The sequence below is a fragment of the Zonotrichia leucophrys genome, chromosome 3 (genome assembly GCF_028769735.1).
Source record: "Zonotrichia leucophrys gambelii isolate GWCS_2022_RI chromosome 3, RI_Zleu_2.0, whole genome shotgun sequence".
NCBI classification, from domain to species: Eukaryota; Metazoa; Chordata; class Aves; order Passeriformes; family Passerellidae; genus Zonotrichia; species Zonotrichia leucophrys.
In genome coordinates this window covers 40,237,698-40,298,645 of record NC_088172.1, presented here as the reverse complement: position 1 = coordinate 40,298,645, position 60,948 = coordinate 40,237,698, and the positions used below count along the sequence as shown (strand labels likewise).

Sequence of the window (60,948 nt, the reverse complement as noted above, 5' to 3'; positions counted from 1 at the left end):
ATTTATATTAATCTTAAAGACGCTGACATTCAGCAGGCTTGATCTGCTCATTTTGTGAAGTTGCAGTAGTGGTAAATTATTAGCATCCTTCAGAACATGTATTTGCAGATGCATCTTAGGTAAGATAAGTACCTTTTTGGCTTTTTTGACTTCACCTGTATTAAGAAGATAACTTGTATTGGCCTTTGGTTTTCTCTCAGATATGTCAAAAGTGTCTTGGAAAGTGAAAATAATTTGGGCACTACAGTATGCCATATTCTTAAAGAACCCATGTGGTGGGAAAATGACAAGAATAAATATTGGGCAAATAAAATAGGAATTCTGCATGGATTACTGGGCAGTTTCCCTGGAAGGTAACCTAGTTAAAAGGAGAAACACTCACTACAGGCTGCCTAAGGTGTTTGATCAGTCCAGTTCATTAGTCCATTAAGGGGCCCTGGGATGTAACACAGACTGGGAAAGTGAAATATGTTTTTTAGCTAAACATAGGATCACAGAATCATAGAATGATTTGATTTGGAAGGGACCTTAAAAGGTCATTTAGCCCAACCCTCCCGGCAGGAATTTTTAGTCATTGGATCAAGTGATGAATTATCATTGCATCTCTTACATCCTTGAGTGTTAAATACAAGGAGTAGCTAAATAAGAAGTCTGTGAGTGAATCTGAGAGGACAATCCTTTGTCTCAGCTTTATCTTGGTGTTTTCTTGACCTTACCTCACTTTACCTTCCCAAAGTTTTCCCTATTTTGTCACCCCATGGTATGATTTTAGTTTGAAGATACACATTGAACAGTGTAGGGAACAGTGTCAGAGCTGTACAGTGACTACTGATGATTCCCAATTGACTTGAAAAAACACATAGTGAAATATTCTTACAAAAGGGGTAAATCAATTGGTGACCCTTGCTGATCAATTAAGACCATCTGATCACAGATTGGTAGAACCAGATCAGTTTAAGAAGGTAGTATTACAAATGGGACAGAGTTATGATCACCGTATTGGAGCACTTTCTCTAGGGAACATTTCATATTTGTGCCATGTCTGCACTAGGAGAAGAAAAAAGATAATGTTTTTGAACTCATACATGTTCAAAGTCCTGGAGCAAAAAAAACCAACAAAAGCAAAACAAACCCAGATCATTGTTAATATGGGGCAAAATAAAACAACAGAAAGCACTTTATAAGTTATGAATTTTTAAAAATTCAGCTTGTTTTGCCTATATTAAAAATTTTACACACATTAGGTAGGAATTTGCCTAATCTGTTATGAAAATAAGCCAGGCTGTGAATCATACAAGATGAGCTAATACTTTGGTCTATAGTAGATTCATTGGTCCTCAGAACACAATTAGGATGCCTTTGGAAAAAAATCTCTTCCTAAAGGACTTTGGGGGTTTGGCAAAATGTTGATGTTTAACTAAATTAAAATTGAAGACCATGGCAAGAAGGTAGGTCAGCTGTCTGTGCCTTCACTCCCAGGATACCTTCCGCCAATGTTATTCTTTTGGGGACATCAGTTCCCCAAAGAATCAATACACACTTGTGTCCTAGTTTCCTTTTGAAGGATAAAATGGAAAGGATAAATGCTGACACTATTACAAAAGTCCAGCAATACTCAGGGAACTTCTGCTCAGCTTCTCATGAAAGAAGAGCCTCCCTAAGGAGGAAGAGTGCAATCCCCTTCCAGTGCAGGGTCTCTTCTGCAATATCTGAGGATACACTGCAGTACTTTGTTCTTTCCACACCTCTTTCCATGCACAAGAATCTCAGCTCTCCACATGCTCCTTTTTTGAAGAAGAGATTTTCTAGGCTCAGGTGGAAAAACTAGATTTTACTCTCCCTGTCCTGCACCTGCTCTCCTTCTTGCCTCCAGTCAATAGTGACCAGAGAAACAAAGGTTTACATCTTGGAGAGGGGCAGGATTTCAGCCCAAATCTTCTGTGTTTGCAGACCCTGGTATAATGTTGTAACTGAAGGCACCAGAGTGATCATGTGCTCACTTGTGGAAACTCAACAATATGGAGTCTTTCTCCATGGGGAATGGTATTCTCAAGATGACTGGACCCCAATAGAGTACATCTTTAATACAACCACACTTTGGCATAAATAACTAACATAGATTAAGCTATCAATTAAATTGTCTTTAATTTGGGTTAGAAGCTCAGATTCTGCTACATTCAGCTGCTCATTGGGCTGCTCAGCATTATTACAGCAACACAAAGTAGCAAGTGAATATGTCCCAGCACATTCCTCGTGAAATCATGGATTTATTTAAAACAAGCTAACTTGATTTTATGAGCCACCTCAGTGAGACAGCGGTAATCTAGGGAGGTTTGCAATATGACAGCTCTAAAAAGATTTTTGCCTACGGGAGCATCATGTATTACAAAACTCGCGAGAAAAACCCTCTGAATGTTTTCTTCCTTTTGATTGTAATTTCAATAGTTTCTACTCCAAAATACACAGGCCTAACATTTCTCCAATTTTCTATAGGGCTTACTTCCTCATCCTTCTCACTGTTTTATCTCACAATTTATATCTATAAGTACCCTGTTGAAGGTTGTGAAAATTCTGTCTAGAATAAGCCCCCCACGGAGCCAATTATGTGCATGATTTGAAATGAGGAATTTGTCATACGTAACCCTTTTTTCCCAACCCTTAACTGACAAGCTCCCACAAATATGTTGCTGCTTAAAATTGACTGTCAATGTGAAGAAAAAGTCTTGTTAACAAGAGCTACTGCAAAGAACCTTGTACTTTCTTAACATAACATTTTGGGGTGTTGAGGTTTTGTGCCATAGGTATTTTGAGTTCTGTCTTATTTCTGAGTCAAGTATTTCCCAGGACTTGTTCTCACATGGCAAAATGGTTACTAAAGTGCTATAAATATGGTGGATGCAATAAAAATGACAATGCATAAAGGCAGCTTAGAGTAATATGGAACTAATTTATTGAACTTAAATATAATTTTCCACGCCAGACATTTTATAATTCAGCAGTTCTAGAAACTACATATACAGCATAAAAATAAGAAGGCAGATACCTTACTGAAATCAGAGCAAATTTGTTAATGGCTTCAGTGGAAAGGTGCTGAGGCCAGAGATTGTTTTTTAAAGACCATTAATAAACAGAGAAGCACATTCCAAAATGTGATGATTAGAGCTACTTGGCAAACTGAGTACATAATTTGCTGAGCATGGAATTTGTAATATATGAATTGGGAATGGGAAGCTTCACTTTAGTCCACATAAAATTGAAACCTTTACAGGGAACAAATTTTAGACATCTTTTTGCCTTCTACTATGTAAGCTTAGTCCACCTATTGTCTGTAAACTGCTTTAATTTCATGACAGTTTATGAACATATGATAAGCTGGTCTGACCACTTTTTAAAAATAAGAATGTAGGCATGTTTGAATAATATACAGTTATTTAAATGAACCAGATCCTATAGTGCAGTCATTAAATCTGCTTAAACCCCCAGTGAATAAATAAGCTGTAGGCTGCTATTTGGTCAATTGTTGGAGTAGAGGGTATGTTCCTCTGATATTATTGGCAAAACATGAGCTGCATAATATGATCTCTCAAGATAAAGTCACTACATTCTCTTGCAATTAAGCTGAAAACCAAATCCTAATTATAAAGGATTTGTAGTATTAATTTGCCATAGAATGGTAAATGCAGCAGGAAGAATTTACACTATTAAGACATATACTCAGTGAAACCTAAGGCATTTTACACAGATGTTCATGGCCTGAAAAAAGGCAGAATTTGCCAGTGCAAAAGATGCACTTTCTGGTAACAGGTGATTGTCACTGAATCTAAAATTACCAGACAGGATGTTTGGGTCTTAAATCTCCCTTGCATGAACTGGTCTTCTCAGGTTTTAAAAGTATTTTACAAGATATGAGAAGGGTGGGAGAGAGATGTTGCAACTGCATCTTAAGATAAATGGTGTGCAGAGCTGGAACCCCCAGGGACACTGCATATATTTCTGGGAAATGTTTCCTTGTAAGAATGAGGATCAGGTCTGACTTCAGTATAAGTTGCAGGCTGTCAGCCCTTAATCTGAAATTCTCTGTTTGTTGTTTCACTTCAGGCACTTGAATTAGCCAGTTTTAGGCCAGCCCTACAAATGATATTAATTTTCTGCTTATCTTTGTTAAATTTATTAAAAATCAAACACACACAGCTGTCAAAAAGGGGATTTGCATTAATAAAACATAAGTTATGTTTATCCTGATATTTGGCTTCTCCTCTGAAATTGAGAATTAGTATAATGAGGGATAGAAGCTGTTCTTTTTCAGAGTCAAGCCAAATCAGGACAGAGTTACATGGACTTGTGATTACATTCTTCAGTAGTTGGCTTCAAATCAGGTGATGATTTAGAAGCAGTCAAAAAATGAAGAAAGAGTTCCTTATTGGGTCATGTCCCTGACATGTTCAAGAAATTGTCCATATAGAGTCTGTATTTGAAATATTTTACTTCGGCTCTGGAAGAAGACTGGTGTTTAAACAAAGGTCTCCTTCAGCAAATAGCTGGAGAGAAACGATTAAAGCAGGTAAAAAAAAATAACCTTCTGACTTTTTGGATAGTGCCATCTTCCGTGATTACAGGGTTTCTTGAAATCAGTTTGAACTCTGCAGGTTGGAACAATGTTCCAGGTGTGTTCTATTACATCTAACTATTTTAATGATTCCCTCTGTTAGCAAGTATTCTAGCAAACCATATACTGTGAGGAACTGTGACCACAGCCTCTTCAATAAAGTTTCACATGAAGAATTTCCATCGTGCACAGTTTGGCTGGAGCAAAGCAACATCAATAAAAAGCTGGGGTTTTTTTATATTGACTGTGTAAGAGTGCATGTAATGGAGTTACATTCTCTATAACAAAAGACCTGTTTCTCATATGCCTTTGTGTGAATGCCAAAAGCAGCTTTCCATTGTATCAAATACTGAACAAATATAGTCCTGCTTAAATCAGATAAGTTGTAATTTCACTAAATTCTGATGTATTATTTAAGCCTCACTGCCCTGCACTACTCAAAAATAATTTATTTTCCTTGTTTTGCCTTTTTTTTAAAAAAATTCCTTTATTTTTAGGAGAAAGCATTGTAAAAGGAAAAATGAATGAAATGGAAATCATGACAAAATAAGCATAACCTTTAAAATATTTGGCCTGTAAAATTCACGCTCTCTTGAAGAGCTGAAAATAATGTACAATTTAAGTTTCTTGGTTCCCATACAATGAATCACTTGGACTAATTATAGGGATGTTAGGGCAGATTATAATCATAGCCTTACTCTGTGATGCTTTCCTGATCAGAGTTAATGCACAATTCCTTGTATCTATCTAAACCACACAGTTTATGTAGTGTGCATAAAATGCACTTGCAGCCTGTTGTATACACACATATCTACACAAATATAGAAAGTTAATCTCAACAAGCAGAATGTGCAAAAGCTACAGAAGAGGAAAGGGGCAACCAAGGTGGCAAAGCAGAAGGCTAGTGGCAAAGCAGAAGGCTAGTGCCAAGTAGCCTTGGCATGCATAGTTTATTCTAGGCAAGGCCTAAAACTCATGGATTATTTTATTTCTATAAAATCCCCATACATTTGCTGCATTATTGGTGGAGGATGTGTTTCAAGACACATTTATGGTGAGTGAAGAAACAGTGATGACATATTTGTACAGAGCTTTGAAGTGGCTTTCAGGCATGGCTGAGAATCAGTTAACTATACTTTAAAATTATAGTCCCATGAAAAGCATGAGTGTTGAAACAGACATTTCTGAGGCATATTTGTTGTGAGGTTTGCTACAGGACTGTACTGGCTACTCAATCAGATGGTTGAAAAAGTGCCAGGAGCCAGCCAGTTGCTGTGACAGTGTGTGAGTCAGCCAAAAGGCATCTGGCCCTAGTTTTCTGGGACTTTTCATGGATTGGTGAAGACTTACTCTATTTCACTACTGTATTTTTTCCAGTTAAAGTTGCTGCTGTTATTTTCCTTTCAAAGTGGTCTGTATCTATCCAAACCTGACACAACCAATGAAAATGGAATTTCCTATCTCCCTGGTACCATTATAGTCATTTGGTGTAATTGAGCCTCTTCTTTATTTTTTTGGGAGAATATTTTAAAACTGTGTGTCTGCTTCAGGTTTTGGTGGTATGAATGCTGAAAAAACAAAACTAGAACCTGGAGACATAAAAATTCTCCCACATGAAATGCCGAGATTAAAAGCTGTTCATATCAGACAAGAAACAACTACGGTGGCAATGCAGACAGAATATGTAAAACACATTTTGAAGTAATTTTCCATCCCTCTTCTGTTCCTCAGCCCCAATGGCCATTCTGAGTTTTTAATGATAAACTGCTGCCTTCAGCTTCCGGCCTCATGCTGCTGTCAGGTTTGTGGGTGTTGTCCCTTTCCGTGTTATGGTGCCATTTCCCAAGGTGGCTGATGGAATTTGAAGCTGGCAGGTTTTTGTGGGTAGCTGTGGCTGCAAATGAGGGTGGCTGAGCAGTCAGCATATATTGTACTTGCTGCTCCTGTGAGAAGGACAGAAGTCTGGTATGGTCAGAAGTGAGATGAGCAGCAGGAATTGTCATATGCACAATCACCCGTAAAACCCAAAGTAGGCTGTAAGTCAGGGTCATCAATCTTATGATAGGTAAGCAACACTTAATTATATGTAGTCAAAGTACTTTTTAAAATTATTATCTTAACAGAAGGTTTTTCAATAACCAGAATCACAGAATATTCTGTGTAATGGATCTTGTAATGGATCCACAAGGATCATGGAGCCCAAATCTTAAGTGAATGGCCTGTACAGGGATGGAACCCACAGCATTGGCATTATTAATATCCTGTTCTAACCAGCTGAGCTACTCCTAGTGACACCAAGCAGCTTTAACAGAGTCCTTCTTCAGAGTAAGCAGTACCTCTTGGAGTCTAGGAGATTTAAATTTAAGTTCCTTGTTTCACTTATATATGTCCCCATGAAATGGTTTTGTTCTTACAAAATGAACTGTTCCACTGAGAAATTTCTGACTAACTCCAGTCATAATCAATTCAATACAACTGAACTCCTGAATAAAGAGGACTAAATTTGTAGACTGTGTACCTGAATCTGTAATGCTTCAGAGGAGATAGATTTGTGGTATTTTTGAAGTCCCCTGGACGATGAGAGGAAATTATGAATCTGACTCCATGTTCTTCGAAGGCTAATTTATTATTTCATGGTATTGTATTATATTGTATTAAAGAATACTATGCTAAAACTATACTAAAGAATAGGGAAAGGATACTTACAGAAGGCTTAACAAGATACTAATGAAAAACTCGTGACTCTCCAGAGTCCTGACACAGCTGGACCATGATAGGTCATTAAGGTAAAACAATCTCCAATCACATTCCAAAGCAGCAAAACACAGGAGAAGCAAATGAGATAATATTGTTTTCCTTTTTCTCTGAGGCTTCTCAGCCTCCCAGGAGAGAAATCTGGGCAAGGGATTTTTCCAGAAAATATGACAGTGACATTGATTTACACAGTTTTTCTTTAATTTCTAGGAGAAAGCACAGCAATCCTGAATTATTGTATACCTGCAGCATTTTGATAATTATAAAACTGTGAAGCCAATGTCATATCACACTTAGCTTAAGCTATTGAGTCCTACAGTGTCTTCACAATGTTATTACTCTCTTCCCCACCATTACCACAAAAGCAGACAAGTCCAGCACAGCAAAGGGCTGCTAAGGTGCCTATGAACAGAAAATTCTTCATACTTGAAGAGTATGACACAGATAGGTGTGTAGGCTTTGAAATGATGACTTGCAGAGCTCCTGACAGAAGCCACCCAACTGCTGAGTTACCTGTCAGGTTAAGAGTGCAGTGCAAAAGGCCTCTCTTTCACTTACTGAAGCAATTTTGCTGCACAGATACACACTCTGCCTCTATTCCTCTTGCTGTCTTGCAGCCCATGGGGAGAGGTGTGAACAACTAGCTAATGAAGAGCACACTCTGTCTAGACAGAGCTAACGGTTAGCAGATGAATGCTGTTTATATTTGTCAGCTAGCTGAGTGACACAAGCCAGAGAGATGTGCATCACATACCACTGAACTTCAAATTACTGTCTTCCTGGAGGTGTTTTGTTCCCTTCATTGTCAGAAGGGCAGATCACGCCAAGGTCCAGCTTCATCATTTCTTCAGTGATGCAGAGGTATGATGACAAAACCTTTGAACTACTTACCACCTGCACAAGGTTTTCTTTTCTAGTCTTGTATTTTAGAAGTAGATATAATATATGTAATATGTAATATGTATTATGCATTGCTTTTCATCTACTAGGGATTTAAATGATCAAGGCTGAAACATTGTATTGTCAACAGTGCGAGAAATCAGAACTAGATTTGAAGACAGGTGCTACCTTGGCAGAGAGGAATCTCCAGATCAGTTCCTGGCTTTGTCCCACATTTCCTGTTTGACCTTGGGCCTATAATTTTGATTCAATTTGCTGTGCTTTCTCATCTGTAAAGTGTGGAAAAAGGTGCACCATGCAAGGGCAATTGTGTGAAAATGATTGTGTTACTGCAATCAGGGGAAGGACTTGCAGATATTCCTGTCAATAAACTTTCATGTGGACTTTTGTAGTACATTTCTTTTACATAATGATTTTGTGGAAGATAGGCACAAGCAGGAGTGACCACATAGGAGTAACAGTTTGTCATTTCACATATATTTTTGCTGGCAAGGCTTGAAACCTAGAGTGCTTTGTGGTCTAACAAGTATTAAATAATGTTTTAGCAAACTTTCAAGAAACCGTTAAACTGTAATACTTAAGCAGCACCAACTAAAGAAAGCCCTTGGGACAATTATCATCTAGGAGTGGAGTTTGAGGTATAAAGAAGAAATTTGTGGTTCTGTCTGGTTTCAAATGAAATGGGTATGTTTTTAAAGGGTTTGCTGGTAGGAAACATTTTGACTTTTCTTTCTAGCTATAAACAGATGCTTATTCATATTACACCAGATTTACTAGCTAAGGCTGCTTTTCATCAGCAAGGCATAAATCCCTCTTGACTGACTGGCAAGGCACAACAATCAAGCTGGCATACAAAGGGCAAGCTTGCTTACTGTCATTGCAGTGATTTCTTAGTCCTACTCCTGCAATATTCCTATTGACTCTGGAGGACCCAACTCAGTTTTTATGATCTGTTCACAAGAAGAAATCCAGAGGGATTTGACTTTGTCTGTACTGAGAGCTGGATGCAAACTACACCATATACAATACAAAGCAAACTTCACAAAGACAAGAAGAGACGGAGCACACCCTGTCTCTTTTGTGGACAATACTTCCTGAATAAATTACACTGAGGATAAAAAAGAAGAAGGAAATGTTATGACTTTGCTTTTGTGGCCCTGCATTCTCTGTGTAGGTTTTTGAGTGGCTGTCTATCCAGCCCTCCAGGTTATATCCTTGCCTGAGAGCGATCTGAAAAATGATGCAACAAACCAGTGTATCAGAAATCCCTAAAAGATTGATAATGACTGAAAGTGATCTAGGCTCTAAGGCTGCTGCTGTTTACTAAACTGTAGACTGACTATCAGAAATGGTGGCATTGGTAGGTGTGGTAATGGAAATCAAACATCCCAGAGCCTTTGTGGATAGGCCTTGGAAATGGAATTGCAAAATCCCCTCACCCCCCGGGGTAATCTTTTCACCCAAGAGCTGGCACGTTTCCATTCATTACTGACACTTGGTGATAAAAACCACAGACATGAAGCTTTTTACTGGCCCAGAATGAAATCCAGTCACAGTTTTGAGCTGAAAATATTAAGTTCGGATATTTTCAGGTAGATGTCAACATCCTAAGTCACCACCCTTTGCCCCTTAGCTGATTTTTATAGCTGTGTGAAGAAGAAAAGACAGTCATGATATACATGATTTATTTCATTCCTTTCTGTTAACATGAGGCAAATACAGAACTAGAAGTACAATGCTCTCTCCATTGGCTGTGATGGAAACCAAAAGTGAGTCACTTAGATGTACATGGTAACACTGACATCCTCCTCTAGATTTCACCAATGTGCCTCAAAACGTATAAGTTATTCTGCAATTTGGGAATCATGAGAATTTTTTAAGGTCAATGTAGCTTTCAGATGTCTTCTACAAAGGTCACAGTGACAACTGAATTAAAAGAGTTGTGTTTGAATTGGAGGAATTCTCTCCTTGCTGAGCAAGGTGAGGAATTCCACTCTATGTGCTCATTCTCCCTGAAAGAGAATCAGAGGACCTGAGACAATCTGTTCTCTAGATCAGTCTGTTTGTTTCACATATCTCTGCTTTGACTTAGGGGAACTGAGTTTTTATTTCAATTGTTGTTTGGAGTTTTTAGTTTGTTTCAGTTTGGGTTTTGGTTTTTGTTTTTCGGGTTTTTTTTTTTAAGTTTGCCAATTTTGCACATTGCAGAGGAGTAGAAAGAGGTCAGCTACAGTTCAGTAGGAAATGAGTGTAATGCCACTGGATTCCCTTTACGAAGGATCACTTACAGACATTTAGTCAGCGTGAATTTCTCTTCAGCCTCATCAAGGCTGATAAACTTCATGAGAAGACCAAGACTTATACCTCTGCTATTAAAATTTTGAGATTTGGAGAGGGCTTAATCAAGGGAGCCTTCATTATTTGTATTTATATAGCATACAGACTGAACTATTATTAGCTTTCATGTTGTATTCTTAACACATTTGAAGTATAGACGTGGAAACTGGGAATAATTTGTCTGTGAACTACATGCCTGTGGGGTGTAAGCTAAAATGCCTTCTTTGATCTAACAATGAAGAGAATTTCTGTCACAGACCACACACTTGAAACAAGGCAAGCAGTGGAAAAACAGAAGGAAGGGTACAAGCACTAATGCTAAGGTCCATGTACAGTGTGTCTTTTCCTCTCTACTCAGCCCTAAGATTACAAGGCAATTGCTGGGGCATTTAGAAGAGTTCTGTGTTGCACAGCAAGACTTTGCACTTAGAACTAATCCACATTGGTAAAGAATAAAATTATTCCTTATTGCTTCAGTGCCTGGTGTCTGTGTTTTGACAATTTTGTAATCTTTCTCCAAGTGCTCTTTACTCAGAGGTGGGAGAAATCCGTTCATTAGGTACCCTCTTTAAGTGCTTTTAATTTCTCTAGTTGCTTTTAATTTCTCTAGTTAACTGGGTAAAGGATTTCAGGATTTTCAGTCAGTACAGGGTGAATTTTCAGGCAGATTCTTTGTGGTAGTGGGGGGTTGGTCGGCTTTTTTGGAGTTTTTATTTTTGTTTGTTTTTGTTTCATTTTGGGGGGTGGTTGTTTGTTTTATGTTTTTTAATGGGCTAACCTTATTTGTCACAGATTAAAGTGTAGGTCTATGGTTATGCAATGTGGGTATAATCTTTAAAAATGTTTGCATTGAGATACAGAACCATACTCAACCCTGATAAAATTGTCACTGATTTCACTAAGGCTATATGAGGGCTGAATTTGCCTCCCTTTGAAAGCCAGCTGATAGTTTTCATCATGAGGAGGAGGCTGAATACATTTGTGTCACTTTTTTGGGATATCCTGCCTTTCCCCTCCAGAAAAGTCAAAAATATTGCTTTAATAGTGATTTCATTGTGTTACTTCCCATTAGATGCAAGCCCTATCTTGCCAGCTTGAAATGTTGGGTGTTTTTTCATCATAAATGAAGCATAAATTAAACACTGTCCTTATGCTGGAAGGCAAACAGAGGAGGATATTAAAAGTGCTCTAACTGTGATCAGAGAAATTCTTAGCTGTCCCAAAGTGACTTAGGCTTACTAGTCTGATTAATTTTTTACAGTAGTTATGCTCCAGAACCACTTAGTGTTTTTGGAAATCCAACCTACTCCCAAATGCAAGTACATGAAATAAGAACTCTGCCCAACTCACTGCAGTAAATTAAAATCAGATGTCAGAAGACAGCCTCTAGCTGTGTGCCTTGCCTGTCTTGTAGATCGTATTGCCCACAATCTCCTGTAAAGGAGCATTTGAATTGCCCCAGTGATTTCTGCAACACAGTAAGATAAATGGAAATCAGAGCTGGTTTACCTTACATGACCAGCTGAAAACAGGAGGTGACTTGTAAGCAGCTTAGATGATTCTGTCCTTGACAATGCCAGGGTGGGGTGGGCAGCTCAGGGAGTGAACAGCTCAGCTGTGCAATTTTATAATGCCACCACAAGTCTGTCAGGAGCTCTAGTTGAAAGAGCTTTAGCCATGCAACAATAATCATTCACAGAGGAAATCACCATCTCAGCAGGAGGCTCAGTCCTGATCTCTTGCTCCTCTATTTACTGGAATTTTGCCCAAATAAGGATATCATGGTTGTATCTGAGGAAGAGGATATCGAAAAAGTTTCATATAATTTTAGAAAGGCAGAAGACTTCCTTTGTTGACAGCTTTTGAACTTGAGTCTCATGTACAGCAAAACGTACACTAAAGCAATGAGCACAGATGATATCATGCACTGACCCCAGCTTGATAAAATGATTGATATTAAGAGGATGCTAAAATACCTTCAGCTCCCTAAACTGTCATTCTATTCCCTTCCTGATACAAGTGAGCCTGAAAATCTCTGTGGCCATTTAGTAGATCTGTCTGGAATGACAGAGCCATGGGAAAGACAAGATCAGTGGTATGCCCATTTTGAGAGCTGCTTCATGGAAGCATAAACCATATAAAGCTCTGGGACCACCAGCTTGTGCCTCTGTGAACTGACACAAAATCTAGGGCTGACTGTGACAGTGCATGTCTAGAGAGGGATGTGCAGGTAAGAGAACACCCACTCCCCCTGCTCTGATGGCAACCAGTGTCCTCTGCCAAGCACAGGGGGCAAGTACACTGTCTGCAGAGGCGAGGTTTCCACAAGATTAAAGAAGAGAAAGAAAGAAAATCTCCAAAATTTATCTATTTTTTTCTTATTATTTTGAAGGAAGAAGGAGCATTGGAAAGAAAGGAGAGAAGGAGAATAGGAAAGAAGGAAAGCATGTTATTATAATTTAATTGCTAGTGAAGATATATTTTCTAAGGAGGCTGTTGAATAAGCTTCAATACCCTATATCTAAACACCAAAATGTACAAAAAGTGTATCAGAGCTAAGAAAACTGTAAGCTAAAAACAATTAGAAAAAACAATTTTAAACATAAAACCATTTGCAGTTTTAATGCAGTTCTGTAATGGTACTGACAGCCACTCTGTCCCTGTTCTTCTAGCTTTGTTGGATAGCAAGGTGACTTTTGAAAAATCTTTATCCTTTGAGGTGGTATAATTTTTGACACTTAACACAATATTTGGACTAAACATCTGAAATAAAGATCAGCAAAAAGTCTCAGGGAATCCAAAATTCAGAAACACTTGCAAACATTTGCCTCTTCTAGTTTGAGAGGCCATCAGCTAGGAAAAACATGTTTTTGCTTTCTCAATCAGCCTAGAACCTAGAAGCAGTCCAACCAACCTCTAGAGACAGATTTAGAATTGACTTCTAGGTCTGAAAGGGTCTGAAAGACTGAAATGAAACACAAGGTTTAAAATCAAAAGGTGGAAACACAGTGCTTTCATTGCTCTTTGTAAACATGATTTTCACATAATTAGAGCTGCAGGTGTACTTTTGATTATGCAGGTATTTTGGTGTGTGGTTCCACGTAAATAATATGTTTGCAGCGCCTGCTAGCAGATTATTCATTATGAGCTCATTTATTTGGGTTCCTTAGTTCAAATGGGACAACAGAAGCCAAATTCTGGCTTGATTTTCCTTGTCTTGTGTGAAAACCTGCACAGAGGGACAAAGGAGGTGTTTTTCCTGGGAAGGCAAAATTTCCCTGCTTTCCTTCCAATAAATACGTCAGAGAATTCAACTTCTCCAGCTAAGTGATACCAGAGAGCTGTAGGCACACAGTTGGTGGTACTTGGGAGTGGGGCTGTGGCCAAGCCTCATCCCCAGTGAGATGCAGCTGTGCAGGACAGGTGTGCAGCATGGAAGGTAACGAGACCTGGAGTGCTGAGGGGCACTGAGCCTCATCCCCAGTGAGCTACAGCTGAGGGAAGCAGGTGAGCAGCATGGAAGGTATTGAGACCTGAAGTGTCCAGGAGCAATGACCAACCACATAGGGGAGCAGAGGGCTCACAGGTGCACTGCATCAGCATGAGGGGTATGAAAGGTTGGGCTGCAAGAATGGCAGATGTTTGCCGTCTTCTGAAGTTGGATGCTGTTGCTCTTTATGGGTGGACACCTCAAGCCTTCTGATGAGGTATGGTATTCCTGTGTATGGGTTGAAGCCTTCTGAAATTGTATGATGGTACTCTGTGTGTTATGATTGTCTTGACTGTGCTGTATGCTGGGATAGAGACCTTTTAAAGGTGATGTGGACTTGTACACCTTAAGTTCTCTATTTCCTGGAACTCAACAAAGTGGCTCAGTTAGAGCTACACAGCTAGGTTTTTCTTGTATAAAGGGTCTGGCCATTTGTTTTATGTAAATCCTGAATAATGGCAAAGTCTGTGACTTTGATCTCAGATGGAAGCTGATCCCTTGGGTTTTCTTCCACTTGATAAAAGATACCTCCATACTTCAGATGTAAGCAGTGTGGGGAAAAGGAGAGAGTTTTAGGAGTACGGTGCCTGGTTAATCAGAATTATTTGCATGTTTCTGCAAAGCTTCTACCTTGTCTTGTATTAGTGACTCAATTCCAGCCTCTAACTGTATGTGTGCTTGAAAACTTCATTGTATATTTTGTACGAGGACATGCTTTTTTTGCATAGTAACAAGTACATGTTGATTAGTGCTTTGGGCCCTCTGACCACTAACAAGATAAGCTGTAGCAGCTTATCATTTCAGTGATCTGGATTCAAACATTGCAGCCATAGTTTAAAAATTAAAGGCTCCATATACTGTATTTAATTTCAGCAGATGTCTATTTTTGCTGTCTGCACCTTCCTGTCTCTCTCCATCCCAAAAAGGCATACTTAAAGAAATGTAAGAAATGATAGCATCTCTGTTATCTAGATTCAAATATTTTGACTGCTCATTCTATTAGTCTACCTCAGAAGACACCCCTTTAGACATAACTTTAAAAATCCAGTTTTGAAGTAACACACAATTCTACTTCTGAAATAGTGCTAAGAGATGACCCAATTAAAGAGCTGCATATTAATATTGTGAGTACAAACCATCTTTTTGAATGCACTGATGAAATTACTTTTCCATTGTCATTAGATACTCTCCTTCTGACAACCAGTTAATCACAGAAATAATCTTTTAAATATGCGTTAAACCATAGCTATGCCTAATCATCCCATTAAACATCATCAGGTCATTCTTTGCAAAGATAAATAGCTTAAAGAGGGTTCTTCCTTTGATCATGTTATCTCCTGATGCTTTTGATAGGAGGGAAAATGCATCCTCCAGATTTCATCAGTCCAAATCTTCAGTGAGCTGCTGCATTGTGCCTGAAGTTTCCTCAAATGAGTGGGGTGTGCAGTTCTTCACCATCACACAATGAGATGTGCATGTGTATTTTAATGTATGACAGCCTGTACTAATAGATGTCCAAACATGGTTTGTTCATCAGTGTGGAGGGGATATTAGAGCACAGGAGTGGGGAAGATGTCCTGTTATGTCAATAGGCAGGGGCTAAGTTGCTAATAATTACTTCAGCCTCTGCATAAGAAAAACCTGTTATTTTCCTCAGAAGTGTGTTAGATTGAATCAAGTTGGACCTTCACTACCCAAGGAGCTCGCCTGCCTTCTAGCTCAGTAGGGTCATCTGCAGTGACCAACCAACTTCCTTCAAAGCAAGGGGATTTAGCTCTTGTCTGTCAGACAACATAACAAAAATGAGGCACTCAAACCCCTTGGTTTGGGTCAGTTGTCTACTTAGGTACCACAGTGCATAAATTAGATGGTGGACAAGCAATCACTTACCCTTTCTTCCATTATTCTGGGCTAGTGAGAGTTCAGGGAATCCTGTGTCTTGTAAATTGAGGGGTTTATAGAATCATAGAATGGCCTGTGTTGTGAATCATGACTTTAACAATTTAAGATTTTTAGCTAAGGGTTAGAACCAATTCATATTGAAGTTAGACACACCAATGGTAAATTAATGATTATTAGATGCTTAAGTTGAAGCTAATTGTCATATTGTGAACTTATTTATAGAAAGTGGAGCAAGTGAACCATTATAAGAACATATTGAAACCAGTGGAATGATGCCCAGCACCTGGACTCTGTTTATCCATCATGAAGCAGGGGGCCTTGAATTGTGCCAGAGTCACAGAGACCTGATGAAAATGTTCTTGTCTTCATCCCTGGGACCACTGACCCAATTCAAGATAAGAACTGCACATGTGTAAAGGACTAATAACCTAATTTTAATTCAAAGTGGGGATGGGAGGTACTGGGGTTATACATATATATTATTTTGGGAAATAAATAGAAGGCAAAGAACCTTGTGCAGTGCAGTCACACATTTTGGGGATGACCCCCGTGGTGCTGCCCACCATTTTCTAACTTTGACTAGTTAGACTTTGTCTGTGATTTTTGGTTTTAATGATTCAGTTGGAAGGTACCCTAAAGATCATCTGGTTCCAAGCCCCCTACTGTGGGCAGGGACACCTTTTGCCAGACCAGGTTGCTCAGAGCTGCATCATCAGAGCTTTTCTTTGAGACCCATGCTGTCTCAAGGTCTGAACTGGGAGAAGGAGTCAGCAAAGAGACACTTTCTGTGAGATGGTTATGCAAAGCTGGGAGGTTGTTTGCCAACTGCTTTTTTTTATCAGAAGACAATCCTATTCTGGGCTGTGAAGAGAAATGAGGAAAATTTCATCTTTGGCACAGAAACAAATATAAAGGTAAATCCCACTGCCTACCTCAGTGTGAGGAATGTAAGCATGCATTCTTTATTGATAAGGTACAGAAGGGTGCATGTGCCTGCTTTAAGGCTGTGGGGAGGAATGAAAACCAGAGCCAACATGATGACAGAAGTTATTGCAGCTTTGATAGCCCCACTTAGACTGTACGCTATAAATGCAGGCACTTCCATATACTGATGTTGAAAGGATATTATTGCTGGCCACTGAAAGCCTGTCTTTGCTTCTGTCATATATTTCTAGCAGAATAGCCCAGGCAGGGCACTGTGCTACAATGTGAGCATGCTGTCAGAAGCAAAGTTCCAGGTGAAAGGCAAAGTCCACTCTGCCACACAGACAGCAGCTGCATATTGCCCAGTGATGGATGCCAAGCAGCTTGGCAGATAGGTAAGTCAGTGTGTCAAGGGGCAGTAATCAGTGTTTTTGTGGTTTCACAACCGCTACCACAGCTGCCCACCTGCTTTGCACCTATTTCATTGATTTATCTACTTGAAGTGAAATAAACTTGCATCTTTTTATATTATATTTACTATTTTATAGCTGTTTGGCATATTGGAAGAGTAGGTGGAAGTAAGGTCATTTCCCTTCTTACTTCAGCAGGGATTTTGAAATAAGAATTTCCTTCAGTGTATCCCAAAGTATTAAATGTCAGTGGAGCATAAGGAGAGCTGGAACTGGATCTTTTGGAATGCTTAATAAACACTATGTGGGACAAAGTAACCTTTTTCATTAGCTAACAGTTTTCCATTACTGTTCATTTAAACTTTTCAAGCACTGGGTTAAAAGGTGCTTGTCTGAATAATTTGAGTGATGAAATGTCAAGTGTGCTTTCAGCTAACTTGCATTAGGAGAAGCATGGCTTATGGCTAGCTGGGGCAATAAAGTCTAACCAGATGAGCGGTTCTTGTCTGAGTTCATCCGGCTATGTTCTTTGGAGAATACATATGACACAGCCTGTTATCTTGTAGCATTGTGTTGTGCAGGAAGATGACACTCTGCCTTTCAAAAAGCAGCTGTTTCCCTCTTTGTTCCTGCAGCAGGAACCCTTGCCTTTATGTCTGCCTCTTCAATACTGTTGTATGATGACATGATTAGAAAGGTGCAGGTTCTCTACTGCTTGGTGTAGGAAAAAGGCTACTTTTCTTAAATTTTCCTGCTTTTCTATCAAAACTTTTTGGACTACTGTTAAGTGGAGGTTACTGCTTAAACGATGGCCCTTTCTCTACTAGCAGACTTGGCTGTGCATTTCTGCAGACATAGTCCCAGCAATGCTAGGGAATGTGTGGCTGGGCCATGATCTGGGTCAAGGAACTGACCCCAGCAGAAATTAATCTATTTGAAAAAAGGAAATGTTTTTGAAGCTGCAGCCTCAGGAGCTATGAATTGACACCTCTCACCTTATTGGATTCAGGAATGTGCAATTTCACAGTAAGGATGATTGCTCTTTCCTTTTCACTGCTAGGCATTTATTAAATTCCAGGTATGCAAAGTGATACTTGCAGTGCTTTAATTAAAAATTATGCTGGGAGTGCCTCCAGGATAGGGATGGACCCTCTTTATGTGAGATGAATTACACTGGGGTCTGAGGAGGAATATCATTTCAGCAGTAGTGAATGAGAAGGTGCAATAGGTAGAATCACTGCAAGCAGTACTGTATCAACTTAGGAAATATTAATATTATTGCAAATCATGCTAAAGCTCTATCTGGTTCTGTACCCTCATGATTTCCTTTAAGGTAATCTCAGAGAAATAATTTAGCAATATATAATTATATACAGATAATTTATTGCATACCATGCCTCATGACATTCTCCTATCTCTCCTCTGATCCTTGTTTTGGGCTTCCTGATTAGTAAATAGCATTGTATCTTCAAGTTAAATAAACTGCTTTTCCATTAATTTGCTTAATAGCATTCAATGCTTGTCTTAGATTCAGTGTAAATCTGAACACACCATAGCAACACATTCTGTTATGTAAGCTCCTCGTATGTAAAAATAAAGGGCTTTTACGTGTTCAAACTTGCTGTCCAATTTCCCTGTGTTTCTCATAGTATATATTTTACGAAAAATTGTGAGTAATCATTCTGAATTTATTTTCACTAGACTATTTGTACCTTCATGAAGCTCTAGCAGTTCTGCCCTCAATCATCCCTTTGTAAAGGTGAGGATTTTCAGCCTGTGTAACTTTTCCTCAGACAGAAGCCACATGCCACTTCTGTGTCCTGTTTTCACACTGACAGTTCTCATACATGACCTACATTGAACAGACTCTGCTGGAGTTGCCATTCTGACTTCTGCCCACCACCTGTGAAGGGCTTTCAGTGGGGCCTTTTGGCTCTCCCCAGCAGGGACAGTGAGTGTGGGCATGGGTGCTGTGTCCAGGCAGTGTGCTTTTGTCCCCTGCCGGTCACTGAGCACTTGCAGACACTGAATTTCCTTTGCCGTCTCGCTGCCTTGTCACACAGCAGTTCTGTACTGCAGCTGTGCAGCGGTGAGGTACAGCTACAAAAATGCAGTTTTATTTTTAATGCCATGGACAATGCTATCATTAATGAGCTTTTCCACATCTGCTCTCACCATTTCCATGTAATTTATGTACTACATGAACATATGTGAACACATTCCAGTGCAGTCCCTGTGTGCAATCTGCATCCCTGGCAGACCCCATCTGCTATGAAACCCTCTACATTTTACTATCCCTGCTTCCCTTTCTCAGTGATTTTTTTTTAAACCTGTGCCTTAGGAAGCTTTAAAGAGGATCCTTTAGGGAAATTTTAGCAGAGTTGCCCAGGTCCTGAGGGCACCCCTGGGATTTGGTGTCCCTGCCTGGCCCTTGGGGCTGTCCATTCTCTGCAGGTCCCAGGGCCCCTTGTCAGCTGTTGGAAACCTCAGCTCCTGCTCCACTGATGCCACAGTGAGCCTAATGTGCAGGACCCACAGCCCTGCCATGAACCATGCCCATCCTGGCCACAGACAGGGCCCTGTCCAAGCCTAGCCTCAGCTGGTCCATGTTCCCCAGGTCTGGAGCTGCCCCAGCCCCTCCATTTTCCCTGCTCCTGGCTGAAGCAGTGGGATAGACCCCTGCCCCATGGACTCCCCCACACTGCTCTGCCCTGACAATAGCACTTGTCACTTCTCAAAGCTGCCCTGTACGACTTCCTTTTCCAAAGGCTGGATTGACTGCTCTTACTGTATTATGTAATTATCTACAAATGATATTCTTATTGTAAATGACCAATTTAGCTGGTATGGCAATCAGCCTCATTTGTCAGGGTTTTTCCTCTAAAACTTCATTCAGTCTTGAAACAAAACTCTTAAATCTCTTAAAACAAACCTCTTAAGCTTTACGACCAAGCTGAGTGACAAAGCTATGCACTGCAGTTAATAGCCAGGGTATTCACAGCTGAGATTGTTTTAGCTGTGACAATGTTATTTGTGATTACTTTTTCTTAATTTTGTTTTCTAAAGCTGTTGATATTTTAAACACCTCCTCAAACTTCCCTCTAGCAGAACCCTTGCAAAGAGTTCAGTGGCAAATACTGATGCAAATCAATAATTTATCTTTTATTATACAACTCTATAGAGTGCCCTTGTACTTCAGATCTGAGTGCTGAAGACTCTATTGTTACCTGGTTGGTGTTTTCAGAAAATATACAGCTTCTATGTGACTAACAAGCTCTTTCTCAGAATAATTTTTGATGCTGTGTTACACATTTACTGGCCTTTTTATTCTTCTTGGTTTTCTATTTCTTTCATAGAGTTCTATTTTTGAAGATGTCATGATGCCTTTCATAATTTCTTGTACTCTCCTTCTTAACTATACTAACTTTGCTGAAGGTTTTTAAAGTCTTTTGATTGTGGTGTGCATTTTTTCTGAACATCTCATTTTTATTTTATAAACTGTCACCAAGGCAACTGTAAGCATTTTTATCTTTTTAGCTACTTCTTTTAATTTAACAAGCTTCCTAATTTTTAATGAAGCCCTCCCCCTTTTTTTTTTCCAGAAGTAAGCTACTACAGGCTTGAAAACCAGTGGAGTTTTTGTGGCTTTCTTGGGTTTTTTTTGGTTGGGGTTTTTGCGTTCTAGCACAAATGCTGAATCTGAACAGTGTGAATTGTTATACAGAACAGAACCTGGGTACAATTCACCACTAAAATATGGGTATTTTCTTTTTTTATGACTTCACCAGCTAGTTACTTCAATAAGCAATTGGTTACAGAATCCAAATATTTTATTTCTGCATCACATCCTGTCATAAGATCTGAAGACTTACCTCTGTTATCTGCCATCCTGCTCAGTCAATGGCATAACTCTGATGTATATATTTCAATGTCAATATAGAACTCTAATATAAAGGCATTCCTTATAGTTGTCAATGCATTGAATTTATTGGCTTTCATCTCTTACAGTGCTCTGGACTACTGCACAGTATTTTATCATTTGTGTACACTGCTATCCTTATTATCAGTGTTGCACAGGTTGTCTTGCTTTTATTTGGTTTCAGAATGCTTATTACATGGAAACAGATGTTTGAGTTTATTTTACTTTGCTTAAAAACACTCACCTAGTAGTGTTTTTCAGCTGTTGCTGATAATCAGCTAACTTCTGCATGATCATGCGTGAATAATGCTGCTGTCCTATCATCTTCTATCATCTTCTGTAGCTTAAAAAGCACCCTGAACATTTCACATTTCTGGGAACTCTGGTTGCAGATTATTTTGCAATCATTTTATATTTAAATCTGTGTTAAGATGCCTTCCCATTTGTAGAAGCTCACCCGTGCCTGCAGCTTTAGCACTATTTAGGTGAAGAGTTTGTGCAAAGTATCTGCAGAAGTTTCCAAGTCATTTGGCCATGGAAGAATTGTTCAGTGAAGACAGACTGCACTTAATAGCCACCTCAGCTCTCATAATAGTGCTAAGCCTCTCTCTGCCTGTTGATGACAGCTTCAGCCTAATTGCTGGCTACGTTTTCTATGCACTGCTATTAAAGAGGCGCTGGTTTCTCTGCAGTTGCCTGGCATGTCAAATCATTTCTTTACAACAGAGCTTATCATTGTAATGCCTAGACAGCCCCACTGATGTTTCCCAAAAGTCCCTTTAGCACGTGTGCAGTTCTAAGTCCATTCCCTGATGTGCTGGATGCAGTAATTGCTGGAGAGGAGGGATAACTTGCTGTGCCCCACCTGCCTAGCATGCTCTGACAGCCATATCTGGCAGCTGGGTCATGGTACATGTCACTGAGGGAGGGTGGTTCCTGGGTCTTTTATTTATTTCATATTTGTGGTGGGGCATTAGAAATGGTTGGAGAAGTGACAAGGTGTCACTGTTTTCTCTGCCTCAGCTGCTTCTAGGGGCTTATGCAGCTGCACAGCTGGATGTCCAGGGGATGAAATGGAAGCTGTGCTCTTGGCTCCTTTCCAACTGGCTCCAAACGTACTTGAGAAACTTCCATGTGATAGTTAATGTAGCACCTGCTCAACAAACAAAACCGAGTTTCCCCTCCTCTGCTATACTGTACATCTGTTATTTTGCTGACATGGAAACTAGTGTAACAGTTAGATTCATTACTCGCCCTCTAAGCTGATTCCAGCTTAGCTGAAAAGACCTTAGTGTGTTTCTTCAGTGATTGTTTAGGCTGCAGCACAAATCAAGTAGTTCTCCCTCCAATGAGATTTGTTCTACACTGCAATTGCACTTGCATGTGTATGTTCGTGCTCCATGTAAGACTGAGAGGCAGCGTTTTCTCCTGGCCAAATAAGGACTCCAGCTCTCAGTAGAGGCATGTTTACTTCTGGAGTTTTGGGCACAGGTCTAATTAGAGATCAGAGAGACCAAATATGCAAATGTCTGAAGAAGATGGGCACAACCTCACCCATCCTTTGCCCTTTATGCCTTCTCTGTTGGGACTTACAGGGACATTCCAAGTATCCCAGCAGTTTTAGGCAGCTGTTATTAACAGAATCTGCCAGAGAATGCTTCCTTTTTCTCCACAAACTTGGAATTTCTCCCTTCAGAAAATCCCACTACTTCAAGGTCAGGACAGGGAGCAATCACTCCTGAAGGAGTGACAAGGTTAAGGTCCAAGTTCTCTCCCACTCCTCGGGTTGCCCACAGCTGTTATTTACTACTGCTCTGTGACTTTTAATAACCTGCACTCCAAAGACTTGCATTCTGTAGGGTCACTCACGTGTTAAAGACAAATACATACCTAAAACTGGAAGCTAGATGGTTAATTACTGAAAGCTGTATCTTTCTGACTTCACTTTAAGTAATTTCATATTTTTGTAATGTGTTCTAGACCTTCTGCAACCCAGAAACTTAGCTTTGAAATTAACGAGGATTAGATAATACTCTGAAGCATAAATCTAAAGCATGTTGCGTTTTGCAAGGTTTTGATTCCCAGTATAAGCATTGTGTTCTGCATGGTTCACTAAAAGACACATTGTTCTCAAGTTGCTATTTTGCAGCAATCGAGTACAGCATGGTGAGAAAGATGCAATGTGCAATCAGTTTGCTTTCTTTTATTCTTTTTCATTATTTCCTTTAGGTTAGTACTAAATTACCATTTTATTCTGTGCCCTCATCAGGAAGTCATCCCAGAGATACTTTCAGAATGTAAACAAAACCATTACATGGTCAAGTTTTTTGAAATATCAAAAAAAAAAAAATTCCTAAAGACTCTTGTGACTCTGGAAATTAGTAGAATACCTTGATCTCAGTTACACCAAAATGAGAGCTCCTCAGTAAACACAAAAATTTTCTTTTTGGAAACTATGAATAATACAGAAAGGGACTGAGTGAGAACAGTTCTGTACTTTACAATAAATTTTCACTCAGATATCAGCATTGTTTTTCCTTCTTGACTGTTCTTGGCATGGCTGCCCTGAACCAAAAGCAGTAGCAAGACTTTTCTTATTGCTCAGAAAACTGCCTCCATGAAACTGCTTACCTAGGATGTAAAAAAGTCTTAGTGTAGTCCTAACAGCTGGCAAACAAAGAATGTGACTGCTTCCCTGCGAGCCTTCATGTGTAATGAACCAGCTCCAATTCATTTTACATTCACTTTTGTCAGAAATCCTGAGCTCTGGTTATTTACGAAATTTGAGCACCCTATTTTGACATTTAAATTATTTTGGCTCTTTGAAAGGCAGGAATTCACTTCTAGCAAAGGCAAAATTTTTTTATTGTACTTTTGTTAGAGAAGTTATGGCATGACCACAGTGGCTCTGTTTCAGGAAAGATTCTGTATTGCTCCCTGCCATGCAATGAAATGCAGTAGATGAAAAGGAGGACACAATCTGGGGACAAGGGCCTATGCAGGTACCTTGTGAGCAGCTGCTGAGGAAAGATACAGTGCTCACCATCAGCTCAGGCAGACACTACGGAATTATGCAGCCCTGTTTAATCTTCAGGGCATCAGTCCAGCCCCAGTGGGACAGAGAAAAATCTTTGCAAGTGCTTTAGTTAGATCGCAGCACAAACCTGCAGCTTAGTGACTCTTGCTAATTAGGATTCTGTGCTACTGTGTGGTTTTATACCCTCCCTACCAATAATGTCAATCTATGCTAAAAGCAGAATTTGTTCCACGAAAAATTTCCTTTTGAAAGCAGGGTAGTTGAAGAGGCACCCTTGCCATTTGTTCATGCTGCTTAGACAATGGTGTCCTACTAAGATGGAAACATTATTTTTCTTCCCATTGCTATTTTGTGCTACCAAGTGTAATAGCAGAGCACGAGCCATCTATCTTTTAGCAAGAACTTGTTTTTTTTTTCAGGATATGGAGCTTAGTTATTCAAAAGAAAGCAAGATACAGCTTTGCATAACTATTGAGGTTCTTTTCAAAGGTTAATTTGTTACGTCACATAGATTATCTGCTCAAATACTGTACATTCCCTTACCCTAAGGCACAGAGGTTCATTAAACGAGCTATGCAGTGAAAGAACCAGACTTTTTCTAATACAGTTTCTAAGCCTCCTGGCAGTTCCGTGCAAAATATCCTTCCCATGCTCTCAGTTATGCAGTGTTCCAAAAGGGACCCACTGTGCATATGTCATAAGCATTTTCCAGTGTCACTAGTAATAAGGATTAACCTCTCTATGCCTAGCTCCTGAGAGCTGGCTTTTTATGGAGACAAAAAGAATGTCTGGGGGAGAAAGCAAGGCTACACTGGTGCAGGATCCTTGGCTTTAGCACCTACATTCCTCGGTGACTGGACAGACCCTGAATTAGTTGACCTTCAAGGTACAGTGAAATGCCAGTCAATTTACTCAGCCTTGTGCCTAAGGGAGGTAGTTGTAGGATTTGGAAACATATTAAATAACAGTGCACAAGGATGAGACACTATCTAAGCCATCACTTTGTCAATTAACTATGAAAATTGTCTGAAAGTTTTTCAGGAGTAGAGGAATTGTGTGAGGTGGGTTATACAACTCCCCAAACAAATAAATAAATAACGCTTTATGTTCCAATGACAAAGTTAGTGAAATTCTGCTGAATTGTTAGGAAACCATTGGAACAGCATCATTTGTTAATAGATAGCCCATAAAACTGGACTACTGAAGTTGCCTTATCCTAGCCTACCCCACAGTATTTGTAGTGGGCCAAATTCACTCTCCCCTGGCATAGGAAGCAGCACAAAAAGCTGCCAGAAACTGATGTTTCTGGTGGTTCAGCACTGACTCTACCAGCCTGAGCTATGACCCTTCTCAAACCAACAAACTACACTTTTTTTCCAAAATGTGCCAAAAAAAGCTACTCCTGCATTGGGGAAGGGACTCTGGAGGTGCCAGGAGGTGACGTGTCTGCTCCTTGGTGAGTCTTGCTCAGTGACAATCAGAGCTTGAAGCTGGTGTTTGTGAAGTGAACTTGGTCAGCTTGTGTGCAGTGTTTTTGCTTCTCTGCTCTCCACTTTTGTTTTCACCATTCTCCTGAGCTGTAGTCCAGAGTGGGAGGGAGTTAGCAATTTCTCTGAACCTCTGTAGCCCCAAAACTGGGCATAGCTGCCAACATTTTGCTTCTGGACTTACTCTCTCTCCCCTCTGCTTCCAAGGTCCTCAGTTGCTCCAGAAGAAATTTCCTGTTTGCCATTCAGTCACACAGGACAGAGCAAGGTCAAAGTTTCATCCCCAGAGTAATTAAGGATGCCAGGGCGAGTGAGTAATGCTGCAGGCATCTGCCTGGACATCTTTGCTGGTTTGTAATGCATTCTCTAGGGACAGTCTGCTTGTTAGAGCTCAACTTTTCTTTTTTAAAATTCTTTCGGTTGAACCTCTTGAACAAATATTCTTTAAAAAATGGGCTACTTTGCTTTCTTGAAATATCAGTTATGCAAGCAGGAATAACTAGTAACTGTGGCAGCAGAACTGTTTTGCACAAATGTGACCTAAATTTCTTTAACCTGAGGCTTTAGTTGGTTTCAATGCATGAACCTGAAGGCAAAATAAAACTACGATATTTCTTGTTGTTTCATGAGGTATTTCTACCTCTTTAAAATCCCCTCAGAAAAATCAGGCTTAATGTATGAATCTGTAACTAAAGTACAGAAAAGCTAAAGTATCACAAAGGAAGATTTCTATAAAATACCCTGTTACCAGTATATAACCTCCATATGAAACCTCTGAAGGTATTCTTATTTCTAATTAAGGAGTGGCTGGACTAATCACAAATAGTCAGGGATTGGTAGTTTGATTCAATTAAGCAGCATGCTATAAAATATGTTAATATTTTCTGTCGTTCTGAAGGTTCTATATAAATATAGCAGTGTTACTAGCTGTTGTACTCCTCACTGGCAGCTCATCTCTTATTCAAATGGATGAGTAACAGTGGGTGGAATTCTCAATTCTTTATTCTTTCCAAGTTCACTGAATTATTCTTTACCTCTTTTTTGATTAAAATGCTCTCATTATGTATTCAGTGATATGCATTCATAGCAAGACATCCTCTGTGTTTTGATAAAGTTACTAAAATGAAAGCTAATTATTGACCCTGCTGAATAGCAGCTGTATGTAGATCACGAGTGAGATAGATTGATGCATCTCGCCTTTTTTTAAAGAAACACATACCTTCCACATCAGAATACTCTGGCTGGGAGTTAATGCACACACACAAGCCTTCAGTTCTTAACACTAACTTGTCTGAGTAAATACAAGTTCAGCCACCACTATGTTAATGAACTCAAGCACTCCTAATGATTTTGGAATTGGTTTATATACTGAGATACCTGGACTGCTTTATTTACTGGAGCTAGCTAGCAGGGTTTGCTAAGCCTAAAGGCTGTGGGCTTTTGTGTGTGTGTGCACTAGACATCCACAGCAGATTCTCAAATTGCATTGACTTTGTTGCCAAGATGGCAGGCAGCTGTCAATGTGGACACTGGCAAACACAGATGGAGCGAGTCATTCAGGAAGGGATGTGATATTTGACAATTCAGACTTCCAAGGGGCTTAGCAGTTCAGCAGCTACCAGAGCCCCATGTTGTCTCATTCTCAGATCAGCATAACGAATCATGCCTGGGAGACCAAGCTAATCCCTTTCAGGTTCCCTGGACTGTAGATCTTTCTGAATTTTCCTTTCTTTAGCCCTTTGTTTTCCTCTTGCTTTGTACTGAAAGCTAGCTACAACAGCGAGAATGTATTAGGCTACTTGGAACACTGTCTTCAATTCATCCTGTCCTGCTGGCACACGGCACAAGCTGCACAATGAAGAAACTCCTGCCTCACTTCTGGAACGATTCAACAAGAGGGTTTATAAAATGTGGCGTCTACACGTGCACACATGCACACAAACACGCATGCATAGGCTGGAGTTGCTGTTGTCTTGGTTTGAGGGTAGATGCAAATCTAGTTTTTGAAGCCACCATTTGCCAAAGGGCTGCAAAATCTGCCCCTGTCAATTCAAGGAGTTATTAACTACTTCCCAAGTACTTCCACGTCTCCCAGCGTATGGCATGCAGGTGGCCTTCTCCAGCTGGTTAGATGTGCCATTAATCACTTCAAAAGCAGTTACAATGCCCTCTTCTGCCCTCAGTCAGAAGGAGGATCCCATCCCATTGCTGGAAAATTCAGCTTGGGGCAGGCACTCTTCTCCTTGTATGAACAACTCCCATTGCTATAAGTAGCAAGGAGGTACAAGATGTTTGAGGATTAATCCTCTCCTCACTAAAGCACATCTGCTGTCCATTAGATTGGAGAAAGGGGCCTCAAATATTCTCTGCACCTCGGGCCTTTGCCTGTCAGTACAACTCTATCCTGCCTTGATTCTGGAGTGATTTCTCCCAAGCATGTGACTATTAGATAGATGCTGGATAGAAAAATGCACTGTACATCCCCTGCTATGATTAAGCAGTGTCTGAGTAAATTTGGATGGCTGGACAAAATACTGGCTTTATTACACCTTGGTATAAGCCATCAGCTGTAGAGTGTTGTTCCATGCCAAGTAGGCTTGAGTATCTAATTTTTAAAATAAAGAAATATAGAATTCCTAAATTAAAGCCAGATTTGGATTACCCCATAAAGATTAAAGGTAATTTCAAGCCTTTTACCCTTCTTCAGCATAACTTCAGCCATTTGCAATAGAACTAGAATTCTCCAAAACCTCTCTGATTTGTATCAAACTGTTCTCATTTACCCTGTGTTTGAATCTGACACAATATTCAATACCCACAAAACTCCTGTTTTTCCTACTCAAATAGTTGGGAGGGTGTGCTGTCTGCTTTAGGAACTATGTTCAGAAATGTTGCTATCTACTTTGGAAGTGGTTATTTCCAAAACTCTGCCCTCATGAGAGTGTACTGACTATAAAATCATACCAACTTTGCATGCCAACTATAAGGTTAAAAGGTGATAGCTTCTGAGATTCTGATAACGGTGATAGTGCTCCAGTGCTTTGGGAGCCCCTTCTTTGCTAGAAGGAGGCAACAAAATCTTTGTAGCTGAAACTAGGCCAACACGAGTAATTGATTTTATTGGTTCAGCAGTAGAATTTATAAATAACAATAAAAGTAGAAAAGATCAAAGGGAATTTTAAAAATAATTATTTGACAAAACAAAACACCCAAAAATGTCATTTTGCGTTGCATGGGCTGTTCTATCCCACTTGAAATGAAATACTTAATTTTTTCAGGAATATGAAAAATAATAAGCAAAGAAGGATGCATTAGTGTTACAAAATGTTCAGAAATAATTGCCCAGCTTCACTTCGATGGTTAGATGAAATGCATCACTAGTAAAAGTAAAAAACTGAGAATAAATGGCCAAATGACCTCTGAGAAAGGAGTTTGGAGCAGCATTTAACACTAATACACTTGAGTCTATAATTCTTTAATACATAAGCATAAGAATGGGTCTTGATATGATGGAAAGTGTCTCCATGATGGTAAAAATCACAACAAACAAATGCAAATAATGATGCTTAACAACTAATTTTCCTATGTAGTGTTCAATAAGAATTTCCTATCTCAAATTAGTTTACAGACAAAGCAGGCATTTTCAGTATGGTTATACTTGGGCTTCTCAAAGGATTTGCACATTAAAAATAGAAAAATTCTCATGTTTGAATCATCAGAAAAGTCAGGCTTAGCATCAATCTGAAGCCACATCTAGTTTCAGAGGGACATTGTCTTTATGAGCCTCATAATGGAAATTTGAACAAAGCTTGAATAAACATTTTGTGCTTGTTAAAGCACACTGAAGCACTGCAAGTTAGGAGGAAGGGAATTGTAAGCCACATCATGATTATATACGAACCACCATGCTCACAAAGTTTCTCTCCTGCTATTCCTTGTTTAGCAACTTGTCTTAAAAGAGGAGGACTTCAGGTCTGTTTTATGTTGCCTGTTGCCTAAATTTTACTTAGGCTTAAATTACAGAGCCAGAGGGAAAAAAGAGACTTCAAGAAATCCCCCACTGAACTCCATTGGCCCCAAACAGCCCATGTTTCTGAGACAATCAGTCCGTGGTGTAGGCAACAACAGAGGCTTTGATACTACTTTTTTTTGAGGTTATTTGCTATGCTCATTTAGCTGGTTGACTGGTTCCACCTCTTTTCCTCTTTTGTCATTAGTTGCTATGTTAGGGAGATTGTTTGTTTGTTTGTTTTCCTTCATTGATTCTTTGCTGATTTTACACTGTTCACTTTGACTGTGGGAATCTGCCTCAGATAAATATGATTATTGCCCTATGAGTATTCTTGCCAGTATTAGGCCAGATTCACTATTAGATGTTTGCAGAGGAGCAGCTAAACTGTGTATGAGTATAATCTCTAGACAAAATATATGCTGGCATCACAGTTTTTAGTTAATCAGTGCACTTGTAAAAGAGTGTATTTTAAAGTTTGAGATGATGTTGAAGTGAACAGGCTGAGGTCCAGTGCACCTGAAATTAGTGACTGGATTGGCTACAGTGGTTAGCAAAACAAAATAAAATGTAAGTTATTATACCTGAAATAATGAATGAATATATTCCAATATTTCTTCCATGACTCAGGCCTGACATTTGGTAGAAGAAGCAAATTAGGGAATGTAGTCAGAAAAGACATACTGGGTAGAGGTAATTTAAGAATATTGTCATGTTTCATACAAAAAAATTTCAGATATGGAGGTATAGTGCAAAAAGAGGCTACATGTGACTAAAATGAATAGCTTAAAGCGTCAGCAGAATGAAGGGAAATAATTCTGCATTCATCCTCATCAGGCTTTGTCCTTTCTTAATGTTATAAGAATGTCAAGAATGTCAGAAATTGTAGTTTTATCAGTTTGTCTGTTACATAATTTATTTCTCCTTCTTCAGAAAAAGGAAGAGAAAGATGAATGTATCAAATTGACAGCAGAATCATTGTACTGTACCATTGTGTTAGACTTTGAGAGCTTTATTTCCAAATGTGAGAGGAGTTAACTACTGTTTCTAATCTGCTTTCAAGCCTACTTCATGTGGGTCTTGAAAGAGCTTTGTCCTCTTTCCATATTGTCTTAGTAAATGTTATTTATCAAGGTATTTACATTTGTTGGGACAGATTTCTTGTGGAGTTTCCCTTCATACATCTAGCAGAAATCTCATTCTCTCTTAATTATGCTATATGCCAATCTTGCAATACAAAACTGTTTTAAAAGTGAAAGGCAACCACTATTTAATAAATTTTTGCAATGTGTTGCACAGAATTACACAGAATTTTTGATGGTAGGAGGGATCTTTTCAGACCCCTTAGTCTACACTCCCTGCTCAAGAAAAATCCCCTAGAATAGGTTGCCCAAGTTTTGCATATGCTCAAGAACAGAGACTTCTCAATGTCTCTTTGGCAGGCTGTTCCAGTGTTTGAAAACCCCACAGTGAGAAGAATGCTGGTGTTCAGAAGGATTTCATGTGTTTCACTTCTTGTGAGAAGAAGAAATGAAACACATGAAATCTTCTTCCTTCTCTTTGTGTACTAAAGTGTGCTAACTAAAGGTAAGATTATTATTATTCATCTCAGCTAAATCAAAGGTGCAAAGGACATAAAAAGGAGATTGCCTATATCTCTCAGTGTGTGATCTCATCCTAGAACAGGGCAATATAATGATGGCAAATTGTATATGGGTTTTTTTAATTGGTTATCACGGGTGTCTATGACTGTAAGTGTAGACAAAAGTAATTATTTCCAAAGAGGTGAAGTTATTACATTTCCTCTCTCTTTTTGTGTTTGCTTTTGTTTTGCATGATGATTATCTCATATATATATTTATACATATGTATATATGGGGTATTTATGACTATTTGCTATCTTCAGTGGATTGGTTACAAAGAGTTGGTTATTCTTCCTTCAAGCTACAGTGGTTAGCTATGATTCAGCAAGTTAAATGCATGCACTGCTGCACTTTGGTGCTCCCTGAATGACAGTGTATAGCAATTCCAGCACAAATAATTGAGTATTTAAAGTAAAATGAAAAATCTTGTGAGTAGTAGAACTAATGTTCTGGAAACAGAATGAAAGGTAGCCAGCTATCATCTCTATCAGTCTTTTCATCCAATATAAAAATTCACTTATCATTCACAGGTGGAAATGTACTGTTTACATTTATTTGAATGGTGGCTTCCATATGCATGTAGCTCTAACATATAATATATAAGTCATCTGATTGAGTTTTCTGGTTCTTACAGGACATTTTTTTGAAGAAAGGGAAAATGTTACTTTTCTGAAATATAATCAGCTCATGAGAAGGGTTATGAAGATATGCAGAGCCTAGTAGAAAAGATGAATAATGGCTCTTTTCATATGGACTTGAATGAATGGGCTTCAATGAACAGTTTCAAGGCCTACAGTTAGCAGTACATAAGCTGTATAAAGATAAAATCAAGTTGTGAGCAGAATGTTACATGAGCCAAAAACAGGTCACATTTGAATCTTTTCTAGGGAACTTATCAAAGTTACTCATTCCCAAGGATGTTGAAAAACTATTTGCAATGTGTGCAGCTTTCCACAGTCAAACAATACTGATTTCTAGCAGTGTGCAACAGATGACATTTTAAATGTTGTAACAGAAACATTGTAAACTCAGTAGAATCCTAAAATGGTGTTAAAAACTCAGTTTATATTATATTGGTGTTGAATGCTTCAAGGCTTTTTGGGAAATGTCCATGAGGAAAGAATGGTTGCTGAAAGCTGGCTGTGCAGCTCCCCAAGTACTAACAGACAAAGGAAACATGCTGCAGAAGGTGTCAGGTGGGCTTTCCATTTAGTCACCTTTTTAGCCCAAATTCCCCTGACGGACAGCACAAGCTTCCTCCCTGTGTACTTTCTCTTTCTGGACAGCAATGACAGATTATGATTATGTTGCACGTGCTATTTCCTAATGATCATTGTCAGATGGAGGTGACAAAAGACCACACAGTGGCCCTAGGACTGTTTTCTGTCAGTGGTATTTTTCCTGAAGATGAACATGGACTGCTCATGGCTCTAAGAAAGAAGAACAGGCATTTTAAAAAGCCTGAAACCCTTGGGTCTTGTCCTGAGCCCAACTAAGATCAGACTTCTGGGTTAGAGAAGAGGTGGCACAGAACCTGCATGGTCCTGCAGATGTGTGCAGTGCTGCAGGCCTCCTGCTCTTCACCCAGAGCTCTTTCCTGGTGGTTTCTGAGGGATTCTTATTTTGCCCAGTGATACTGCAGTAAATGGGCCATATTAGTTTGAAAGAGCTTAATCAATCAGCACTCACAGATACAAAATCTATTTCCTGTATTTGCAAAATTCATTGCAACTCATTCATTTGAATAATACCATTTGCTGATCAGATATTGTCCAAGATGAATAATGATGAAACAGGGCTGCTGTGTTCCTAGGCTGTGATTAGTTTTATTTCACTCAGAAGCAGTGTCTTTCTTCATTGATCTAATCCTTCTGATTTTTCTTCTGTGACAACAAAAAGGTATGGATCATCCTCCACAGTAAATGGCCTGGGTCTGATTTTCTATTTTTGTTTTTAAGAAGTCATCTTCCACTGCAGCATTGTGCCAGGCTCTAAGCTTCCTCTGGTGGACTGGTGGTCTTGGATGCAACAGCCTAGTATTTAGATCCTCATTTTTCTACCGAACTGACAAAATTCTCTGATTGCTGTTTTAAGAATTACTTCACCCAATAAAACAAAAGTTAATTTACATCAGTACCTGATTATTGGGAGCATAGTCTGGTTAATTTGCATCAGCATCTGATTATTGGAATAATAGTCTGGTTTAGGTCACTGGGTGGGTTATTAAGAGTGTTTAGAGCTTTTACCTTGGATTTGTAGCCTTGTCTCATGTTGACCTTTGAGATACAAGCAACTCTTTCTTCAAAGCCTACCTTGGAGAGCTGTAAATGATTAATTCAGCAATCATATTTAAGTGTTGTCTGCAGAGAACACGCCTGAATGAGTACACAACATATTGACTGAATGAAAAGTAGATGAAAAGTTGCAATGCTGTTGAATGAAGCAGGACCATAGTTTTCACCACATAAAATCAGAATCTTTAGGGTTGGAAAAGATCTCCAAGATCGCTCAGTACTACCTTTGACCAAACACCACTATGCAAACCAAACCATAGCACTAAGTGCCACATCCAGTCATTTCCTATGCTTAACTCTCCTTTCAGTGAAAAAATGCTTCCTGATGTCCAACCTGATCTTCCCCTGGCATAGTTTGAGGCCATTTCCTCCTGTCATGAGCTGCCTGGAAGAAGAGGCTGCTCCCCACCTTGATACATTTTCCTTTCAGGTAGCTCTGGAGAGTGATAAAGTCTCCCCTGAGTCTCCTTTTCTCCAGGCTAAAAACACAAATGTCAGAAAACCTGGTGAGAAACAAATTTAAAGCAAAGATTATGCTCCTAACATTAGATTTCTAACAAAATAATACATAACCTTTCAGATAAAGATCCTGACTGGTTCTAACTCATGACATGAATTCTGATAGAGATGGCAAGTAAGGTTAGTATGAGTCAGGCTCTACAGGGATTTTGTTCATAAGCCTTGAGGAAACAAGCGTGAGAGCAGTAGCTCTATCTCACTTCAAAATGTTTCTGGGCTGATTGAGATTTGCTGTCTGAGGTGGTGGTGAGGACACTTACACTTACAATTGCTTCCACACAGGGCAGTTTACAGTCCCTTGCGATTTTCATTGTCTCTCCTGCAGGGAAAAAGAGATTTTTCAAAAAACTTATATTTGAGGATGAGACATTTGGCCATCCGTAGAGGAGTGTCACCGCTTACAGGATTCTTATTACCTTAATTTTGATGGGAAAGCTACTGTGAGATGTAAGTTTTTCTTCCAACACCTTTCAGAAAGTAGTTTAAGGTACAAATGTACTTTCTTTTCTCTTCCGCTTCCAAAAGCACTCGGACTAGCCTGGGAAGATTATCAGCTGCCAAAACTAAAATTACAACCAGAGAATCAGAAAAATCTTTTACATAATTAAATGTAGATAGCACTCATCATGTCACATATTTCAGAGTGAGTCATTAAAGTTCAAAGCCTGGAGAAAGCACAGCTAAGGCCTGGTTAACAGTAGCATGCTTACAGTGGTGCTACATACAACAAATAATTTACATGCTTTAAATGCATCCAGGCTAGGAACTGAGCAAAACAGGGATGAGGCTGAAAGTTGTATGGTTAGGGAAGAGGCAGCAGTCCAACTCTAGCAGCTGGATTAAAAGACCAACATGTTTTGCTTTTCGGTCATCCAAAGTTCATCTTGCAATTCACTGATGCAGCCGCTGCTCTGAGGGATTTCTTCGATAGGAGCTGGAGGGGGCTTTCTGATGGGGTGGGTTCCCAGGGACAGCTGAGGGCCAGCCACCTGCTCTCCAGGAACGTGCTCTGCCCTTGGTGTGTGAGGAAATCCACCGATACGTGCTCCTTCTGCATAATTTAATGCACGTGTGTGGAAAAACAGCAATTTAATTAAAGTCCACAGATTATATTATTCATTCTGCTAATAAGCACAGGTCATTTTACCTGTGAGGAGATAATTCCTCTAAATCAAACATCCTCTATGTCCCCTAAGTGTTTTCATCATTTCATAATTGGATCTCAAACTGTTTTGAAGCACCTCTCATAACCAAACCCTTGTGCCAGCTGGATGTTCCCGCTGCGGGGGATGGAGTGCTTGCGCTGGAAGTCCTGCTCCAGTCATCACAATAATGTGGAGACCGGTTTCGACTGTAACACTTGTGAGCTAAACTCCTCTCCCTGTCAGAGAGCAGAGCTGGATTAGGTGAGTAAATCCCCACCTCCACTTTCATCTCCTTGTGGACATTTAAATAACTCGACTCCAGTAATTACCCAATATAAACCACAGCTCATAGTTGCCAAAAATTCCTGAAGACAAGTGAATGTGCAGAGCAAGCATATGGGACTGAACAGAGTAACACCCCAAGCCTGGAGAAGAACCTGTGTGCATAAGGCTGTGGTTTAATGCAGACTCAAGTACAGACTGTAGTTAAAAGGGATGATTTTTCACATATCTTCTTCCTTCTCAATTTCCCAAGGCCCTAGACTTAGGATTGTGCCGTATCCTTTGTGCTGCCACTAGTATTTGTGAGGACATCCAGACTGATGGATGTGAGGAAAAGGATTCGGTTGAGGAAAGAAAAAAAGTTCCTTTTCGACACATAAATTTTTATGTCTCTAAATGAGGTAATTTTTAATTGTCAAGTGAGAGAGAATTAAATCTATGTTCTAAATTTCAAACTAAAATTCATCTGGAGATTTTTTTCCTTTTTTTATGAGTTTCTAGCTACAATACCCTGGTTTCTAGCTACTGTAATATTCCCCACTGCAATAAAATGTCCTGTTTCATCTTAAACAGTTCTCAAAATAAATGTACCTAATGGTAAATGAAAGGGCAGTGCAAACCCCAAAAACATCTAATACCTTGTGTCTTTTACTAAAATTCTTGTCTTTTGAACTATGGCATCAGTTCCAAAGGAAAAAAAACAAACAAACCAGCATTGCATCCTCTCTTCTCTGAGGAGTGAACCCTGGGATAATGCCATTTTTGCAGTTCATAGGTGTGTCTTAATCAAAAGGCTACAAGCACAATGAATCTTCCCACAAAGGGCAAAATTAAATAGAGGCCTGCAATGCTTAGGTCTAGTTCTTTGTGACACTGCCAAAGGCATTTGATAAACCCATCTTCAATTACTGAGCTCTATCTGATCATAACTCTGCAGATATATCACTGTACCTGCAAAACCTGTACTGTGGCTCAACAGCTCTCAGGAAGTCTACAAAATTAATAATTATGAGAGAAAATTTAAATAACTCCAACTATATCTTTGTTGGCAACTCACACCGCTTACAAGAGCTGTTAGCTGCCAACAACATATAAAAATATTTCAGACACAGAAGAGTGGTTTGTGTTATCCTAATTTCTCAAATTTGTCTTCCCTTTGAGGAACAGCTGGACTTTCTAGCACTTCATGTTTATTCTATTCTATTCATTAAGTTAATGAAGTGGCACTTTTCTTCCACTGATTTTTACTTAATTAGATTTTGAGATATGACATTAGGAAAAGGGATCTACATTGAGCATTTTGCTGCTGGATAAAAGCCACATTTGATTTGGCATTGGTATTTGAACAACTCTGAAGGTGATGTTGCCATTCTCTGGTGAAAACATTTAAGGCTACAGTACAAAATAAAATTTATTAAACCTAAAAATGAAGCTCACATTTTGGTAGTGAAAATTATTAAATCTCAGCAATTTGCAGAGATTTTCCTGATAATTTTAAGGATTCTTTGTCACTTAGGTTTCAAAATCTACAGTTCAAAAAGATGTTTAATGCAAGAATTGCAAAGTGACATTCTGTGTCCTGTGTCACCCTTGTATATGATGTCACTCATTGTTTTCATAACTAGGAGTTAGTACTGTTCCAGGCTAAGGAAGACCTGCAGCTCCTGTATTTTTGTGGCTATTTGGATTAATTTCAAATTTTTCTAGGAAGAAGGGGAGAGCAACCAATGGTGTCCACTCCCCATACTTACACAGACCATCCAGTGTGTGCGTGTTCTTCCTCCTGCAGCTGCCCTGGCTGTCCTGGATTCACACAAAATGGTGTTGGGTTGGACCTGTGCTAAGCAAGCCATCAGTGGCCAGGGACTTTCTGAAAGCTAAAAAAAGGGATGAATAAACAATGAATTTGAACAGTGTTGTGGAGCAAGCAAATTTGGGAAGTGAATCTAAGTGGGAGGGGTATAGGTGTGTACAGAATAATGGAAAGCTATTCTAATGTAAAATAGGTAATTACCTGAAAAGAATTCAGGAAAAAAGAAGGAAAACATTTCTGCAGCTGACATGGTATAGAAAAAAGAGGAAGGTTTTTTGGTTTTTATTTTTTATTTAAACTAGGTGGAAAATTTCAGAAAAAATTTAAAATGGTGACTTTTCAGACTCCTGAAACTTCTTCAGATGAGTTATACTCCACCAGCATTTCAGTCAAACTTAAATCTTATAATCCTTTCCCTCTGACAAAATCTCAGAAAATGTCTCTACTGAGTGGATTTAAAAGTGCTGGTGTTAAGTCGAGTGCTATACATTTGCATAGAAATGCAGTTACAAAACAAATGCAAATGATTTCAGGGCTTTACAAAGTTTATTATCAGGCCCCTCTCAGTGTCTGACACAAATTAAAAGTTGTGGGAAGATACTAGATTGCTGCTCTGAACAAGAAAAACACCTTTCCCATAAAAATAGGACTGGTCTTTTCTTTCTGTAAATAATATCTTAAGTATACAGCCTCCTTTAACCGTGGTGTTATTAAATCTGGGATTGATGTCATAAACACTTGGTAGGACTGTTAATTTTATGAGGTAGCTTTAAATTATTTCAGACTAGAATTTTAAGATCTAATTTTAAGGATCTCTTTTTATGTATTGACATAACACTGAAATATTAAGGCACATGTTTGCATTATACTCATTGTTTCCTTTGGTAATTTTTGACATGCAGTGTTTTTCTCACACAGTTTTTATACAGAAAAAGGCATACCTCCTGAAGGTGCAGAGCAAACTCTGAGTGGAACAATTCTGGTCCCACTTCCTGGCAGAGGCTTGCAGTGGGAAAACCAATTTTTAAACAGTTTAAATTATTTTATAATGGTTCTAGACTTAGTGGCTTGTTTGTCCTGAAGCTGTTCACAGAGTGCAGCAATGTGGATAGACATGAATGGTCTAATTAAGGGATAAACTGTAATGCATCCTTAAAACTCTGGCTCTTGGGTGACAAATGTGGATACTGGAAGCTTTAATGAAAGGTTAACTTTCTCCTGGAAATTTTAGATAATTTTAAATCCTGAGGAACCAAACTAATGTGATACTTATGTACTTTCTATGTAGTTTGAAATTTGATCACTCTTTAAGAGGCAATTTTATTGTTTTTAATATAATGGCAGTACCTTCTCAATTCACAGTAGGATTTCAACCTTATTTAGATAGGAACAACATGCATGGAACCTTTAGCTCTAATTTCCCTCATTTATCCACACAACCAATTTTTAGTCCACTCCCAAGAAAAAAAAGATTTCTGAAAGTGTTACAATCTAATAAAAAACCCATAAAACAATCTACTCAAAACAATTGTGTTGGAACAACAGTGATGGAAATAAGTGTTATGGTGGATGAAACAAATACAACTTGAAAAACAAGCAGTTGTTAGAGCTTGTACTGTTTTTTTTTTGTGCTTGATTTTGTTCTGCATATGAAGTTCATTTACAAGAGTGAAATAAACTCCTTCTTGGATGTGTGATGGTGGTAGCATCTGCCATTCATTACACACCTGAGCAGGCAACTCCTGAGTTATTCCTTATATACCTGTTTCCCAAGCATTAGTAAGAAATTAAATTTGGAGATAGGCACTAGCGAGCCAAAATTTTGGAAAATGACTGAGACGGCAATCGCTTACTTCAACATGTAATGTGGTATTCTATAAACTGATCTTTTTTTAGGTGCAAATGAATCCCCTAGTTTTACAATCAAGTTATATAAGTCATAGGTAGGTCTGCATTTGAGAAGTGTCAAGAAAACAGACTTTTACATCTCCTCTTTGCCTTCTCAGAATGTAAATCTCTAAATCATCTTTATATATACTGGCTATGTGCCAGTGTCAGATTTGTCCTCTGCATGTGTATGAAATTTTCAGCCCTTCCCTTCTGTGAGTTTAAGAAGCTTATATGTTTCTTCCATGACAGCTAAATGAAGTTTTGGTGTCAGGCGTCTTATATAAAGTTTGCTTCTCTTCTGAATTTGACCTCATAAGATTCCTCAGCAATATTGAAAATTATAATGCGCCAAAAAGATTGACGGCAAAACAAAAAAAGAAGGAAGAAGTTCTGTTTTTCTCTTCTAAAATTTTCAATGTCCATAGAAACTCCTTGAATGAGGAGAAATGGCTTTGGTAAGCATTTCACTTTTTTTACATATTGAAATCAACAACTAATCACCTTACTTGAATATGCACAATTAAAGCAATATATCTCCCTTTATTTTGTCTCCTTAAATCATCAGGTAGTATTGTGTACAGCAGCAATTTTTTTTTTTCAAAAATAGTTTAAAATTTTTTCGTTATTAAAAAAAACCAACTTAGTTGATATTCATCCTATTCTCTTTTCAGTTCCCTATAACCTTCTCCAGCAATAGCTACAATAATTTTCTGGACATTCACTTGTCATCAATGGTTTAAAAGGTAAAATGTTCGACCTTTAAAGTACACTATTTATAAGGCCATGGAAAAAGTTGCAAAATCAAACATACCATTTGTAGATTGTCAAAGCATTCCTTTTTTCACATTTGTTAATCGTAGGGGTTTTTTATTAATGATAATACACAATTTCTCTGTGATACTCCTTGCTCAACACCCCTGCCCAGGGCCTGGCCTGTCTCAGCTGATCATGATCTGTCCAGGAGTGAGGTGCTAAAGGTACGGTGCTGTGCACCTGATGGCCACTGATCTGCACACTTAGCTGTCTCATACATAACATAAATAATGCCCCCCCCAAGTAGTTCTTAATTGGAAAAGAAATTTTATACTCAAATTCTGTAACACATTTAATTACCAGCACTGTAAGCCGCTCAGGAGCATTAGCAATTGCAGGCACACCAGGTAACAAAGCTAATACTTAAAAAAGTACAGGAAATTCAGGAAAACCAGACCAATCTTTACTAAATTAGGCTTTAACTTTTGAGGATTTTATTGTCCATATACCTGATAGATTCAGAGGTTAAGTAATAACATATGGGTCCAGGCAAACACACAGATGTACACAAAATTATGTTCTTGAGGAAAGCACATAAAAAGGATTTGGTTCCATTTTCACAGCTGTAATTTATAGACTACCCAGGGCATTCTTAATGGCTTGTATCAGACATCACCAGGCTTGATTCAGGTCCCAGCTACACCAGAAGAACTATTGCCCAAAGCTTTCTGGTTTTCATTCTCCTTGGTTTCTAGAACATGGGAATCAAAGATACAGTGGCAATCCTTATCACTACTGACAAAATGCTGAAAAATTGGAAAGACTTTAGAGAGATGAGAAGAAGGCACACATTTTCTGTAAACTCATTTTTCACTTTATGTCACTTTATGTCACTTTATGTCAGCATTTCTCTACTTTCTGAGCTGACTCCTCTGTAGCCCAATCTCTGCTAAACAATACTTTTAGTCAGATTTCCATATTTTACAGAGAGTTACCTACTCCTTGGGTAACCTAATTGGAATCCAGCAATCATGAACACATTTCTCTTTACAGTTGCAAATGCCCATTTAATTGTTAGGTAAAGACAGTCAAATGGGGCCCTGACTGAATTCACTCCTGAATGCAGAGCTCTTTAAGCTCTAGGTGTTATTCACTGCACTTTGCTCCCTAAAAGGACTTAGAAAGTGCAGAAACATGATGAATCTCTGTCACAGAGCATGCAGGGACCTCAAGACAAGCTGAAAATGCATTGCTTTAAAGCAATTTCAGACGTGACCTTAAACAAACAAACAAACAAACCTACTCCACTCCTTCACCTTAGCGTTTCATGACTTGGCTTAGTGATATCCAGACAGCATCTCCAAGGCAAAGATTAAGGGCCTACCCCCACCACTGCCTTTTCCATATGGAAGGTCTCCAGACTGCACAATGTGAGGTACATTGCTGGACCATGGGAGACAATCCCAGGGAAATGCCGTGACCTAGCCGTGCCACTAACTAGATAGGAAGTTAAAGATATATGGGTTCCTGTAATGATGGTGATAATAATTAAGCTATGTTATTTTGGTACCAATTTTTCCACAAGGAGAGATGTTAATTAGGCTACAGTTTTCTCATGTCTCCAGACCTTTACTTTTCTCCCCAGGCGAGAAATCTCATTGTCATTGCTGACCCTGAACTTTTTCTTCCGCCAATATCTCCCTCAGGTTTATTACTATGGTTGGACTCTTGCCAGAATTTGCCCTCACCCCGACCTTGTCTTTGATGAAATACTTGTTTATACCTTACTCAGTTCTCCACTCAGCTAATGCAATCCTCTTCTTTAAATACCCTCCTGAATGATCTCCTTGAGTTGTCTGGATTTAATTCAGTGTCGCCAAGAGAGCTCCAGATGCATACTCCGGTTGTAACGAGCTTATTTGGTACGGGATAAAGAGTGGCAAGCTGAGGATATAGGATTACAATACCTTTTCATTTTCTTTTCTTTCTCTTTTTTTTTTTTTTTTTTTTTTTCCCTCTAACATGCTCTCTTGTTTCTGCTGTCAGAGCCCTGTTGGGACAGATTGCTATTGGATTTTGCTGGGGTGGCAGGGACCCAGGAGCTGGAGCTTGGCTGCTGCAGGAGGAGCGAGGCAGGTGGGCAGGCTGGCTGAGCAACAACAGCAGGCTGCAAATAAAAGGGTACGGGGTGCTGGTGGCTGCTGGGACTGAGGGGCTGTCAGCTTGCACAGCTAGTTCAGACACCTGCAAGCTCAATCCTGGATGCTGTTTGGAGGGGAGAAGGGATCTGCAAGAGGAGCCTGTCCTGGGGGAATTTTTGCCTGAGGAGTCATAGTAAGAGAGAAAAATGGGTGAAGTGGGAGGATCTGGAGGAGATAGGTGTTTACACTGAAAGCTTTCTGGGACAGGTAAGACATGCTATGTTACTCATAGCAATGTGCTTTTGAGAATGTTAAGTCTTATATTTAATCTAAAAGAATTGCAGTCACTTTTAAGTTTAACTGGCTTCCATGAAAAATCTAGCCCTGGAGTGAAAGAGGAAAAGAGAGGGAGCTTTTGAGGTGAAGGAGAAGGACTAAGTGGGAATGCGTTTGATAAAATGAGAAGAAAGTCTGAAGACAACAGTGCGTAAAGGGTGATTCTGGGAAAATGTCTGTGGAATTGGGTAACTGTGAGACCTAGGAAGGAAGGGTCAGTGAAATGAAAACCTTTTTTTCAGAAGGGAAATAGAGGAAAGCCAAAGGCATGAGGCCTTCTGCCCTAGAAAATACTGCTTCTCTGCAGCACTAATAATTTTTAGTTGGAGAAGTGTCTAACCTGTGTTCCACCCACAACTAGTTTGGATGTCCCTGTAAAATATTTTCTTCATTCTTACTTACAATGAGAGACTGCCAGTGAAAAGGGTCTTGTCATAGAAATTGGGTGCCTTATCAAGCCCAATTTCTATGACAAGACCATTTCAGGGACCAAGCCAAAAGGAAAATATTCCAAGTGATGCTAAAAGGCAGAGAGTGCATCTCTCCTATTACTCTGCTGTCCTATTGACTCCAGTGTGCTCTGCACAGCTTTGATTTTTCTATCAGTACCTCATTTCTGATTTAATTCAGTCTGCAACTCCTGGAGCAAAACTTTTCCACAAGGAGACTAGACAGTATCAATGACCGAACACATTGCCTTTGTTTTAGAGTTCAACAAAAATCTTAATTCAAACCATTGCATTTTAGAGAATTAGATCACAGTTCCTAAGTGATCCACAGATCCACAGTTCTGTCATCTTGGGCTGTGTTTAGATCTACAGTCCTTGATGTTTTAGTACCAGAGAGGTGTTTGCTCAAATACTTTTCTTATTTCAGTTTACAGAGGAAATCATGAGCTACTGTTTTGGACAATCTAAACCTTCTGCACCTATTTTCTTGAAACCATCCCTCCCTATCTAGTGCTTAAGGAACCACCCTACTAGAATCCTGCACTGAAAATAAATGGGAAAGTATGTAAGCATTCATTTAATGAAGTCCTCTCCAACTTCTGGGGGACTTTTCCCTTACCTTGTAAGCCTTCTGTCTTTTATCCTGGTTTAAATATTGTACAAACATCATTTGACCTTTCTATCACCATCTCATCGAAGCCTATCTGAAAATGTATTTACAAGGTGCTAGGTGTATACATCCAGGGGGATTTTGGCTAACAAGATTTTTAAGTTTAAAAACATGTAAAAAGAAAGCAGAAAATGCATTTTTAAAGCATTGAAATGTGCTAAGTGAGCATACATGCATGACATTTTATATCTTCCACTCTCCAACTCACCTTCTACTGAATTGTAGGAACATTCAGTAAAACCAACATTTTTTCTAGAGCAGCTCCTTGAAAAGTTAATGTTTTGTGCCACAGAGTGCCCAGAATCACTTTAGATTATCAAGTTTTTCAACTCAGTGTCCCCCTCAGCCCAAGCTTGTCTTGTATCTTGAATGTCCCTGGAGATACTCAAAACTCAGCTGGACAAGGCGTAAAGCAACATGATCTCATTTTGAAGTCAGTCCTGCTCTGAAAATGAAGGTGAACCCCTTGCTTTCCAGAGGTGCTCTCCAAACTAAATTGTTCTATGATTTTATGACTGCTGGCTTGCATTAAATCTATAATTGTTCATTCCACACTCAGATTTTACTCAGTGTCAATGGATATACTCCTGATTGATTAGCACTTAGAAAGAGAGCAAGCAGTCTGGCTCATGTCATCTACTTATAGGTATGAATTTTGGCCTGTCCAGTATGTGAATTAAGGTAAAACTGGTATGGGACGCTTGAAAGCTGTACAGAAAAGGAATGTCTGTTCAGGATGGTAGCTGATTTCCATCTGCAAGACAAGGCATAGGTCACAGCTGAGCTGGCAAATGGATAAAAGTCATGTAGGATTCATTTTGTTCAACCCTAGTTCTTTCCAGGGAAGACTTGCTTAGTCTCCCCTAGCCATTGCCAGGGTTAGGAATATGTTAAATCAACCTAGTTGTCAGGAGCACTAACATCTTTTCCCATGAACTTGTCAATTTGTGGTATTAATCAGCAACATATGCACAAACTTTGAATTCCATTGTTCCCTCTTCAACATAATACACATGACTTTACAGAGTAAAGCATAAAACTAGGAGTTAATGAGATGGCCTAAAAGGATATTTTCAGTATCCAGTTATAGGAATCAGCCCAAGTGCAAATCTGTTTGACACATTTACTCTCTTGTGCTCATAGCCTTGGACATGTTTCCAGGTCTGAATATCTGACATAGGATATGATCCTATTTTTTCTCATTCTCCAGTGGATCTACAAAATCCACTAAGTAGATCATAGAACCAGAATGATTTGGGTTAGAAGGGACCTTAAGTATCATCTAGTTCCAGCCCCTCTTCCATGGGCAGGGACACTTCCCACTAGATCAGGTTGCTCAAAGACCCATCCAATCTGGCCTTCAACACTGCCAGGGCTGGAGAATCCACAACCTCTTTGGGCAGCTTGTTCCAGTCCCTCATTACCTTCAGAGTAAATAATTTCATCCTTATATCTACCTTAAATTTCCCTTCTTTTAGTTTGAACCTTTTACTCTTTGTCTTATCACTACAAGTCCTGAAAAAAAGTCCCTCTTCGTCTTCCCTGTGGGTCCCCAACTGCAAGACTGCTATGAGGTCTCCACAAAATGTTCTCTTCTCCAGGCTGAAGAGCCCCAAATTCCTCAGCCTGCCTCCACAGTGGAGAATCTCCAGTCCCCTTAGAAACTTTGTGGCCTTCTTTGAATTTGCTCCATGTTCTTTTTCTGTTGGGGGCACCAGAGCTGGATTCAGTACTCCAGGTGAGGTCTCAAAAGAGCAGATTAGAGAGGTGGAATCACCTCTGTAAATTGACTCAGTGCTGGAGATGAAATGAGAAAATGAGAGTTCAAGGTCCTTGTTTCCTCTTTTCCTGACCAGGGCTGCATCCTCACATGCAAAACCTGGAGAAAAAAACTTCCCAAGGTGCCATTCAAATAACAGCCATGGGGAATACTAAAGACTTATTTGAGGCAGTCCCCTGTATTATTGGACTTTTCCAGATTATTTGTATAAGCATCCTTGAAAAGGGTAGGCTCATTTATTCCTTCCACCCAAAGAACATATTCAGAATTTAGAAACCCATAGGGTTGCAATGTCTTTTTCCAAGGTGTGTATCTTAGGGGGGTCATACAGTTAGGATCATTCTCTTAAGTACCATATGATCCGCCTAGGAATGTCTTTACCTGTTTTCAGAGTATTAATCTCCAAAGAAGTGATTATGAGAAAGTACTTCAAGAAAATGTCTTCTTGGAAAAGTCCTCTGTATAATTCTACACATTTCTCCAAATTGCCACAAATCATGGATGTGCAGAAGAAAAGCTGTAAAAACTAACCCTAGCAAAAAGTAAAAAAAAAAACAAAAAAACAAAAACCAAAAGAAAAACCCCAGACCCCTAAACCAAAACCAAACAACCCCCCCCAAAACAAACAAACAAACAAAACCAAACCAAAACAACAAAAAAACCATCCAAGCAACCAACCAAAAAAATCCCCAAACAAACAAAAAAAACCAAACAGAAAAAGCCCCCAAAAACCCCATCCCTATAAACTTTCCACAAAAGCTGTGCTGAAAAACACCCTCTGTCACCAAATTTATTGTATCACTTCACCCAACACTGAAATCTTAATGTGATGTCTTTCCCACTTTAGTATGTGTATACATTTTTGTGCACACTGTATTAAAGACATGGGGCCATGATACTGTCAGAAGTTTTTCTGATCTGATGAGATAAAGTTCAAGTCTTTCAAGTCCTACACCCTGCAGAACTCAAATCAGTCTCAGATGGCTTGATGTGCTCTAATATTGATTCTGTATGTTTATGAAAGTTCAGTGACCTGGCTATTACTTTTGCTTGGTAAAAAAATCTGTGATCTGAGAGTTTTTGATTTATTTGCAGCCAGTGTTAAGGAAGTTCTTCAGCAGGAAGATTGATTTATTTTTTGACATTATAAGGAGGATTTTGCATTTTGCTGCTTTTTTTTTGTTTTGTTTTGTTTTTACAACTCTGCTTTTAGTTCTTTTAGGCCCTGGGGGTTGGTAGTCTAGTTGTTTACTTAGCTCTGGTCATTCTGAATGCCTATTCTTCCATTCCTCCTCTTATCTCTCAAGCAGTATCCTCTCCATCTGTTCAGCAAGCACTAACAATTTTCAGCCTTATCTTTTAAGACCATCTTCAGAAGCAGTTTTGCAATTGTTTTCTGAAAAGGACTTGGCACTTAGAAAGTCCAGGTGCAAAACCATTTAACTGAGATTTCAGGGGGAAAGCATAGAGAAATGAACAAAAGTATACTGTTGCTATTTTCTTTTTCTTGTGTAGAAATCTTGGTATTTTAACTGAGCTTTAATCCCCTCCACCCACAAATAGGCAACATATATTTATATTGGCTTCAAGTAAAGCTCTCATCTGAATTTATTCCACCAATATGGATGTAAACAGAATACTATTAAAGGAGGAATAAGTGACCTTTAATATGAGTATCTGTGCGAGCAGCAGATGTAATTTATAATAAATATATAATAAAGATGAATGAACATAGTTCCGCTTTCCCATTTTCATATGGAATTCTGAAACTGGATTAAATCCTGTGGGATGGACTATTTATTTGGTTTTATGAATATATTTTCTAGCAGGCTTAGCCCACCAACATGATGTGGGTTTGTACTGTAAAGCTATTAATATACTGTAATTAACATGCAGCATAATCAATCATCTGTCTTATTGCTGGGTGTCTTACATACTTTGACTTGTCTGAAGGAAGGAGACTGTAACAGTAAAGGACACTGTTATCCAGATCACCATCTTTCCAGTGATGGGTGCCATAAATTATAGAAAATGGAGAAACAAGAGCTGCTCAAAATGCCTCTAAATCTTATGAGAATTATGGCTTTTCCAAGTGTGTCTATATCCTGAATTGGTATGAAGAAAAGCTAAAATTGCATTGTAAAGGAATTATATGTCAGTTTAGATAAATGTCTAAAACACTGGCTCACCAAAATCTCATGAAGAAATGGTAATGGGAAAACATGGAAGATTTTCCATATGGATTAAAATGGTTAAAAAGAGGAAATTCAGAATAGCAATATATATTTGATTTTAGGTGGAATGAGATCACCACTGAAGTACTATGGAAATCTCTGCTTAGGCCTGTGTTGTTCAGGAAAGAAATATATTATTAGAGAAAGGGGGTGTATGCTCATGGGAAAAAAATCCTGCTCTGTTGCAAACTTATGGTCTCTTAACTAATTATTACTAAAGAATTAAATCCTAGGCCAAAACAGGAAACATCATAAGAATGTCAGCTCAAGACCTGGTCCTGGTCAAAAAGCCAAATTAAACATTTCAAGCTGCTTGTGAAAGTGAGGGCAGCAGAAGAACCACTACACTGCTGCTTGACTTAATCCGGGGCTCTGGATGTGACAGCGAGAGAGAAGGCAGCAGCTGACCACAAGGACTCCTACACCCTCCTGGCCACATGACATTCTTTAGAAAGGAAATTTATCTTCAGCCACTGACATTTGTAAACAACACATGACATTCCGGAGAACCATCACAAGAGTTAAAATCTTGGGTTTCCTTATTCACCCAAGTGAGTGAAGATCCATACTGATTGGGGAAAAGCCATACTGAGAAGTAAACAAGCAAACAAGGGCAGAGAGGCCCTGCAGAGAGGCCTTGATAAGTCAGAGAGATGGGCAATTGGCAGCTTTATGGAGCTTAACAAGGGCAAATGTCAGATTCTGCATGTGGGACAGGGCACAGAATGGAGTTTAGGGCAATAACTCAGGTAGAAGAAAACGTGAATATGGAATGAGAAACTGGGGATTCAGCTAAAGCATGCAGTGGAGACTTCATAAAGAAGGTTAAACTAGTGTGAACCTCAGTTGTATAGTCTGCTTTTGGGCCTGGACTGATGTCTAAATTTTGCTGTTTTGAACCATAGAGATGGCAGTCACAGATGTTTTCAGAGTGTGTGCTGTTGCTGCTTTTACAGGGAATTTGAACTCCAGTCTAAAGATAGAGTCCTCTGTGTTAATTGTAGGACAGTCAGGTCTGTCATGGTCCTGTCCTTCAACTCTTTCAACTGATCTCCATTTCTATCACCAGCTGAGTGTTTCAACCTTGAACACTGAAGCCTGTCTGACACCATGTTGCACTGAGTTTGGGAAGAAAACAGAAAAGCACTGGAGTGAATAGAAAAACAAAATGGTAGGGTTCTTTTTAAGGTCTTTTAATTTCATCTCTTTTAACATTCTGAAACCATGGTGTTTTCCCAGGCAAGCAGTATGCCATCATAATGGAAGAAAAAGAAAAAGAGAATGATGGAGAAAAGCATTGTGGGGCAGGAGTACAACAACTTTGGTTTAGATGGTTTACATTGCCAGAGAGCTGCAGGTCACAGGGTAACACAGTAGTTTGGATTATGATTTCCTTTGCCTTTTCCCCATGTACTGTGCTTTGGTTCACAAGGCAGAGCAGTCGTCGTGCCCAAACCACATTCAGGTTAGATGAAATTAATATTGTACTCCCAGTGCACTGCAACCATGCGAAGACAGGCAGCTGTGATAAGTGACTAGACTTAGGCTAAAATCTTCCCACTAAACAAAACCAGAAACTCCCTCTCATCTGCATGCCATGGGCTCCAGTTCTTCAGCACCAACTCTTTGGGTTTGCCGGTCTGCTCCTCTGGTGCTGTGTCATGGAGTAACAGCTTCACTCTTTGAACACTTTAGAGCAGAGTGGGAGATTTTTATTTCTGTTTTTTTTTCATCGCCTTTCTGGAGGGGAACAATGCTCTGAGGAAGAACTACCCCATATAAAGAGCTAGCAATTTCATTATCTCAGGAAGCTATTGCTACATGGCCTGCACAAATATTCAGCAAAATTATGAACCAGACTATCTAAAAAAGATTGTGAGATTAGGACCTCGTTTTTTATTATGATTTTGACTCTCCTTGATGTATATTAAACTAAAAAAATGAACAGTTAAGAAAGAAGAAAAAAAATGTAGACTACTTTTTATTCATGTGTTTCTAGTACCTCATTTTCAAATTATTGTGAGGTTTATGACAAAATTTCAAGATCTGGCAGTGCTGTTTTAAAACAAAGTCAAGTTTCCAGAACAATAAGTAAAAATATTCACAGATATAACTTTGTAAAAGAGTACATAATATTGAGAAGTTATGGTAGTTACAGTGATTAATCATTTTCCCCCATTCCACTGCCAGCACTGAAATAGCACTGAAATCAATGGTTGCTCACTGTGAAAAATGAACCTTGATTATTCAAAATACTTTTTTTTTCTGAATGTACACACACACACTATAAGAAAACAGGACTAACTCCTGTCTTCCAGTAGCAAATTTGTACTAACTTCTGTATTTACCTTAAATGTGTCTTCCTAACTCTCCAGCCCAGTAATGTAAGATTGCAGTCACATGCACAGCACCTGAGTCTAATGAGTTTACTGGGTACTAACCAAACAAACAGTAATTCAGAGCAGATGTTAACTGACACTGATTGTATTGTTCTAACAGTGCAATGTGAAAAGGCTCCTGATTATTTCAGATGTATCATCCATATCCTTAGATGTGCTCTTAGATGTTTCAAGTCTGTAGTATTCTGAAAGCTTGCCTTAAGTCAAAGACTGTAAAAAAAGAGCAAAAAACTACCCTACTTCTTTATGTTGAAAGGGAGCACCATTTAACTGATATAATCTTTGTATCTGCTTTTTGTATCTGTTTTTCCTCTCTCCTGGGAAAAGAAACAAATTTTTATTCCTACCCCATGGTTTGTTTCAGTTGCCTGTATTGTCAGCAAGTACTTGCTTTGCCTGCAAACACACTGTACTTTAGTCTCAGCCAGTTTTTAGGTTATTTTTCCAACATAAACACTTTGGTCATGACTCTTGCACTCTGTGTTTTGTTTATTGACTCATTTGCACTTGAAATATGTTCTTGGAGAGACTTCTATTTTGGTATATTAGTTCAAAACTGTTCGCAGTCAGACGATTTTAACTTGTGCAGTAGTTATTAGATATGTGTTCAAAGACAGGTATTGAGGATTTTCTTTTCTTTTTGTTGATGTATGTTCAGTGAGTAAATTAGTACAAGTCACAGAGCTTTCTTGGATTTCTTTTTTTCCCTGTTTAAACATTTCTTAGAGTGTATATATAAATGATTTTGATCTCCTCACCTGGATGATCCCATATAAGTGTTGAATTGTTATAAAAGGTTGATGGGGTTAAGACATGTAGAACTGATTTGGAAAAGAGGAGAATTTGAACAATTCACCAAAAGATTTGATAGTTCTGTTGCTTCTTTACCAAAATTCTTCATCCCGCCTAATTGTTCAGAGGAGAGCTGCCTGATTTTCTCAAAAGTAAAATGTTAGACAAGACATTAGACAGCTGCCCAGAGGTAATGTCTGTAAGTCTGTCTGCAGGGAAGGATCTTTAAAAACAAGACGATTTAGTGTTGAGAAATATTTCTGAGAGGCTGTTTGTTTTTCTGAAGTTTTGCGTTTCAACATGAATCACTGGAGACCAGTCAGAAGAGAGAGTTTTTTCATCTCTAGACAACTCTTCAAAGAGGTGGATGGGAATTTGGTCACATGATGGGTTCTACTGAAGGAAGATGTACAATTAAATCTATGTATTATTTAACCAGTGGTTTTTGACCTTTGCCAGTCTGTGAAGCTGTAAACATTTGCTGTGGTAGATGTGGTCACTTCAGAAATTTCACTGACATGGGTAGTTCCATGCATGTATGAAGGTGTTTTTCATCATCAGCTTTCCCTTTTGCATTAGTGATTGTATGTAAGCCACTTTAGCCATCTACAGGCCATTCTCCAGAGGAGTTTCATGAAAATTTTCTCTATATCATAATTCTGTGCAGCTTGCAAACATGAAAGTGAAAAAATTAAAAAATATCTTGCTCATTTAGCCCTAGATGTCAGTTTCCTGCAGCGCTAAGCAAGTAAGAGTTTATAAGCAAGGCAGAAGTTTTTTCCATATTACTCAAGACTTGTGAAGGAAGAGAACCTGTAGGGCCTCAACCAAAATATACTGAAACACCTGTGATATGTTTTGTCAAGACAAACTTTCTTGGTACTCCTGCTGAATAAAAATTAAAAAAAAAAAAGAAAATACTTCCCTTCACCTAGATTTGTTTTTATTAAAAACATGGTCTGTCCTCTGCCCACAGATTCTACTGCTAAAATAACTGTACCCTCTGTTCTCATCATGACAATTAGGTTTCATGAAAATCTTTCATGAGATCTTCTCACCAGAAGAAGAGAACTTCAATGTTTACTCAGGACTGCTAAGGAATTTTGCTTCTTGAATGACTCTATTAGGCAGCTTTCCTGGTTAATCAGCACTTGAGGTGCCTTAACTCCTTGTGGCTTCCTAGGAAAGAAGGGATTTCAGAGGTTCTTGTTCCACCACAGAATGATGCACACTTGTCTGTTACATCTTCTGCTGTGCCTGTCAGGGCTGGTACAGCACAGAACTGTATTGATTTTGTGTTTGGCAAAATGTGTTGGGAGCCTTCTGCATGAAAGTTGTTCTCCAGTAGCAGCCCCAGCAACTGTACATAATTTTCTCTGCTTACTTTCATTAGAATAACTTACCTAGTTGTAAGGATAGAGAGAATGAATTTAGGTCATTGAGAATGCCTGGGCTGGCATTTGGCCAGGACATGAGAGTTAACAGCATGGAACTTGAAAAATACATTAGTGATGTTCCTTTATTTCCTCTCATTGTTGTAAAGAAATTGCTGTTTCAGTAGTGACTGCTGCAGGTGACTGCACATCTGACATTTCCCTTATAATGCAATATAGCTTTGCCCGTATTTCTACATTGCTAGGGAGGAGATGGGTCACTCTGGGTTTTTTTTTATCACTGACTGAAGAAGTTTAAAATGTGGATGGGGTACAGTTAAAGGTAAGAAAGAAAAGATTGCTGAAATAAGAGCTGCAACTAGGATGAAGAAAAGAACTGTCAAATGAAGTATAGCTGCTTCATGTATGGATGGGTTTGTTCTGGGGTGACAGGGCTTAGCCATTTATCTGCACACAGCTAAGTGTAACATGAATTTAGAGGTGAAGTCAGTCAGCACCACTGCATGCTAGCATGCTCCTTTTGAAAAAGGAAACACTGAAAACTTGGGCATTAGGATGTTTTTAGAGGTTAAGATTTGGAAGACCTAAATTCTGTCTTGCACCAGAAGTTCCTTGTGTGATTGTAGTGAAAGCACATTAAAACTTGAAGATGTGGATTTTGGGCAGGAGCCAGACATGTAAAAGTGATTTGCTGTGCCATGGAGCTATTGCAGTGCTCAAGCACACTTAGTAGAGGGGAACATCAATCTCTCTGCTCCTTAGTGTCTGCTCCTTGCAAAACTGTAAGTAGTCCCTCCCCACCAAGGAAGTGTAGTGAGAGCAAGTGCCACAGGTCAGACCTACCCCTGGCACCTGTATAAATACTGTGATTGAGAGAAGTGGATAAAGACAATGATTCAGATAGAAAATTTGTTTAGTGTTGTGGACATTCCTTAATAACAAATATGTTTTGTACTTTCTAGTAGCTGATCCATATACAGGATGGAAGCCTAGTCCTGCCTCCACAAAACAGGATGACATCTGTCTTGTTTGACTCAGCTGACAATGCAAGTTGTCCTTGCTAAACTGCAGATTCTGTGTGTAGTCAGGGAAGGGGGCAAGTTTCTCCAGGAGTCAGCTCATACCATCTTAAAATGGTTGTTCAAGCCAGAGGGGGCTGAGGACAAGCCCTTTTGAGGATTCTGTCTCTTCACAAGATAAAGAGGAGGATTTCTGGATATCTACCTGTTTGATGGTTACATAAAGTTAAATTAATCACACTGTGGACTCCCTCCAGGTGACAGAAGATCTTTGAAGAAGTTCAAGTGTTTAATCTTCCCTCCTGATTCACAGGATATAATGGTAATAAAAATCTAGTTCCATAGTAACAATCCTTTTTATAAAACACTTTTACTAGGTAGTCTGTGATGAATCTTTCCTTCTTAGTTCTTGGAATTTTTTCTTTACATGCCATAAATAGAAATAATTTGGTTAAAATCCCAGTCACTAGGAAAGAGAGGCTAATGTGATTGAACTTTCTTCATGTCCATGGACAGTGACAAATCATACCCCTCCTTTGTCAGCTAAATAATTAGAGTTTGATTGAAATGTTACCTGGAATGAGTCATCTGTGGTTAAGAGAGGAAACATCAGCAACAAGAAGGTAATGCATGTAATTGGAAACTTTTGCCTAAGCCAAAGCAAAATCAAATGCAGCCTCTGTAATGCAAGCTACTCTCCAGTTCCAGAGCCATGCATGCAGCCTCACACTGTCACTTCTGCTAATACCCAAAGCCAGCAAGGCACATGTTGATGCTGGACTCCTCAGGAATACAAGGCTTGGTCATTTGTCTCAGTTTTCGCTCTATAGCAAATCTTCCACTCTGGGAAACAAAGACAGGTTTTTTCAAAGCAAAAGTCTTAAACTTTATGCCACAGCTTGAATGGCCTGAAGGACACTTTTATGCAGACTATAATTTGAATGGTTCATGAAGGCTTATTGCCTGTCACTGGAATGAAGTTTATGCAATGCTGCAATTCCAAGTGTGGGAGAAATACTGCATTTGCAGTGTCTGCTGGGACAGAAAGACTGGGACATATTTTATACACACTGTTATTCTTCCTTATATATTGTAACATTTTCAGATCTCTAGTGAAAATATATGTCAAATAAGCATCTCATATTTAATGATAATCTAATGAATTACTTTAGTATAACAACAAAATTTATCATGGACAAGGGCATCTGTAGGTCATTCAGATAACTGAAAATGATGCATGAACTTCCTCACCTTTTCAGTCCTTCTCTTCCATATTCTCTGTGATTTCTTAAATCAGTGAATATATATGTCTAATGTGTTGATCCCTTTGAATGTAAGATGTGTGAAGTTTTTATCTGTATTCCTTAAAGGGCAAAAATAAAAAAAAAAGGAAGAGGGAAGTGATGCAGATGGATCAATATAAACATTTATGACAGTAGCTTGGAGCAGCATGCAGTAGCCTAAGTAAACAGAGTGACAGGATGGCTTTTCAAAACAAGCTTGTCATGTTTATGCTTGTTATCAGCTTTCCTGACAACGATTTTCCCATCAGCTAACTACAGACTTAATTAGGGCATTAACACAGTCCTGCCCCCACACCTCCTGCCTTTCCCCAGCTAAGCACTGGGTCATTACTGGGAGGAGAGAACACAAGCAAGGAAATGGGAAAGAGAGGAAGGAAGAGAGAGAGAGAGAGGAGAGAATTAAGGAAAAAAATTAAATAAACAGTGAGTGGAGGAACAAAATCAAAGCATAATTTTGAATACATTTCACATGGTGGAAGGGAAATCAGCACTTCTTTTTCCATGTTGTTTTACCAGGTTTTGCAAGAGTTCATAGGACCATGCAGGCCAGGCTACCCTGCTGAGAGAAATGAGACAAATTTCTGTGATTTCCACTTGTAAGTGCTTGCAAATGCAACAAATGTGAACTCCTCCACCGTCTGTTAAAATACATCCCTCACCTCATTCAGAGCAGCTACTCTGCTCTGTGTGAATGTGTAATAAACATTCTTCCTATGCAGAAGACACTACATTGCAAGTTGTAAGATGCTTTTGGCAAGCTGTGCTTTTGGGGAATAGAGATGCTAATTGCTCACATGGAGCTTGTTCAATGACTTCACAGCAATTAAAAGAATGTGGTGCATTCTGCAGTACCCAGTCCCTGTAGGTAATTTACATGCCTGATAACCAGAGCAGAGCTCCATGGCAGACACCAATAGCAACTGGAGTGACCTTGAGCATTTCCCTCACAGTGACATTTTTCATGAAGACAGATTGTCGAATAATACTACATTTAAACATCTGTGATTTTGCAACTAGCAAAAAACCTGAATTTCCTGTTTTTCTTTATTATTTCAACAATTTCCTGTCATTTATCATCTCCAGTATATGTGCTAGGTCATATCTTGGCAGCAGGAAATTTTGCCTTGCTTGTCTTTTCTCCCATTCACTGACATAAAATGTTTCCAATTAAGTCCAATTAATTGTAGGTTATTGCTTCTGACCTGTCAGAATTACCTGGTCACTGGAAGCACTCATCAATTCAGACCTCTTCTTCAGTTGTGCTACTGAAATGCATGGCTGAAGGTCAGTGATATGGCAACCTATGGAATGCAGTGTCAGGAGGAGCCCAGAGAGGGTGGTTCCCAAATCCACCTGAACTGCAGCACAGATACATCTGCAATGCTCATAAGCAAATGTTGTATCCACTGGTGACTTCCAGGCAAACAAATACAATGGTTTCCATTTGAGTAACCAGAAGGGGTTAAGCAGTAGCTATTAGAAACCCAGGACTCTTTAAATCCACATGTCCAGCCAATTTTATTTTAATTCCTAGAGGACCTCTTGGAATATTTGGTGTGATTTTGGAAAAGGCCTAGGAATCTTCTGAGGAAGAAGTGCAAAAGTCTTAAAAAAAGTAAATCTATGCTGCTCTAGGTGTCTGTCAGTCTAGGGCAGAAAAATTAAATAGACATTCTCAGTCACCATTAAGAAGGAGGTAACAGGGAATAACTAAACTGGTACCAACAAACACATGGAATATGGATAATAAAGCTTATTGCTTCTGCTCAGGCTAGTTCACTTGAAATAGATAATAGCATCAATGTAATAGATTCTTGTAAAATGCTGGACTGATGTTGCACTGCTTTTTGATTTAAAACCAAATTTAAAAAAATCCATATCACAGAAACTAAACTTTTGAGGCATATCAGAACTCAAAATGTCACTGTAAACAGGGAACCATCAATGAATAGCTGCAGGGTTCTGAAGAAATCACTGTTTTTCTTACAATATTTAAAGTTTTTATTAAGAAACTGCAAGTGCAAAAAAAAATTACTGACTGAGCTTACAAAAGCACAAAGATCAAGGGAAGAATGATAAAGTAAAAAAAGGATCAGTCACTGTTACAGAAAAAAACAAGCCATTATGTGATTTAGGTAGGTCAAATAGGAAAAAATATGGTAGCAAGAAAGCAGATACATCATACCTATAAGAAGAACCTGAAACTAACAAAAAGGTTATGATGAGTAGAATAATATTTTTGGTTTTGCTAGTATTATGATCATAACTTTTGTTTAATAGAGTGCCTAGGAGCACCTGCCTTCAGGAAAGACTCTCTGATGCTGCAGAAATACATAAAAAAGCGCAACTTCTCTTACAGAAGGTGCCAGTGCAATTTTTCATGCAAAATATGCGTGCTAATTCTGTATTTATAGAAGGGATGTTTTTGATTTGCAGTGGGGAAGCACCCAAACTGCAGGCTAAAGTGTCAGAGAGCTGTATGGAAGTGCACTGAAGCCACAGATGTGATTAAAGGACAGGAAAAACTGCCTTCTATGAGTTGCTCATGGTGTTCAACCCAAGCAGGATGTCCAAAAGAGTCTTTATGAGTATCTTCCTTATACTTTTAAAATTTTGAATGGTTAAAAAGCTGACAGTAGAAGGCTTCTCCAGTCTTTAAAACTAATTAAATATAGTTAGACCTGATAAAGGCTCCTCTTTTTAACAGCACTGACTGATATAACTCAAAATGTGTAAGGGGTGAATCAAGTCTAGTTTTTGGAGGTATATGCTCTGATTTAAAAAAGATTATTTCAGAGAAATCATTGGCTTATGCTGCTTAGGAGGTCAGGCCACATTATTTTTTGGCTTTATTTATCTATGAATCTAGGAAATCTATTATCATATTCTTTACTCTCTTTCCCATTCTCTTTGCCAGAAACCCAAAGAAGAAGAAGAACAACATGAAGCTATGTTATACTTAGGGAATTGAAATTTTAGTGGGCTTTGATCTAAACATCTTACCTCTTAGGGTAAATTATATCCTCAGCATGACAAAAGAGGTGATGGCATCCTTCTCTGTTTGCTCTTATTGGTTGCATATACTTAAGATAAAAATGTGAGGTAATTCAGTGACATTCTGCCCGCAGTGTATCTCAGAATTACTCTGGGTACCAGATATTTTTGACTATTGTCATTGGCTTTCACAGTACTCTCCCAGCTGAGAAGGCCCCAGTGAAATGATATGTTCTTTTAAGATGGGTCACTTAGCTAAAAGAAGGCTGAAAATACCACGTGGAGTTTCAGCTGCATAATTTCCAGTGATTATTGTGGGACCCTGTGTTCCTGGGCCTTGGGCAATGCTTTGAAAATGAAGGGGCTATTGCCCAATCTTTATATCTCTGAAAGGAGATAAAATTAGAGCAGTTTATAAAGTAAGCCCTGCAGGTTTACTGAGCAGCTGCCTTCAAAGGAAATTTCCTTGTCTCAATAAACAAGAAAATGGAAGCACCTGGGCCTGAACATATCAGCCTTATTTTTGGGAATACTACCTTTTGAAAATCAGATAGCCGAAAGCAAGAAAGCATTATCATCAGTGAGAAAATACTATTTATCTGTATGTGCTTTGTCCTGTAGTGATATTAAGTAGTTTTGCTTATATAATTCCATTAGCCCAGAGTAAATGCATCAAGTTTTTTTGAGTAGCTGAGTTGCCTTGGAGAAAGCATCTTAGTTTACAGCTCCACTTTGACTCTGGATATTCCAAAGACACTAAGTTCTCTGAAAATGACTTTATTTTTAAAGTACTCTGAAAAATTTTCAGTAGATGAGGTAAATTGTGCTGTAATTGTAAATTATATACAATCCACTTGAAAATTTAGCATAGATTGATTTTGTTAAAATATGGTGTAGGTAGTGCCTACCACTAAATAGAGACTGTTACAGTGGAAATGTGTCTTTTTCAGGAGTAATTAAATTGCAGACAATGTAGACTAATCTAACACAGAATGGTGTATCAGCTGAGTCAAGATGAAAGTGCATTTTTTTTGCTTGTTGATTCACTTTTCTGTCATTCCAAAATTCATTTTAGTATACATTGTGTTTCTGAATGCAGGGTCTTGGTTTTATCTACTGCCAATCAACCCAAGGAGTCCAGGTTTATATCTGGATAGAAATTCAAGTAAGGAAATGGAACAGTTCCTTTCAAAATTTTTTTCCCTGGAAGTGGTTTAACAAATGTCAATTATGATATGAAAGATCAGATCCTTTTGTGGATAGATCTCTGTGTAGAACAGTGGTCAATTTGTAATTATTTTAATAGTGTCAGTCAGCGCCCCTAAATGTTCTTTGCTGGTCATGGTGAGGATGCTTGTCAAGTCTGAAGCCACAGGCAAATTAGGCAAATTGCTCATTTGCTCATTAGTTGCAGCATACGAACTTGAATATTTCTTTGCTCTAGACATAACAAGCTTTCTGATTAATGAATGATTCCTCTTTCTGATTTTATTTGAGTTGTACTTACTGCCAGGAGCCTAGTGGGAATAGAGGGAATTAGATAGAAGACTGTAGTGAGATTTCAATACATACATAAAAAGAAGTGTCCGTGAGAGTATCTAAAGTCTAAGACAGAAGAAATGAGCCAGATCTTTTGTTATAAGGGCTGATACTTAAAGTCTGCAATAACCACATGACATTTACTTTCTTTCCTTTCAGCTGTGATTTGGTAGCTAAAGTGATACACCTAGGTTGTTTTTACACTAAATTCTTCTGAACAACCAAATTAAATGTCCAACAGATGACATGATGTGGAAAAACCAGCTCCATCCACAGGCAAGCAGTCCTAGAAAACATCACAGACTTTTACTCCTCCTGATCTGGTCACCTGGAAAATACTACATTGAGCAGCAAGAAAGTGCTTTTAGAAGGCATAAGTATTTTAGCACTGCAAACAGGAGACTGGAGCCTGTTCAATGGGATCCTCACTGTGTTATCAGTGTAAGAGAATGATGCTGATTTGTATCATCTGAAAGATGTCTGGAGGGACTGAAATATGTAATCTCACCAACACTATCACTCCAAAAAGGAAGAGTGATAACATCTGTACAATTTCTGTGAATGCTTGTTTTTTGCTCTCTTTGTGGAAAGAACAAGCATAAGGAGTCAAAGCAAGCCAGTGGCCACATGCTAAAAGCTAACCCCAGCTGACAATTATCTTTCTCCTCTGTCTCACACTTCTTGGTTGGCAGTGAGTTTTCATGCATCACCATCTTTAACCTCAAATATTGCAAATTGGCCTGGAAATCATGATTGGTAGTCTGCTGATTTGTTGTAGTTTTGCAAAACCACTGAGATAAAACTTCAAAAGTGTCATGTATGTCTGGTGCTGCCTTAGCCAGTGCAGACCTCTCTGGCCTTGTGCTGAAGGCACCTGGTCTCAGGGATGGACAAGGAATCTTAACAGCATCTGCTAGCGAAGATTTCATGGGTGCTGCTCCTCTCTGATGAAAGTGAAGCTTCTCCTCCTTTCTCCATGTGGGTCAGGGGAATGAAGGGGGAGAGAAGTCCTGCCCTCTGCCCTTCTTTCTCCGCTGGCCCTTACAGCCTCATTGAAAGTTTTAGGTCTGTAAAAGAATATCCTCAGAGGCTGACCTTAGGTGCTTGATCCAAACAGTGATAGCCAGTGTGTCTCTAGCTCTCTAGACTGGAGTTAGTTGTTATATTCCACACCTGACTGGTGCAAAGTTTTTGTGATTTCATCACAAAGCATAGGGATAAAAATTACAATGAATATAGAAATTATGACCACAATAAAATTGAAATAATTATAATAACAACAATAAAAGTAACCATAGTAATAAAATAGTAATAGTAGTGTGTTGGAGTCACACAGTGAATGATTTTACCATATTTAAATGAGCAGAAATGAATCATCTCCACTATGTAAGTCAAACACACAGTTACTCTGCGTACTTCCCTTTTCTTCTGCTGTTCCACTCTGAACACCCAGTTTCTCTGAGTTGTTGTCCAGCATTTGCTGCCTCCTTTCCCACCTCTTCAGACCAGTTTCTTCAGGTGGGCTGCTCAGCCCACCACCACATTGCCCAAGCCCCTGGTGACGAGCCTGCACCTGAGCAGCCCCCATGGTGCCAGTGGGATTTCAGTGGGTCTCTGGGGACATTGCCTCTTCAGGGGCCAAAGGAAAGTGAACAACACTCTGATTATTTAAGCAAGCTTATTTTTTGTGCAGAGGTAAGATATGGATGAGTTCTAAGCGGAGGCTAACTCAACAGTGTCTTTAGAAACTTAGACTGCCTTAACTCTGAATGTATGAGAGACT

At 39.0% G+C, this 60,948-nt stretch overlaps 1 long non-coding RNA gene across 2 annotated transcripts; it reads left to right on the top strand.

Moving 5' to 3' along the window:
* The first annotated feature begins 14,231 nt into the window (after positions 1–14,231).
* LOC135444828 (uncharacterized) lies at positions 14,232–33,506 on the top strand. 2 transcript variants are annotated; one of them, XR_010439295.1, is made up of 5 exons: positions 14,232–14,304; positions 16,212–16,903; positions 17,168–17,308; positions 31,218–31,362; positions 32,053–33,506. It is a non-coding gene; the product is annotated as an uncharacterized LOC135444828 (long non-coding RNA). The 2 variants fall into 2 exon arrangements; XR_010439294.1 differs by having other exon boundaries at positions 17,165–17,308.
* Positions 33,507–60,948: the final 27,442 nt, after the last annotated feature.